The 72089-nt window shown below is 39.2% G+C and overlaps 1 protein-coding gene and 1 pseudogene across 1 annotated transcript; both read left to right on the top strand.

Annotated features, from left to right (window-relative positions):
* Positions 1–31814: 31814 nt before the first annotated feature.
* LOC139448017 (sodium- and chloride-dependent glycine transporter 1-like) lies at positions 31815–39777 on the top strand (annotated as a pseudogene).
* Positions 39778–55829: 16052 nt separating this feature from the next.
* LOC139447975 (sodium- and chloride-dependent glycine transporter 2-like) lies at positions 55830–70222 on the top strand. Its single transcript, XM_071229479.1, has 14 exons — positions 55830–56037; positions 56820–56951; positions 57302–57490; positions 58049–58178; positions 58611–58743; positions 61258–61392; positions 61757–61860; positions 63444–63568; positions 64741–64853; positions 65853–65981; positions 67580–67679; positions 68809–68909; positions 69278–69445; positions 70139–70222. The coding sequence occupies exons 1-14, from the start codon at positions 55830–55832 to the stop codon at positions 70220–70222; spliced, it is 1851 nt and encodes a 616-aa protein (XP_071085580.1).
* The last annotated feature ends 1867 nt before the right edge of the window (positions 70223–72089 follow it).

Here is a 72089-nt window from a genome sequence, read left to right as displayed (position 1 = left end):
TAACACTGTCTGTCTGTCCGTGTGACTGTCATGTTTGGACAGTTCTCGTGTTACGCCCCAGTAAGTTGAGGTGTAACACTGTCTGTATGTCTGTGTGACTGTCATGTTTGGACAGTTCTCGTTGTTCGCCCCAGTACGTTAAGGGGTAACACTGTCTGTATGTCCGTGTGACTGGCATGTTTGGACAGTTCTCGTGTTACGCCCCAGTACGTTAAGGGGTAACACTGTCTGTATGTCCGTGTGACTGGCATGTTTGGACAGTTCTTGTGTTACGCCCCAGTACGTTAAGGGGTAACACTGTCTGTATGTCTGTGTGACTGGCATGTTTGGACAGTTCTCGAACAAGGGGGCAAGTTAACTTACTCATTCAATGCTTTATACTCTAAACTTAGCAAAGGCGGCGATCCTATTTCTATTCCTATGCTGTTAGGAGTTGCCATTGAATGTTTCCACAAAGTTGGTTGCTAAAATTGGCCACTTAACTCGCGATTTCAACATGTTCAGAAATTAGTTCTTTTAGGGGTAGGAGTTATGTCTCAAAACTTAAGCAATTACTTTTGGTCTCTGACATCGAACTTTTGAACTGGTCGTTAAGTTCAGTGAGACTGGGCTGTAACTTGTCAGCATTGCCTTAAAGTGTTAGCTGAAGCGCTTGTTCAAGAGGATGAGTATCAGGAGAAGCGGCCGGAAAATCGGACACGTCAACGTGGTTGATGATAACCAGTATTTGTGTAGACCGACCTATGAGTTGGAGGCGTTGCTTTCCTGCCAGATGAACTGAAATGTTGATGAGTCCACGGTCGGCACTAACGGAACTTCCCCAAAATCTGACAACACTCGGTTCAATTTACACTATTCTCCACATAGAAGGTGGCGATTCCTTCGGAATCATTTCCACTGGCTGGCTGACACGTGAATACAAATATTTGAGGAACTTCCGCATATCCACCCAAGCCGTGAAGATCCGGGTTAGAATAGGTCTTCAGCAACACATGCTTGCCGTAAAAGGCGACTAAGCTTGTCGAAAGAAGCAACTAACGGGATCGGGTGGTCAGGCTCGCTGCCTTTTTGATGCATGTCATTGTATCCCAATTGCGTGGATCGATGTTCATGATGTCAATCACTAGATTGTCTGGTCTAGACTCGATTATTTACAGACCGCCGTCATATAGCTGTAATAGACTGTTATCAGGGAGCCTAATATAACTTGGATATTGCAAACAGTCGCTTGTAAATTAAAGGTTAACTCACCAATTCAATCATTCACTTCCTTATGTAGAGCACACGCTACCCTCTTTTGCTGCCATGTCGTTCTCTGAGAAAGTTCAGTGTCACCATAAGCGGAACACCAAACAACAATACAAGGTAATGTCAATCAATGTTCAATCATGATGGAGTTCCCCGGGGGGTGGGGGTGGGGGGTCGGGGGTTAATTGGGAATCTCATGTGAGAATGCATTTGTTGAAATCAGGATTTTGTTATGCATTTAATGAAATCGGGTTTTGGTTATGCATTCGTTGAAATCAGGTTTTGTTTATGCATTTGTTCAAATCAGGTTTTGGATATGTATTTGTTGAAATCAGGTTTTGGATATGCATTTATTGAAATCGGGTTTTGGTTATACATTCGTTGAAATCAGGTTTTGATTATGCATTTGTTGAAATCAGGTTTTGGATATGTATTTGTTGAAATCAGGTTTGGGATATGCATTTGCTAAAATCAGGTTTTGGAATATATATTTGTTGACATCAGGTTTTGGTTATGCATTTGTTGAAATCAGGTTTTGGAATATGCATTTGATGAAATCAGGTTTTGGAATATGTATTTGTTGAAATCAGGTTTTGGATATGTATTTGTTGAAATCAGGTTTTGGATTTGTATTTGTTCACATCAGGTTTTGGTTATGCATTTGTTCACATCAGGTTTTGGTTATGTATTTATTGAAATCAGGTTTTGGTTATGCATTTATTGAAATCAGGTTTTGGCACGACTCCGAGGTTTTGGTTGAAAATGTAAAAGTCCATGTCACTGACGTGGTTTGTGCATTTTTCCTCGCTGGAGGTTTTTTCATTTTCAACCAAAACCGCGGAATCGTGTTTCAACTGTAACGACAAAACCACTAGATCGAGTTGTGAGACTAGGTTGATTGGTTTTCAACGGGCCCCGATGGCGAGGGTCGCTGATCATACTTTCCACTGAAATAAAAGCGACAAAACCCTGTCAATCATTAAAAGCAATCCCCGCTAAAAGCATAAAAGCAAAGTCCATTGTAAAATACCGACTATGTCATGAGTATGTGTTTATGAATCACTATCAAATAGTGATGATACCAAGTTTTCGCTTTAATGTGAGCGTATCCTGTCCCATATCACCCTTCACAAACACATGCAAAGGCAAGTCACTTGTACAAAATAAGCACGGGAACATATGGATACAAGTCAAAGTAGAGAATTTCATCAGACATGATTTTGGTCACTGATGCGTCAAATTTGGAAATGTCCTCCATATGTCTAGCATCAAACTACTTGAAAACTTTACTAACGCCTTGAATGTGTAACCCTAATCAAAAGATTTATTTAGAACGACCAACATGAAGCTCTTTGTAATGTTCGGAAAAGGAACATTATCGACTGTACCTCAAAAATTGTGAAATGGTGTTTTTTTTAGGTAGAGTCGTGTTTGTTCTCTTCATTTTAGAGGCTGAGATTGTTTTCTTCATAAAAAAGAGAGACGATATGTTTAAAGGGCATTTTATATCACAGCCAACAACTATTTTAGTCATATCACAGCTGGACAAATGGAGTCAATAACCTTGTCCAAGGATATGACACAGTTACATACATGATATGGCATCTTGAAATGAAAGATTTGAAATGAATGTTAATAATTAAGTGTTACTGGCATACTGCCTATCACGCTGTAGTCGCGATGTAAAAGAAAAATATGTTAACACTGTATTAATGAGGGTGGCTATATTGCGGTCGAGACGTTTTATTGAGAATAAACGTTTTTCTTCAAGCAGAGTAATGAGCAGTGTTGTTTTCTCTTCAAACTCATCGCACATGTGACTATCTTCGGTATAATTTAATATTTCTTGATTCTGTTTCAAGTTACGAGGACTGTTTTGATAATGTATGGCTGTCTGATTCTGAAAATCAGTTGAAACATATTTCTCATATTCAGATTTGATGTCTATGTGACAAAAGGCAAGGACACGATCTTCTACGCTGATTTCCGCTTCACGTATGGAACTCAGAAACATTGTAACCGTTGTAACACGTACATCAACAATACATGGGGCAGCGAGACACATGGAGGAAGGCATCAAATGAAAGTCGGGGAAACATCCAACATCCAAATCATCCTAAAAAAAGGAGTATACATGGTGAGTATATGAAGGGTGGGTATGCAGCGTCAGTATATGGAGGGAGGGTATAGAGTGTCAGTAAATGGAGAGTGGGTATACAGTGTCAGTATATGGAGTGTGGGTATACAGTGTCAGTATATGGAGTGTGGGTATACAGCGTCAGTATATGGAGTCTGCGTATACAGCGTCAGTATAAGGAGTGTGGGTATACAGTGTCAGTATATGAAGTGTGGGTATACAGCGTCAGTATATGGAGTGTGGGTATACAGTGTCAGTATAAGGAGTGTGGGTATACAGTGTCAGTATATGGAGTGTGGGTATACAGTGTCAGTATATGGAGGGTGGGTATACAGTGTCAGTATATGGAGGGTAGGTATACAGCGTCAGTATATGGAGTGTGGGTATACAGTGTCAGTATATGGAGTGTGGGTATACAGTGTCAGTATATAGAGAGTGGGTATAGAGCGTCAGTATATGGAGTGTTGGTTTACGGTGTCAGTATGTGGAGTGTGGCTATACAGCGTCAGTATATGGAGTGTGGGTATACAGCGTCAGTATATGGAGTGTGGGTATACAGCGTCAGTATATGGAGTGTGGGTATACAGCGTCAGTATATGGAGGGTGGCTATACAGCGTCAGTATATGGAGTGTGGGTATACAGCGTCAGTATATGGAGGGTGGCTATATAGTGTCAGTATATGGAGTGTGGGTATACAGCGTCAGTATATGGAGGGTGGCTATACAGCGTCAGTATATGGAGTGTGGGTATACAGCGTCAGTATATGGAGGGTGGCTATATAGTGTCAGTATATGGAGTGTGGGTATACAGCGTCAGTATATGGAGGGTGGCTATACAGCGTCAGTATATGGAGTGTGGGTATACAGCGTCAGTATATGGGGGTAGGGTATACAGCGTCAGTATATTGTGAGAGGGTATACATCGTCAGTATATGGAGTCTGCGTATACAGCGTCAGTATAAGGAGTGTGGGTATACAGCGTCAGTATATGGAGTGTGGGTATTCAGCGTCAGTATATGGAGTGTGGGTATACAGCGTCAGTATAAGGAGTGTGGGTATACAGTGTCAGTATATGGAGTGTAGGTATACAGTGTCAGTATATGGAGTGTAGGTATACAGTGTCAGTATATGGAGTGTAGGTATACAGCGTCAGTATATGGGGTGTGGGTATACAGCGTCAGTATATGGGGGGTGGGTATACAGCGTCAGTATATTGTGAGAGGGTATACAGCGTCAGTATATGGAGGGAGGGTATAGAGTGTCAGTAAATGGATTGTGGGTATACAGTGTCAGTATATGGATTGTGGGTATACAGTGTCAGTATATGGAGTGTGGGTATACAGCGTCAGTATATGGAGGGTGGGTATACAGCGTCAGTATATGGAGGTTGCTATATAGTGTCAGTAAATTAAGGTTGGCTATATAGTGTCAGTATATGTGGTGTGGGTATACAGTTTCAGTATATCGAGGGTGGCTTTATAGTGTCAGTATATGTGGTGTGGGTATACAGCGTCAGTATATGGAGGGTGGCTATATAGTGTCAGTATATGTGGTGTGGGTATACAGTGTCAGTATATGGAGGGTGGCTTTATAGTGTCAGTATATGTGGTGTGGGTATACAGCGTCAGTATATGGAGGGTTGCTATATAGTGTCAGTATATGTGGTGTGGGTATACAGCGTCAGTATATGGAGGGTGGCTATATAGTGTCAGTATATGTGGTGTGGGTATACAGCGTCAGTATATGGAGGGTGGCTATATAGTGTCAGTATATGTGGTGTGGGTATACAGCGTCAGTATATGGAGGGTGGCTATATAGTGTCAGTAAATGTTGTGTGGGTATACAGCGTCAGTATATGGAGGGTGGCTTTATAGTGTCAGTATATGTGGTGTGGGTATACAGCGTCAGTATATGGAGGGTGGCTATATAGTGTCAGTATATGTGGTGTGGGTATACAGTGTCAGTATATGGAGGGTGGGTATACAGTGTCAGTATATCGAGGGTGGCTATATAGTGTCAGTATATGTGGTGTGGGTATACAGCGTCAGTATATGGAGGGTGGCTATATAGTGTCAGTAAATGTTGTGTGGGTATACAGCGTCAGTATATGGAGGGTGGCTTTATAGTGTCAGTATATGTGGTGTGGGTATACAGCGTCAGTATATGGAGGGTGGCTATATAGTGTCAGTATATGTGGTGTGGGTATACAGTGTCAGTATATGGAGGGTGGGTATACAGTGTCAGTATATCGAGGGTGGCTATATAGTGTCAGTATATGTGGTGTGGGTATACAGCGTCAGTATATGGAGGGTGGCTATATAGTGTCAGTATATGTGGTGTGGGTATACAGCGTCAGTATATGGAGGGTGGCTATATAGTGTCAGTATATGTGGTGTGGGTATACAGCGTCAGTATATGGAGGGTTGCTATATAGTGTCAGTATATGTGGTGTGGGTATACAGCGTCAGTATATGGAGGGTGGCTATATAGTGTCAGTATATGTGGTGTGGGTATACAGCGTCAGTATATGGAGGGTGGCTATATAGTGTCAGTATATGTGGTGTGGGTATACAGTGTCAGTATATGGAGGGTAAGTAAACAGCGTAAATATCAGGAGGGTGGGCGTACATGTTGATTGTACAGCGCCTGTTAATGGAGGTTGAGTATGAAGCGTCAGTATATGGAGAATAGCTATAAGGGGTTAGTATATGGTCGTTTGTGTATATGGAACTATTATCCAAAGAAAAAGCTAGATTATCCTGTATATATGAAGCTCAAGCTCCCATAGTTAAAAGTATCAATACTTATCTTGTGATTGTTGCAGGTGATTGTCAATGGTAAAAAACGGTGCAGGTTATCGGAGAGAATTGAGGGAGCACAGCCTGAATTCATCTTCATCGATAATGACGTCACGCTGCACTCAGTTAAGATTGCAGTTTGATCCAGCGCTACACACATTCAAACTGTACAGGCAAATGAGCAGAGACTGCGTGATACCTTCAAGGGCCAACTGACTGTGCTAGTTTTGTTTCTTGTCATCCCAAAACCACTTTGTTCATCGTTAAAGTATATGAATAGTAGTGATCGTCATTTCTATTATTGACCGACTATTATCGAGTTTGGAGGGTTGGGGTTGGGGTTGGGCTTGGGCTCGGGCTTGGGGTTAGGGGTATGGTGAAGTTCTTGAAAAGAATAATTGTGCTTCAGACTGTTGAAAAAAATAAAGTGCCTGCCACAAACAAATCAGATTCATATTTATAAATAAAAAATACATGTAGCTTAAAAATCGAATCTCGATACAAAATCCCAACCACCCACAGAGCATCCAATGTTCGATCCATTACAACAGCTTGACCAGACATTGATACGCAAACGTGGAGAACGGGATAGTACTGGCATACTGTTCAAAGCGGCGTTAAACTCCTTCAACGATGAATTAATTCAATCCATAATACACCTGAATCTGTCAAAATCTTACTAATCCGAATCTCCGCCAATACCGGACTAAAGTTAGGCGCCCCAAATATACTATGTGATTTATCATGAAGACTAAACCGGATTACATTCTCGGTTCCTACAGAAGTTCGGTTTAGACAGAACCCACTGCCATAGGTCCCAAGTTCCCTATTGCTTGGCGATGAGGTGAAAGTTTGGATAGACAGACAAAAAGAGGGTTGTGGTTTTGCTGATGATCTATGTTGAACAACTATGTAGTTCCGTGTTAGTTTGTGATGGATACACGTATCAGAAAAAGGAAGAACACATTTAGGAGATGATAACATTGCCTTTTGCAGACTGAACATAATTAGATAACTATCTCCCCCACATCCTATTTCCTTACAGACAGACAATAGTTTATAAACGTCTCACTTCTGTACATACATAAAACAGCTTTGTACAACTTGACATAGATAGAATGTACAGAACCATTCAATAGAATTATGAGAGACAAATTATCACAGAATTTATACATAAATTATATAAAGATGATATAGTAAAAAGTTATCCATATAAAAGATGTTTTCTATTATTAAGAATTAAAAAGCAGACTTTGGCAAGTATAAAACACACACTGGAGTCACTGAAAATTAAACAAAGTTTGTCAATATCAGGTATATCATTATAATATTTAGCAATACATTCATTGAAAAGAGTTGCCCTGATATCGTCATATAATACGCAGTGAAACAAAACATGGACCTCGTCTTCTACGCTGTCATTACAGTGAAAACATTTTCTATTGTTGACGGGTACACCTTCGTATCGACCGGTTTCCACTCGAATAGGAGCCACGCCACATCTTAACTTGGCTAGTGCCGATCTATAGTTTCTGGGCATCTTATTTGAAACATATTCTTCTGTTACATAAACTTGTTTGTAACATCGGTATATTCTCAATTTATTAAGCCCATTTCGCCCCTCTTCCTTTCTTAACATATCACTCCAACGGGTAACATATTCATTCATACACCATTGTTCCACCTGTGTACAAACAGAAAATTTTTATCAATAAAACCTGTAGCGTGTAGATGTCCTAAATCCATATTAGTAAACTTCTTTCTTACCCTACCATTCCAAATTTTACAACCATTTACAGCGTATCTATCGTCCCAGTTAAACACGTGTTTGTTTAACCTACTAGACATATTCTTAAGGCGACACCATTGTCTTGCTACACTTTTCCACTGTCTGACAACAGGTGGTATCCATCCCATGTCCCCATTTATAGCGACGTTAGGGGCGTATTTGCCGAGTCCCAAATAAAATCTAATGGCTCTATGGTGTACAGCATTTATTGCTGACACCTCATAATTACCCCAGATAGCCGCCCCGTAGTCAAGAACAGACCACACCATATTATCGTACAATTTGGAATAGGTTTGGAAATGCATACCGCCTATTGTCTTAACTTTGGATATCAACAGGCCCAAAGCCCTATTAGCAGACTTCGCTGCTGCACGCGCCATTGCAGTAAAATCTAAGTGGTCTGTGAAAAGTAGACCAAGATAATTATACTTAGCAGCAATGTCTAAAATCCTTTTTCCGACATTAAAAACATGCTTCGTCTGTATGACAGAGAGGTTTCTAAAATGGACAATTTTAGACTTTTCCTTATTGATATCTTATTTGTGCAACACCAAGTATGTAAAACATCTAACAGTAAACTGAGATCCGCTTCATTCTCAGCTAGCAATGCTAAATCATCCGCATATGCTAATGCTGCAATATTAAAATTGTCTACAGTTACACGAATATTAAGACTGTTGAGAGTATATAATAAATCATTTATGAACAAGTTAAAAAGCAAGGGAGATAACAAACACCCCTGTTTTGAGCCATGGTTTACCGTGAACCATGAAGTAAAGAAACCATTCACTCGAACACTGCATTTAACACCCTTGTATAATGATTGCAAGGCAGGTAACATTTTGCCTCCAATACCATGATGAGAAAGTTTGTCCCATAAAATGTTTCTATCAACTCAGTCGTAAGCTTTCTTAAAATCTATGAATGCAACAAATGTAGATTTCGTTTTTACTTTTCTGTTTTCTATAATTGCTGTTAGCGTTTGGACGTGATCGATAGTAGATCTTTTTTGTCTGAATCCGTTCTGTGAATCATGGAGTACGTCATTAGCTTCTGTCCCCAGTTGTAGTCTTCTGTTAAGGATACTACAATACAGTTTATAAATGGACGTAGTCAGTGTGATACCCCTGTATGAGAGGGGGTCTCTAGGGTCCAGGGTTGAACACTTTGGAATGGGACTAAAGATGCCTTTCGACCATATTTGAGGAATCTTTCCTGTATTCAAACACTTATTACAAATATAGTGGAGCGTTTTAGCGAAAGCATCAGACTTCAGCACCTCAACGGGGATTTCGTCAATACCTATTGCTTTTCCTGTATGAGCCTTATGGATAGCAGTCTTTACTTCAAATAGACTTATGCTGTCGTTGAAAAGAACATGGTCATTGGCGCTCTCACCGTCTCTCCTAGAAGCTAACTTCGTGTAACTGTCTCCATTTGGCAAACAGCTGAAGACATTTTTCCACATTTCCAACGCTATGTCCTTGCCCACACCCACAGTCCCATCCTCCATAACTACTGCCATCGGTATTGTCTTGTGCCTCTCCGACCCTACACCTACACGTCCTATCTGTCTCCAGAACTCACTATCACGAGCCGTACATAATTCATCTAGACTGTTCACGGTCTCTTTCACATATGCACGTTTAGCCTGTTGTACATTTTTATCAAACTTCTTACGTAAAGTCACAAAGCAGTGTTTCAGAAACTGTTTATCCGACTTAGTCCTGCATTTACACCATTTCTTTTCGGCTTCACACATCTCGTTCCAAAAAGTCGTCAGTGAATCTGACCACCATGGCTTCTTGCTCCTCCGTCGTTTATTAGAAGTCTTGGAGTTCAGCATATAGGACCTACTTTTCAGCTTACATCTCATTTCTTCTTTAACGGAGCCAATCAGACTGTCTGAGGCTGCGTCGATATCACATTGTGTCACATGTGAGTTCTCCAAGCGCTGGATTATGTCATCTAAAGTCGTCAAACATTCCAGTGATGACATAAAGTCACAAGGTATATCTGACGTACTGTATTTAGTCACTCTGACACCTTTATCACGAATGTCCACATCCTCATGAATATGTTCAATATCACATGTCCATCGCAACAACGAGTGGTCTAACTTGGTGATTAGATGTCCGTCTACCTTACTGACAGTATCTGCATTACACGCTAATACATCTGATCTAATAACTTCAAAATTCTGAAAAGTAGGAAGATATTCATATGGCACAACACAGTAGTCAACCACTGACTGACCTCTAGATGATACATATGTAAAATCATTCAAAATAGCGTTTCTCCCATTGAGAATACAACAATTAGAGTCAATCAAAAATCTACAAAGCGCCGCCCGTATGCATTGCATGTGAAATCCACCACATTTCTGTGTTGGATATTATCTATTCCTTCAATAAAATCAGTCTGATCGCCGCATCTACTATTCAAATCTCCACAAATATACAACAGTTTTCCAATTGTTTGATACTCAAGTATTTGCGATAGCAAAGTGTCCAAAAAGTCAGCGACACATATATTTCTGGTGGAATGTTCAGGGGGTAGGTAGCACACACATATGAAATAGTTAGTATCACAATAATGCTTATCACACAGTTGCAACCATAAAATCCCCTCATGGTTGTTGTCTACATAAAACTGCGTTGACAAATCACACTCCAACCTTTTGTCAGCAGAACAATACAGATTTATGGCAAAGGTCAGATGTTTTCTGCAGTATTTTGCATTGTGTTCTCCCTGCGCAATTTTTCTTTGCCAACATGTTCTATAAGGCGCCTGTTTATCAATTCTAATTGTAGAAAAGACACAATAAAAGATAAAACATGAATGAAGTTTAATTTAAAGTTCATTTCATTACAGAAATAAGGGCAAAACCTGCATGTGCTTAGTCAAAGCCTACATACTTTTTAAACTTGATCTTTTTAAACCCCTCTAACTTAACTCCCCAAAATAAAATGTCCCAAACAAGGCTATTCAATTCCTGCTCTATTTCTCCCGCACTCACAACTGCTCACCCAATATCACATCTATCCCAAGAAAATAGTAGAAGAAATAATAAATGGTCTTGGTGCAAGACGCAGGAACCACATAAACCTTACCAGATCCGTGTGAGCGACGACTGACGATTCGCGGACCATGTGACTGAGAAAACGGACACAGCCAATGACCAAGATCCTTACATCTCGGCCTTCTTAATAATCCTTTCGCTTTGCGGATCATGCAAGGAGCGTGACATCGTCACATCTTCCCAGCCACTAAGCCCGCATGGGCATAAGTTTCTACAATATATGACCACAAAGGTAGGTACTACGTCAATCGTCCCTACTAATTCCCCCAACCCACTACTTAATACATCAATAAATACATCAATTTACGCAATACAACCCCGAGTCGACCACATAGATAAACACGCAATTCAAACCTTCCTTGTCATCAACAATAACACATGTGGCATATGGTGCGCAGCAAGGTAATACATCACAAATGTGATTATGACGTAATAATGCTGTGAAGGTCAAATTACATACATTGTGACATAGTCACTTGATAACGCCCTATATTTATAACACGCTATTGTACGCCTATTTAGATACACACATGCCTATAACTGGAACACATGAAATTAAGGCATGACGTAAGGCAAGTAGCCATATTTACGTTCAACACTCAGTCTGGTATATGCAGTCTGGTTTATTAAGGCGCACCAAGGTGAGAAGCTGTTACCTATATGAATACATAATATGTGTATATGAATCTTCAGCTTGGAGATCCGGGGTTGAATAGGTCTTCAGGAACCCATGCTTGCCGTAAAAGGCGACTGTGCTTGTCGTAAGAGGCAAATAACGGGATCGGGTGGTGAGGCTCGCTGAACTGGTTGATGCATGTCATTGTATCCCAATTGCGTGGATCGATGCTCATGATGTCAATCACTGGATTGTTTGGTCCAAATTCGATTATTTACATACCGCCGTCATATAGCTGGAATATTGCTGAGTGAGGCGTTAAACAACAAACAAACTTCAGCCTCACTTAAAATATCACTGAACTAAGAAAACATGAAATTCAAAAAGTGATTTGAAATGAGCAACATACAAAGTATTATGGATGTTCTTATTTGGTGTAAGCTGAAATCAAAAGCAGAGCACTTCATTTCAAACGAAACAGGTTTCAGTATGCTACATACATAATCATACCCCCATAGATATAAATTCATTGCAATTGCAGATTGTTAATCCGATATGACTGCTGAAGGCATATGGATTTTTCTTGACGATTCCAATTTGAATAGAAGCCAAAAAAGGTGAAAGGACACAGGCTCAACAAAATGTTAACAGAAGACCCTCGCTTGAGAATAGATGTTGGAGGGTCAGCTAATTAGATAAATAATGGAAGAGAGGTAAAATAAAAAATGGAACTTTGTATGGGTCAGAGCCGCCGCCAATAGACAAAGTATGGAAGAAAAAACAGGGAAAAGGTTGGGAAATCAAGAAATTCAAGAGAAGTGAGTGGACAGGGAAAAAGAAAAAAGTTGATACCCAAATTGTTGCTGATGTCACCGTTGTTACAGTTAACGGTGATAATGACATGTCCCCATGCATTGAAAAGGTTATCCAGAAAAGGTGAACAGTAGAGGTTTGGGCATTGAAAAAGAATTTAGGTGGAATTTTAAACTGAAAAGTATCATATTCTCATTTTTGATTCTGAAGGTACCACATACAAATTACAATTTGTTTATCTTCTGGGCTACAAATGTGCCTTTCATGACAGTATAGGTACTTGCATCAATAGGTAGGTATGCTTCAAAGTTTCTGTGCGCCGTGTTGATCCTCTTAATCAAAATGATCTTGTTTCATGTAGAAAAAGCAACACCTATTTGTCGAAACGGGTGGGCATGTAGGCCAAGTGGTAGACAAGAAATCGGGGCAAAGTTATGATGCGAACTAAATGTTGTTACGTGCCGATTCCCAAATTGAAACAATATGTCAACCCAGAAATCTGTAAGTTAAAGAACTTAGTGTGAATCCAACAATCAAGGAATGTATTACAAAATTAACTAAGTTTACAAATCAATACAAATTACTGCACAGCAATGACAATGGCAGTATTCAAACGAATAGTAGCACAATATTCAATGGCAAAAAATGATACAATGACAGTGGTTAGTATCAAAAACAAAAATAGTGGTGAAAGCAAAAGTCTTTGATAATAATCAATATTCACCCAGCGGCGACAGTGGTCAAGCCTCCGTGATGGGCTAGGCAGTGAATCAGGGATGATGAGCGATCCTCACATGAAATCTGATCTTGACGTGATGAAAATGCGTGAGTGTGTCAAGTTAACACGTTATTGCCCCCTTATACAGTATAACCAGATACTGGAAAGTTCCATATAATATCCTCAGAACATAGAACATTCTCTGCGTTTCTATAACCAATTATCACCGTCCGCGGGGTCCCGGACCGGAAGTTTACACACCATACTAGCATCTAAATATAGTAACTCCCTGACACCATGCAACGAAAACAGAACAACAGAAAGAATGTAACACAGTTACAATCATTGTTAAACAATAAAATACACTGCCGTATAACAAGGTGCTGTGTCGATCACTTAGGGCTCATCATCATCATCATCATCGTGAAATTCATATTTTATACAGTGCAACGAACTGCGAAATGTGAGATTATTAAAACACACCTGTTACGTCGTCCTATTGTTTGAACGCTCCATTATTTGTCAGGAATGGAGTAATGTTTGTCAACTCTACTATACACAATCTTGAACCAACATTTGAATTATTTTCCCCTTGGAATAGTCGGTACTATTTTCTACATTTATTGACAAGTGAATAATTTCATATATTTTCCGATAACATGTGTCGCAAGCGGGATTCGAACCCCGCATCGTTTGATTTGAGAGCCTGTAATTGTCAACCTCAGCTACGGCGGCACATGATTGTACGGTGTGAAATTAACAATTAAATATTTTCATAATTTTGCATAATGCTCTAAAGCTCAAAATAATATGTATATAGTTTGTGTAAGAGCAGGTTACCTACAACAATGTCATATTTATAGCAATTAGATAAACCTATGACGAGAAAAAAACAAATCAGGTAATATATATATCTTTGTTCGGGGCAAGCGATTGATAAATACTAGTTAACGACCCAACGAAATTATGAAGAGCCGTGAACCATGCATTGTAAATGTCAGCTCACGACGGAGCTTGGCGCACGTGCAACAGCGGTAGAGAACGCATTCGTTCGTCCATCACGCAATGGCGACTCACGAAGTAAAAATACAGACAACAAAGACTTCTGGTTTATTTTTCAAATAATTTCCACTACAGAATATTTTGTCAAAGTGTAAAAGTAGGGATGGGTTTTAAGTAGGGGAATATCGTCGTAATTCTCCATTCCTTAAAAATAATTGGCCTCTGCTCCATTATTTTTAAGGAATGGAGAGTTACTCGGACATTCGAATTCCCCTCTACGTATAGTAGTTACCGCGCTTCTAGGTCTTTTTCTGCCATGTTTGAACTTTAAGCGAATGATGGAGAATTTTTATTATGCACCCATGTCACATACACGTTACTAATGTAGTATCTGCCAATATGAAAACGAAATCTAATCCAACTGGTCGGGAAGTTTTACACATTACTGATAACACCAGTTTCATTTCTAACATGATGACGGTAATCTCTTTTCGTATTTGAGATAACCATTTATGCTGTAAACTGAAACTGAAACTGTGATAATGGCGCTATGATTGGTTTCCTGAAATAGTATTTTCCGTATGTCTAATGTCCACGTAACATGCTGTGATTGTACATTATATAAATCCTTAGGAAATGGAATATTTAATATTATCATATTATCATAACACCACAGGGTTTGTATTTCCAACATTCTGCAATGGATATGAGATATAGTTAATAATAGATATACAAATTATTGATGTGGACTGTACTCTCGATTATCGTATGATAATCTATCGCAAGTCATTAACTTTTATTTGATATGTTATCTGTAGCGTCAGCAATGAGTAAATGGGTTTTTATTTCGTTCAATGACGTTACAATCGGCAATTATATTTGTTTTGGTTTGGTGTTTAAACCCGCACTCAGCAATATTCCAGCTATATGACGGCGGTCTGTAAATAATCGAGTCTGGACCAGCCAATCCAGTGATTGAAAACATGAGCATCGATCCACGCAATTGGGACCGATGACATGCATCAACCAAGTCACCGAGCCTGACCACCCGATCCCGTTAGTCGCCTTTTGCGACAAGTATAGTCGCCTTTTACGGCAAGCATAGGTTGCTGAAGACCTATTCTACCAGGGATCTTCACGGGCCTAATTATATTTGTGTAGGCTGATAGACGGACGGTGATTTCTCGCAGCTGTGGACAGAGACGATACCCTCTATATAGTCTCTATCGTCATACTCTTGATGTAAAAGGGGTATTGCCTTCTCTGAATTGACGGATTACTGAAGTGTACAACGTTTGTTTTCTTTGCATTTACACAAAGCGTATTCTGACCACACCATGTGCCGAGTACGTCCATTACGAAGATTTTTTTTTTTCATTTTCGGCTATCAGAGCAAGATCAACAGCATATGCCAGAGCTGCAACTACAGTACAGTAAACTACGTTTATAACGAACTCGGTTATACCGAACTGATTGATATAACGAACTTATTTTTTAGTCCCGGCCATTTGTTATATATATGCTGTATATATGCTTATAACGAACTGCGGTTATTACGAACTAAACTTAGTGGTCGCATTGAGTTTGTTATAACCGTAGTATACTGTATACAAAGGTGGTGAAAGAGGGCATCCTTGTTTCAGACCACAGTTACACTAAACCACGGTGTATAAAGTCCATTTAATTGCACACAGCACTGAACATCCTTATACAGAGACATCAGAGCTGAGAACATCTTCCCATTGATACCCATTGTCTCTAGCTTGATCCACATAATATTCCTGTCAATGGAATCGTAGGCCTTCTTAAAGTCAACAAGGGAAACAAAATTAGACTTCAATGATTTACGAGTTTTAACAATGGATATTAAAGACTGAATGTGGTCTTGATTAGACCGTTTCCTCCGGAATCAATTTTGTGAGTGATGTATAACACCATATCTGTCTGCCCTTTGTAGTCTGTTGGTAAGAACACTGCAGTCAAGTGTGTACATTGCCGTCGTGAACGTGAGTCCTCCAGATGGCCAAGTTCCATTGTTTTGATTTTGCCAATCCGAGCAGAAATTCCGATCCATACGCATATAGAAACAGATCAGCAAAAGGGGGTAGGAGCACAACTGGTGCCTATGGGGATGCCTACTTCTTAATTTCTTATCTACAAATTTCATCCAGCATTTTACATGCAGTAAACTACGTTTATAACGAACTCAAAGGGACCACTAAGTTCAGTTCGTAATAACCATAGTATGTTATAAGCATTTATCATGTAACTAAAGCATTTATCCATGACATAAGCTTATGACATAAAAACATGTATGTCATACCCAAATGACATAAGTATGCAAATTAGATATGCAAATTGGATAAGCGGAAGTGGGACTTTTTTCGCCGGTACACGTGAGTAGGTGTTTACAAACAACATGGAAACCTTTGATGTTGGAGACAATGTTTTAATAGATCAAAGGGGAAGTGCTACAGTGATAACCGTGTTGACAAATGGATATTACAGGTTACAGGTTGATGGTACCGAATTTGAATTTGACTGTGATGAAGGCAGATTATCAAAACTTCCATGTGGCCAAAGTTTCATCATCGAAGCGCCATCGTCGAGTACGGCGAAGCAGACGACCAAAATGTCCAAAATGAATTTCGCCAAATGCACGAAATCCCCCCAAACGAACTAGACACACTTCTCTGCAAGTTTTTCATTAGTGTTCGAAAAACAAATGGGGAAAATTATGAACAAAACAGTCTCACGGGTTTTCAGAGCAGCATCGAGAGATCACTAAAACGAAGGGGGTATGGCTATTCACTCACGTCATCTTTAGAATTTTCACGATCACGGGAAGTATTAAAGGGGAGAAAAATTGAACTAAAGAAAAAAGGGCGTGGCAACTTACCAAGGAGAGCCGACCCGATTGGTGATGAAGAGATCGAGTCCCTGTGGCAGTCCGGATCCATTCGAATCAGTAATCCAATTAGCATAATATACTGTCTATGGCTCTACAACACAATCAATTTCGGGTTAAGAGGTGTCAATGACCACTACAACATGTGTTGGGGGGACATCACATTGCATGTTGATGGAGACGATCATGAATATCTTGAACTGTCCATGAGACAAGAAAAGAATAGGTCCGGTGAGAATCCTCGTGATTGTCGCGACGTTAGGCCCAAAATGTGGGCTAATGTTGCTGATCCCTCTCGGTGCCCTGTGCAGGTGTATAAGTTGTATGCCACCCCGCGTCCGATCCCTTTTAGATCGGCACACACACTTTAGGTATGCCTAAACCTGGCGATCAGTGGTTTATCCGCTATCGCATTGGGAAAAACAAACTTTCTTCTCTCATGAAAAACATGTGCGATGCCGCTAGTCTCCAAACATCGAAACGACTCACAAATCACTCTGTGCGCAAACACCTTGTGCAAAAGTTGAATGACAATAATGTTCCGCCAAATCAAATAATGCAGATAACTGGCCACAAAAAAAAACATCTATTCTGTGAACAATTACTGCCATAGTAATCCTGACCAGCACAAGCAAATATCCAACATCATTTCAAGAAACACTCCATCCCACACTGTGACATCTCAGCTTGTTGATGAAACTCCCGTCATCCAGAGCGACCCCTCGCGTAATGTCCAAATCGACAGTAGACAACTGTCAGCGGTCTCAAATAATAAATGTTTCTGGTGGTGTCAACACTATGTTTGCTGGCAACATTACTGGTGGAAACATGACGATTAATCTCGTTAAACCTCCAAGCCCGGTCCCAGTCAAAAGACGCCGGATTCTCATCGAAAGTGATAGTGGCACCGACTAATGCACCTACTCTGACCTCTCAGCCGCGAGACATTCTTCAAGTGAGAGAGCGGTTTGATTTGAAACTATATATTATACGTGAAGTTACACCAGAGATATAATCTGATTACACAGAATCGTTGTTGGTACCGTTATTAAAGTTTCAATTATTCTGCAAAAGTCTGTTCAAGTATTTTGTTTAAAATAATCCGAGGAACTTTTTTTCTCAGCGAAGGAATATGCCATAAAGGAGTTAAGAGGTTGTTTATTTTGGTTTACACGGCTATGGAAAACATGTATCACTACGCACAATCTATACGTAAGATTTCGACAAGTTCCTGATGTTAATGTTAATGCAATTATTCCTTAAAAGGGAAGCAAAAATGTGAAAATGATAATTAGAATTCATCACTCGTGTTCTTTAATATGGGAAATATCAACCTCGTGCCGTTCATCGGTATATGCCTCGCCAGTGGCTATTACCAATTATGTCCCTTCTAGGCCTCTCCTAAGGACCAATCAGATTCCACCTCTCGTATCACTTGCGTTTGCTTCACACAAAATGGTTGCGCCCGGTCAGGACGATCTGATCGATAATCAATATCTATATTGTGTTAAAACGGGTCTTACATCGCGAAATGCATCAAATCACTTGAGCACCTTGATTAAAAACATGAGAAGATTTGGAAAATATCTGCTGCCAACGAGTTGGTGGTGCACATGCTTTGCAAATCCTGCAATCGACCGAAATCTGCACGACAGTTTACGAACCGGATTTCAATTTCGGTGCGCGATTTTGATTGGACAATGCATAGACTCGTTAGTCCAGCCAACATATAACTCCATAATACCAGCCTAGTTCGGCAAGGGTGAAAACTGGACTTTTATAGTCAGTTAACTCTCTTGCCTCGGGAAGATGACTGCGACCCGGTCCTACACTAGTGTCTTCCCATATGGTTATAACCAGATACACAATCAATAAGTCTTCATGAGGCCGTGCATCGCAGTAATGTGATAATTAACCAGATCGGAATCGTGTATTATCCATTTTTGACAGAATGATTACAACTCGAAACATTTAGCATCAGATTCAAGACTTCAGTTTCACGTTCAAATTAGATTTAATTATTTCTGTATCTAAGAGTGTGTCCAAATATGAACCCATGTAATATTTATCAAATAATAATAGTAATATATATCACGCGCCATACTGACTGGTTAAGACGCAATAGAAGGACGGATAAGTCTTTTTCTCAATCTCTTATATACATACTGAAACAAATTGCTATAAATCATCTTCATATTTCACTCGGTCTTAGCTCTAGCTTTCGGACGCTAATATATTGTTCGAGGCATTCAGAAACTGTTGAGGGTAATTGTAACGAAAGTAGGTTATATTTGTTTGTTCGCTGTTTATTGTTTAACGCCGCACTCAGCAATATTCCAGCTATATGGTGGCGGTCTGTGAATAATCGAGGTTGGACCAGACAATCCAGTGATTAATATCATGAGCATCGATCCACGCAATTGGGATCAACCAAGTCAGCGAACCTGACTACCCGATCCCGTTAGTCGCCTCTTACGACAAGCATAGTCGTCTTTTACGGCAAGCATGGGTTGACCTAGACCTAGAATTAAATATTTTGAATTTTGATATTGGTAATTATTTCTTTACTTGTTTAACGCCTCACTCAGCAATAATCCAGCTTAATGACATCGGCCTGAAAATAATCGAGTCTGGACCCGACAATCCAGTGATTAATATCATGAGCATCGATCCTCTGTGGATATACTGTGGGCATATGTTGCTGGGGATCAATGTTAACCCGGTACGTATCCTCACAGGGTTACCAAGTGTTGAACAAGTATTATGTAAGCTTTTCCATCCATTGTGTATTAAAAGCTCACGTCCGTGCTTATCATATAATAAAACAAGATCAACTATCAAATGACATGATATAATGAAAGACATTTCATTTCAGGGAATGTGAATAAAAAATGATCACTTTTACAGGGAAGAAATAACAACAATAACAACAACAACAACAACAAGGGTGACGACGAGGGTGAGGATGATGATGAATTTAGCCCTATTGATGACTTTCGGATTGCCATAACGTTTGACTGAAAAGGACTTATGGAATATGCGCATATTATTCAATCAGCACACTTCTACATTGAGGTTATGTTATGCATAGTGATGAAGTGCGACAGCTTTGTCCGTCAGCAAATCAGAATCGAGGGACGCTGCAAACTGCCAGGTGTTCTCTTGACTTGCAATACTGTATCCGAAGAAAGGGCTGGTTCAGACAAGAGCTTGGAAAGCCATTAAGTGTTCCCATTCCTTCACGGTATGCCATGTAATCATGTTGCTAATTCATTTCTTATGACTTGTGACTGTCCTCCTTGATATTGGTCCTGTTCTGTTTTAAGGTGAGTGATCAGTGAAATGTTAACGTCGAATCGTCAATATTTCAGACATATTCCTACTTTGGTTGGTAACATTTCTTTGCTTGTCAGTTTAGGTTATTAACCTCTCTATACATTGTGGTTTATTTCACATAAAACATTGCTCTATCATGACGTCATTTCTGGAGATTTGAACATGCGCTCGCAGCTTGATGGACGACGTTTTCTTATCCGGAAGTGTCCAGTGGGTTGTTCCACATAGGCGTAGCTGTGCAGCGTGGATGAACGCAATGGCCAAACGATCGCATCCTAAAGCGAATAATCGGTATTGGGAGAAAAGGTACAGATAATCGACGTAAAAGTACAATATCCAGGAAATACCGTTGATGTTGACAAAAGACATGATATGGTTATGATCGACGTCACCACACACGTCACATACGCAATAAAGCAGGCGTATCACAAAACATATTCAGATATGATTGGTTGGTTGGTTGGTTTGTTTGTTGTTTAACCGCACTCAGCAATATACCAGCTATATGACGACGGTCTGTAAATAAACGAGTCTTGACCAGACAATCCAGTGATTGACATTATGAGCATCGATCCACGCAATTGGGATCGATGACATGCATCAACCAAGTCAGCGAGCCTGACCAACCGATCCCGTTAGTCGCCTTTCACGACAAGCATAGTCGCCTTTTACGGCAAGCATTTGTCACGGGTTGGTAAATGTTCGCAATTAATCAAGTGATTGTGTTTGTGGATTGTTGAAAGTTTCGTTTGAATTTTGTCTACATGAGTCATTCCAATTGACTGCAATTGTAACGATATTCTTTCACCACATTTATGCTTAGATGTCACAATTTTGATAGAGCAGCCAAAAGTACTAATGTCCTATTATATCATGTAACTAGATGCCCTATTTCCCTACATCCACATTTTGTTTTGTTTCTGAAAGAATTATTGGGAGGACGTTTTGCGGGGGACTCTAACAGTTACCATTAATTATAAAAGGATATATGAAATGAAAATAAACTGCCATGTTGTTTGACTATAGATTGAATTTGTGATGTTAAACATCAGCGTGAGTGTCCATGTAGACAGATTGTGGATTGTGTTTTTTTACAATTGCCCAATGCGCATACTGAGTATTGCTGCTTTGGGGATACCAAAGGTAGCAGTTTATTATTAGAGGAAATTAGTTGTGAATACTTAATACCACGGAGATACAATATCTTTTGGATTTTCTAGCCTTTCGTTCTCTGCGGGTAACCCTTTCACGTTGATAGGAAGGACGTCACTCAACCAGTTAATGCATTCTATGTCGGGCTCTCCTCTCCTCCTGCCCATTAGAAGATCGACAGCAGGGGTCGTCTCAATTTTGTATTAGCTTTACATTTCCGCAGAACTATCATGTTATACGAGGGCTGGTAAAAACGTTCTAAGCTTAACAAAAAAAAATAATTGTGAAAGTGTTTTCAATTTTAATTTTCAACAAAATACATGACCGCATGTCACAAATGTAGGGGGATAAGTGCCCTAGCTATTCCACTGTTAAATGTTGGGCAGCTATGTTTAAGGCTGGGAGAACAGAGCTGGACGACCCTCAACTTCCATCAATGAAGATTCAATCAAGGAGATAGAAAAACTTAAACTGTCTGAGAGACGTACTACCATTGCTAAACTTGAGGAAGACACAGGTCTATTCCATGGATCTATTTGAACTTAGTCATGAACATTTACAGATGAATAAGATATCTGCTCGTTGGGTGGCAAAGTTTCTAAATTCTGATTTTAAGGAAAAAAGAACTCACATTGCCATAGAAAATTTAGAGCTAATTAATTGAGGAGGAGTTCGTCAAATTCAAAAAGAGATTAGAAATGGGTGATGAAACATTGGTCTACCACAATGATCTCGAGTCAAAACGCCAATCCATGGAATGGCACCATTCCACTTCTCCGGCTCCAAAGAAATTCAAGTCTTCAAGATCAGTGAAGAAAGTTATGGGTATGATCCTTTTTTATTACTTATAATGTCCAAAGACGATCACCGGTGCCTACCATGCTGAATTGCTTTATCGCCTGAGAGATTCTATCAAAGAAAAGCGGCGATGAATGCTGACTGCTGGAGCTGTACTATGTCATGACAATGCGTCGTTTCACACCTCTCGATTTGCAAAAGGTGCTTGCTTGACAATGTGAGTTCGATGAACGTCCTCACCTTCCATACTCGTCAGACCTGACTCCAAGTGATTTCCACCTGTTTCCTAAACTGAAAGAACACCTTCGTGGAAAGCGCTATGACGACAAAAGCTGCCGTGAATGTATTTTGCAGGGTGGTTTCAGAAAACACCTCTGTGACTGGAATTGAAAAGCTTCACTATCGATATGAGAAGTGTATTGAAAAGCAGGGAGATTTTGTTGAAAAATAAACTTTGAAAGACTTTCACAATTGTTGGTTTTGTTTCTTAGGCTTAGAACCTGTCCTCGGAACTGCTAGTGCCTTAATTTATTACTGAGTTTATTCTAATGTTAGTTTTCAAAGAGTTTGATGGCTACTCATTAATCCTGAGGTGAGTTTACTCACTAACTACCGTGAGCGCTTTTGACATGACCCCTGTGCTTCCATAAACAGAATAACACAGCTTTCCTGTTCTCATGCAGTGTCCAAGAATTCGATATTGCATAGACACTGCAAAGTTGTTTGACAAATTTGAGTTGATTTCTTCACCCTATGCATATGCTTCCAAATATACGCGCAACAAATTTGAATATACTACCCGTCTAAAGTATTATGAAGCCGAGAACTGGTGAGCCTTGTACTACTCGCATTCAAATTATAGCAGATATGGTAATGAATGAAACTTGAAACTTTACAAACTTTCTGCGTAGTTCCTGTGTAGGTTCTGCGGAGACTTTTCGCATTGTACGTGTAAGCAAGTGCCCACATGACACATAATTTAAACACAATGTTTAAATTGATTTTAACAAATTTATATTAACAATAAGAAACTTAGGAAGTCCATGGATAATGCTTAGTTGCATGTTCATTGTTTTGTTTTCATTTGTAAATTAACGCGTCCAATTTTAATTCTGGAAACCCATTTTTTCAGAAACCCTCCATGCTGTGGCCAGTCTCGGTTAAAGGTATTTACAAATGTTTTTGTTTTGGAAATATATAAAGGTGTTTCTACAAGTATCATGACGCATAATTCAACTAATTTGTGGCTTTATTAAAATATTTCGCCCATGAGCGAGAATATATTATTTTGCTCAAAGGTCATGTTTTTGTTTTGCAAATGCTTAAACGTGTTTTTTTAATATTGTAACAGAAAAACGGAAGGTTTTGGAAAGGGATTCTTCCAGACAAGTACTAAAATAACAAATGTTATAAAACAAATAAAAAAAACTATGACAACTAACTTCTCTCATTTTCCAATTTAATTATTTTCCATTTTTTTCAGTTCTTTGAAAATGTTTAGAAAAACGTAAACATGATCACAAGGTAATGAGTCTGTTGCATATTACCCCGTGTGATCTGTCAATACTTTGATGATTTTTCCATGTTCAGTCTTTTCCAATATCCTCAACTAAATATTAGAAACAGAAAAAACCCAACAACATTTGCATTCTCTTTTAATCCAATCCTCCATGCATGCAAAATGTATAAAAAATATACTTGGTGAGATCTGTATGTAATCCATACAAAAAGTTAATCTTCATTCATTGAAATATTTACGGCTGTGGTTGGTCCCCCTTTTGATAGGGTATTGTGGAGAAATGTCTGTGGGGAGGTGTCCGACTCCATGATACATTATGAATTACCAAAGCATTGAATTAAAAAAGTTTGTTAGTTCATTTAATGGATGAACAAATACGCAGCAACATGATGAAATAATTAAGTGTGTGCGTGGGATTGTTCCGGCATTTACGTCATGCTGATATTGGGTTTCAGCCACATGTGTTTGGCTAAAATTGTTCGCTGAAAAGTTTAGACAGTTGGAACATTAGAGTGACGTTATAAGAATTATTTATGTCGGCTTATGGTTTAAAAATATTTATTTTCACAAAAAATTGAAAATGGATTGGTTAAAGAGCGAAGTGCTTATGTTAATACCGTTCCATGTCGACATATATAGTGGTGAAGCAACTGAACTGAAATAGGGGTCTTGAATATTGACAAAAATCCACACATATGTTTTTTCTAAATACCATTCTGAGCCATCGATTATACGAAACACTTTTTTTGTGATTCAATTTCTATTCCAAGTGTGACATACTACTATCTGAATGAATCTAAATGTTACTGTGTGAAAAAGGTGTTGAAATCTATTACCTAGTCTAACGTATATATATTTATTTTCACACGCAGCCCTTTATGTGTTAATCTTCATATATTTGGATGTTTGAAAATGTTGTAGAGCCCTTGTAGAAGAAACGAATTATCCAGAAAATAATAATCGAGCATTAAGAAAAACCTGACACTCACTTATGATACTCAATCCGTAATCTGTAGGTTTGTTGACTTTACATCCATTGGTATTGCACTGCGCCTCAATGAATAGCCCAATCCTTGAATACATAATTACCCCAAAGAAGAGAAAACGCCAAATGAGAACCACTGATTGTTATATGCCGGACGCCATCGTCCGAACACACACACACACACACACACACACACACACACACACACACACACACACACACACACACACACACACACACATTATAGGCAGGGAGAGAGGGTGTATAGCACTATTTTCACCTTATACTGTACATATGTATATCTGTCGGACCATATCAGCAACTGCCCCAATCACAACATCAACTTTGAAAACGTCCAAATCATCTCCAACAACCTCCATGGCTTCACTAAAAGAAAACTAACAGAAGCAGTCCACATTCGCCGTAACAAGCCAACAACAACAGAGATCATGGCTATTTCATCCCATCCGTCTATTATGAACTCATTAAGCAATAATTACCCCACCCATGTACACTTAAACCTGTTTAATAGGCTTTCTCATCATGTGCTCTCTGCACATCATGTTATTACAGTATTATCCTTCTGTTGTCATTACTTTACCTACTTATGTTAATCTCTCTCTTGTATGTAATCGTTGTCACTGTTAATCTTCCACCTACTATTCATATTCTGTACCATGTTCATTATTCAGCCTTGCTCGACAATTGTATTATGATCTAGACCGAAACGTCGCCTTTACAGTAAATACTGAAGTTATTGTCCAAATTGACTCCACTTTGAGTATTTACTGGAGTTGACGTTTTATATGTTATTCAAGCCACGCCATGTTATCTCAATCAGTCCATCCTCGAGACAGGGTTTTGAAATTTTTCAACTGAGATTTTAAAGTAAAGGTTTGAAGTGATTCTTATACAAACTTAAATTTCTCTGGACAGTAACTTTGACAATCTGTATAGAATTTTCTAAGAATCAATCATTCCGACACCTGGCATTGTACAGTAAATATGTTCATGTTTTACGTCGCATCAGCGATCTTTCCGCGAAGTGAAAGGAGGCTATAGGAATGGGTGCCGTCCGTCCATCTTTCCGTCCTTCCGTCCGTCCGTCACATTTCGTGTCCGGAGCAGAAAACAAACACCACGAGAGATATCTTAACCAGGGCTGGCACATAGATAGGTCTAGTGGTGAGCTGGTTCCTTTTGATAGTTTGTGATTTTAAGAAAAAATTTTTTTTCGAGTTTTCATGGCACGACTTTGACTTAGACTGAAAATGTCGGTAGTCCTCGTTTCCGGAGCAGATCTTGAAAACCGTACAATATGTCTTCACCAAACTTGGCACATAAATAGGTCTAGTGGTGAACTGGTGCCTTTTGATAGTTTGGGATTTAAGAGAAAAATATTTTTCGAGTTTCCATGGCAACGACTTTGACTTAGACTGAAAATGGCGGTAGTCCTCGTTTCCGGAGCAGATCTTGAAAACCGTACAATATTTCTTCACCAAACTTGGCCCATAGATATTTCTAGTGGTGAACTGGTGCCTTTTAATAGTTTGGGATTTAAAAAAAATTTGAATTTCAATGGCAACGACTTGGACTTGCACTGAAAATCACCAAATTTGGTACAGATCTTGAAAACCGTACACTATTTCTTCCTAACTTGGCATATACATAGGTCTAGTGGTAAACTGGTCCCTTTTGATAGTTTGGGAGTTCTTACGAATGTTTCCTTAGCAAGAGCATAACTCGGAAACCGTTTACATATTCCACAAAATATCTACGCAGGGTTGTCTGAGAATCGTTACCATAATTACCTAATTGAGATGTATTCCACTTGACGAAGGAACTTGGTCAAGGTATATGGTGAATTATTGTGAAAACACAATTTACAAGTGGCAGCGAACCAGTCTACTTCATCGCAGTGCATGGTGTTAACATGAAAAGTGGCACCCAAACCCGCCTACTTCCTCACAGTGTGTACCAGTAACATGAACAGGGGCACCCAAACCAGCCTACTTCATCGCAGTGCATGCCGGTAACATGAACAGTGGCGCCTGAACCAGGGTACCAGTAACATGAATTGTGTCGCCCGAACCAGCCTACGTCCTCGCAGTGCATGCCGCTAATATGAACATCGGCACCCGAACCAGCCTACTTCCTCGCAATGTAAGTTTTTTGGTGTGCTTGATGTTTTGTGGTTCACAGAAACACACATCAATGATTACAGTGCGAGAGACCTGCCAGGATATCAAGTCTATCAAGGAGACACTACACATGGTATTGTTGTGTATGTTTCAACAAGTTTCAAGAACAGTGCCCAGCTATGTGATGTAATGTCATCTCGCAGTATTGAATAAATTTCCTTTCTTGTTTGCAAGTTCTGCATTGCTTGTGTGTATGTTCCTCCAAAAGTGTCATGAACACGGTTGTCACGTTCCCTTACTCATTTCATGTAGAAACTTCAGGATCTCACCAGCAGCATGAATGTGAACATGTACTAGTTACTGGGGATTTCAACTGTGATCTGAGTGAAAAGCTGAAACTTGAAGATTGCTTTAATGTTCGGAAATTGAGTCATCGCATTCACTCTCCAACTCACTGTCTTTGAGCTACACTGGACTTGTTGTTTACTGATCATGCCAGTGCTGTAGCATTCCAGACTCCAGTCTACTTCTCAGATCATCAGATGATTGGTGCTGTACCTCTCAGAACACATCATGGTGACCTCTGCTCTCAATGATCTCTAAGTAAAGTAAGAACTCCCTTACCTCTTTTATTATTGTTTAAGTAATAACGCTACTCATTACTAATACAGTTACATATTATATCATAACTGCAGATGACAAAACAACACCAGTAATAACTATTTTTAGAGCTGCAATTACGCCATTTACAAAAAAAGGTCCAGTGAACATAGTTCACAGGAGCTAATGCATTGCACACAACCGGACATGTAATATTGGCGGGGTTTATGAGTATTTCATGCTTGTTTCCTTTATTACAGTTAAAAGTTAAGTATAAGTTTTTTATACAGATGAAAAAAATGTTGGTGCAGAAACAGACCAACAATTCACACTATAACCATGATGCAATAGTGTTACTCAATACAACCCCAATGTACAATATACAAAGCGCCGTTTTACTAGTTATTCCTTATTTATTGTATCAATGATTCATTTATTGATAACAAAGAATGAATTAACATCACAAATTCCATATTATATCATGAAATATTTATTTATAGCGCAAATGTTTGCATATCAATAAATGGATTTACTATATCAACTAATGTATTTTTTATCGAATTAGTGAAATTTTAAATATCAAAAGTAGTTATTAATATAAGTAATTGTGAGAATTACATTCGCTAGAGTGTTTTATCAATGGGTTCCAGCATATCGGTAGAAATATTTTTATTTGCACATCTCATACTCTGCTGAGTGAATGTTTGTCACTCAACGTTTAGTGATTTGACAGGGTATCCTTTCCGATAAAATGAAGCAATAATGACCACATACAGTATTCCTGGTGGTATGATATGTGTAGCCTTAGTTCGTGTCGACAGGTAGAGTATCACTTACATAATTATATAGTCATATTCAGATGATGTCTCCAGCTGTATGTAAGCTTCTCTATATTTAATCAGTTTTCCTCCTGGCAATTCTGGGCATGTGGAACATAAGTTTTAGGATTACAGATGTATCTTGTTATCATTGTATTTTAATACGATTACATTATTATTATTATTTACCATCTTACTTACCACATATTTTACATGATACGTTTTACATATAAATGCCACCATCGCAAAACATCACGAAGAAGCCAATGGTCGTATAATTAAGATCGGATTGATCACAACAGTACTCATATTTTCCTACAAAATCACATCTAAAAGGTTGACATCAGTAAGTACATATCATATGTTTCAACATTTTCGTCAGGGCATCATAGATTTCTTTCCTTCTAACAACCTCCAATTTCAGCTTACATAGGTCCTCATTTTGTCAAAAGTTTGTACCCTCCAAAGTGCGTGTGTCACGGGTTGCACACGAGTGGCGAACTGGGTGCAAACCCATGTTCAACGCGTTGCACAATAGTGTCACGCGCGTGACGGACGGGTTCCACACGTGTGACCAATGGCAGCAGAGGATGTTTTTTTTTTTTTCAAATTTGAAATCACTTTTTGTCCTCCACCAGTTTCCATGACAATAAATTGGACTTGAACGAACTTAAAGTCCTTCTGCACATGTATCATCGTACCCATTAACTGGCTATTAATGCAATAAACCATACTTTACAAATCGGAAGTGTCAAAGTCCTAACCAGAAGTACCAATTACTTCGCTTCAAACTGAGCTAGAACCATGGTTTAAAGGAGGGAGAAGGTGTTTTCTGAAACTGGATGTACTAATATTTTAAATGAGCTTTTCCGAAATTGGAAGTGACATGATTGAAAGTAGAATACTACAATAACCTTGTTATAAACATAGTTGGCATAAGAAGAAAGGATACCCACCTAGAAAAGTATTCAAACACAGCGAAAGGTCCAACAGGTGTGCGGGATCCAATTCCATTTAACAACGTTAAACCACCTTCTTGCACTCTAAATAATTAACAGTAGAATAATATATATAATATCTAACAGCGTATTCATCCAATAGTGGGTATAGACGATTGATTAACCGAATGATGTACGTGGTAGAAATAGCTTATTAAACGAAGTCCCAAATTCATATGGAGGTATTTCCATGGTATGTCGAGTATATTTTTCCAGTCCCGCTCCAGCATGGCAATTTGTGAGAAGCAAAAGCATCAATAAGTTTTCATGCAAATGTTATGACCCATACAACAATTCATAACATCACTTGTTTACGATACACCACATGGATAATGATCTAATGTGTAAGGCACTCTATGGCGTCAAATATTTTGCTTATTTCCCACTGTTGACAGTCCTATGATGAATGGGTTCCCTGGCTCCCAGGTATGTGCAGCTGTAGTTAAAACAATTTACTACATCATATCTGTACAATAGATAATTATTGGTAAATGTGTTTGTAATTCAATAGCTGTTCCATGAGACCAGCCGAAAACTAGGATATGAGGGAACATGAAGTATATATCCGCTTCCATTAGTCAGTGAACTATGGATTCAACTTTCTTCTTTGGGGATAATCACAGACCAAATATAAACACAACGCATGGGATGGTACTTTAACGTTTAAAGACAGGTTTCATGTCCTTGGAAAGTTCTGAAACCGTTTTCAATGTGAAAACCAACTTTTTAACCTACACGGGTATTCTTCACCCTGTTAAACAGTACTGTTGAAGTCAACGATTACCAAAGTTTGAAGTTACTCTACAAATCTTAATAAAATGGGATACTTAGGCATACTAATGTTCTAACGAAAACGATGTTGAACATATATTTTTGGAATTCAACAAAGTGAGCTCCATCGAAAAATTGAAACTTGGATATCTCAGAAAATACAAAGTTTGAAAAGCATATCCAAAGAAAATGTTCTGTTTAGTTCTTTATCGAAAAAAACCCCAGTCCTTTAAACATTATCATTATTTTGTCAAAACGAATCATTTCCAGTTTTAGAAATAATAACTATCCACCAACCAATTTTTACAGAATGAGGTTACTGAATTATTTAAGTTAACAAAATATACATCCATCATGTCTTGTAATAGATATTATTTCAATAAGCTTGGTCAAGCTGTCATATTGTATTTCCTTGAAAAAATTGTTATCCCAAACCGTGTAAATGCTATGTAATTGAAATGGAACAAGATAAATTGTTTCTCCGCCAACGTGTTTGTAACATGTGCCTTGACATAAATTAGCCAGTGCATAACAAACAATATGTTCTTGACGAGTTGAAATTATCTTCTTTGTGCGTCAGGAAACTGATGCTTTATCAATTAACAGTACCACCAGTGTCCATCACTGGCCTATATGTTAGTGATTAGAGATTAACGCTACTGTTTGCAGTATTCAAGTCATGTCATTATATACCAATGCACCAGAGTAACGAAAACGAATCTGGGTGTTATGAAGATCCAAAGCATGGACCACGATGCTATCTCTGCGAGCCATTTTTGACGAATGCGCATACAAACTGTTTATACCTTTATCAGGGAGAAGCCTCCCTTAACTCCAATCACACTGAACCTCCTAATACGTATATATTTCTTTGGTTTTCTCAGATGGATTTTCCTGGGAAAGAAGGGCGACGAGCAACTGAAGTGGTCCCGATTTCGAATTCAGGCGACAACAGCCATTCTAACAGCGATGAGGAGGAAGAAAGCCGGGGAACATGGGGATCTCAGATCGATTATCTGCTGTCTATTGTTGGCTATTCTGTTTGCCCTTCAAACCTGTTGCGTTTTCAATACCTCTGCATTGTAAGCGGTGGAGGTAACAAAAGAATTTTTATGATACGGTTTAAAGCGAATCATTAGAACATACGTGACTACAAAGTGAGAGGCCAAAGGACATGTACATGAGGCATATTACCCGTGAAGATCAGGAACCCATGCTTGCCGTAAAACGCGACTATGCTTGTCGTAAGAGGTGACTAACGGGATCGGGTGGTCAGGCTCGCTGACTTGATTGATGCATGTCATCGAATCCCAATTGCACTGATCGATGCTCATGATATCAGTCACTGGATTGTCTGTTCCAGACTCGATTATTTACAGACCGCCGTCATATAGCTGGAGTATTGCTGAGTGAGGCGTAAAACAAACAAACAAACAAACATGAGAGATGTGTCTGCCAGCAGGAAGAAGAGATGATGTTCGCCAAATTAGATTTCTTATATGTTAATTAAACGTGTTATACAATTATTTTTGCCACTGCTTTGTTGTGTCTAGGCGCATTCGTAATCCCCTACTTCGTGTGTCTGATGCTTTGCGGGCTCCCTGTGTTTTTCCTTGAGGCTGCCTTTGGTCAATTTTATGTGAAAAGCGCAGCACATGTATGGAGCGTATGTCCTTTAATGAAAGGTTTTTCCTTTATTTTTGACTGCATGATGCTCTGTTAGACAACGGAATAACAACTTTGGTGACATAGTGGTCTTCCAGTTAATTATGTTAGTAATGGTGATTATTTTTACATATAATAGGCATAAGATACTTATGTCCAGAAAATGAACATGCTTGTTTACCTGAACTAAAACGTACAAATCTGTCAAGGTCAAAGTCTTTGATTATTCAGCATGCTGTATTGTTTTTCTGTTTTGTTATCATCACTATTTGATAGTGATTCATAATTACATGCTCATGATACAGTCGGAATACTGTCGACTCTGCTTTTGGCAGATATATTTATTCGCTTTTATGTCGAGCTGTAGGTTTACAAACAGCAGGAGCCACTGATTGTCACACACTTTTGGGGAAATCAAATGTGTACCTTTTGTGATTGATTAAAAAAGTTAGAAATAAAAAAAAACAAACTTAATAGATAGAAAAATTAAACTCGCCTCGACATTTTCTGTCAACACATGTGGTATCGTACAATTAATATGATGTATTAGACATCACCTTCTCTGACCCGTAGACGCAGTATGGAGGAACCGTTGTCCGTAGTTGATGGGTCATGTAAATGGATAAAAATGGTTATTTTATGTCTTTTGATACAGTTTTTGTTTTGTACAAATATTTCATGGAATATATGACCCTGTAATGGTAAGATCAAGGAATTTTTATGTTCATGTCAGGTCTTGGAATCGGCATGCTGATTATATCTGGTGGTTCTACGGTGTACCTCACTGCCAACTGTGCTTGGATGACGTACTACACTGTCACATCCTGCAGCGCTGTCCTTCCCTGGGCAGACTGTGGTCACTCCTGGAATACCGATGACTGTGTTAGACGTGTTAAAGTGTTGACACAAAGGCCCACTGAACGTATGATATAAGCAATGTGTGGTAACAAAATACATTATTGAAATTATCATCATGTCAAGTCCTGTTACACTAGACCACCCCCGTGGCCTAGTGGTAGAGCATCCGCCTGGAGGGCGGATGGTTCGGGGTTCGATCCCCGACCGCGTCATACCAAAAGACGTTAAAAGATGGTACTTGTTGTTACCTTGTCTGGCGCTCGGCATTAAGGGGCTAAAACTGGTCGGCTCGGAGTCAGTATACTGTGTCTGAGTGGGGTATGCATGTTAAACTGCGGCATGGTATCTCAGTGAGCTAGCACTTTAAATCGGCATCAGTCCGGACTAGTACAAGCAGCCACACACACACACGTACATGCACGTCGCTATATAAGTGCAATAATCTTGGACGCGACGTTAAACCCCATTTCACCTCACCTCACCTGTTACACTATTAGCCATGACAAGAGATTGGAATATGTGTATGTTCTTACGTACATGAAACACTACATTGGAAAGTTTGGGAACGGTGTGCAGAATTATGGTCCTTTGGCGAGCGAGAATCCTATGATCGTTGGTGCAATTTCCAGGTTCGCTTTGATTACGATTCTTGGTTTGCCAGCACAATGCCCGTGCTCGCGGGTTTCAGCAAAGTGGTAAACATCATTGGGGGCTTTCCTTCCAGATTAAAGTGACACACTGTTATATAACTTACATACTATCCGTACCCGTGAAGATCCAGGTTAGACTTGGTCTTTAACAACCTACGCTTGTCGTAAGAGGCGACTATGCTTGCAAGAGGGATCGGGTGGTCAGGCTTGCTGACTTGGTTGACGTATGTCATCGTATCCGAATTGCGTGGATCGATGCTCATGATGTCAATCACTGGATTGTCTGGTCCAGCCTAGATATTTTTACAGACTGCCGTCATATAGCTGGAATAGAGTGCAGCGTTAAACAACAAACAAACAAACAACCCGCTCTCACACTCACTGGGAAGTGGGGATTGGTTTGAGCTGACGTGACCAGCACAAGCTTTTCATTTCTGAAAGTGACATTCTCTATTAATTCTATTAAAATATACCTTTCTTGTATTTGACTTATACCAGAATATAGTTTTACATGCATTAAAAGAAGTTTGTATTTAGAAATGTATCATCCATATTGATGATTAGATATTGCAAAACGTACTCAAAACTGTTTATTAGTGACACATGCTACTCGGTTTTCAACCCAGTGTTTGTTTCTCTTCCTTTCATATCCAGACAACAAGTCATTCCTCCTGCCATACAATGGCACCAGAGAGTTTGGTGAACGTGCATTGTTGAGAAACGACTCATTATCTCAGACGGCAGCAGAAGAATTCTGGTATTTTGTATATAGATATAGATGCATGCATTACATGCTATTTGGCCCGTGAAGATCCGTGTTAGAATAGGTCGTCATCAACCCATGCTTGCCGTAAAAGGCGACTAAAGGGATTGGGTGGTCAGGCTCGCTGACTTGGTTGATGCATGTCATCGATCCCAATGGCGTGGATCGATGCTCATGTTGTCAATCACTGGATTGACTGGTCCAGACTCGATTATTTACAGACTGCCGTCATATAGCTGGGATATTGCCGAGTGCGGCGTTAAACAACAAACAAACAGCATGCTGGTCGTTGCTGACAGAACTTTGATACTTTTTAAGTGGGTGTTATCTGTCAGTTTTAATAATTGCATGAACTGTGGTAGTTTCGTGGAATGTCTAGTGACTTGATCTGGTCATTGTGGTCGTTTATATATTCTCATTTATCAGGCCTTTGTTATTGAAACATGTGTGGGTGATTGCAATAACAGCCAGCGTCTCATATTTGAATCATTGAGGAATTAAAATACATTATGTATGCGGCATGGAAAAACTGATAAATGTTGCCAATTTACACGTGTTACTGTTTCTAATGGTTTCCTATGACACAACTTTGACCTGGACATTCATTTACCATTGTACAAATGTAAATTTGTCCCTCGGGCAATTATTAATGTATCCCTGTGCAAACTGTAGACAGTGCGAATGCCTGTTATGTTTTATGTAGAAACCTCTTGGCGTGTTCATATTTCCTGGGGGCACGGGTGGCCCTGTCGTCTAAGGCGCCGCGATTCGCTTTGCAGAGTTGCGTCCCTTGGGCACGCCAGAAATCTATGATTTCGGGTTCGAATCCCGGTTCGCCCCGATTATGTTTCTAGATTCATACAGAAAGATCTGAGACCATGTATCTCTGCAATAAATATGGATTGAAACTTATGAAGTTTGTATTTGTGGTCATAGGATACTGGAAGTTTAGCATTTAATAAGAAGTCAAAATGTGATTTTTCACTCATAAGGTCCCTTATCTCACGGTTGGTCACATTTGATGATTTCCCCATCCACTTGTTTGTCCCAAACAATGTTGATTCACTTTCTAGGCCCAGGGCTTGGTTTTGTGATTTACCCAGAAGCCTTGGCTCAGCTTCCGCTTCCTCAGCTGTGGAGTCTTAAGTTCTTCATTTTGCTTTTTGTCTTGTCACTGGATTCGCTGGTGAGAAAATCAATGACAGGAAGGTTGAAACAACAATATTTTATATTCATTATATCATAAAAAAACAACATCTAATATGCATACACAACGACATAAAACAAACACGAATATATAAGTGTGGGATGCTGCAGTATTTGTGTACATAAACCAGATGGGACGTTTATTTTTGTTTTTGGATGTTTCGGGATAAAGAGAATCAGAGCGCCAAGGAAATTCAGATTATAAAATCATTCATAAAGCGCTGTTTGTAAGACTATTTGGACGAGGACCACGATATGTGCTTGACGTTAACATTGAGCATGGCCATTTTAAGTGTACTGAATACGAACATGATCTGACGTCTGTGAAGTTATCTCTATGCAAAATGAAAGAATATCTGACAATGAACTATCGAAAAGTAAAGGTAATAAACATGATGTTTTATGTTTGATATCGTCCAATAGTTTGCAATGGTGGAAACTGTAATATCGGCCATCATGGATGAATACCCTTTTCTGCTGAAATGGAGAATGTCTGTCAATGCTGTGTTTTGTACCATACCCTTCCTGCTTGGGCTTATATTCATCACTGAGGTTTGGAACAAAACATTTGTTTTACTTTTTGTTGCACGGTACACTAATTTGCATTTATAAGATAAAAGATACATCATATGCATAACTTGAATAATCTTCTCACGTAAATAAGTCATGAAATTGTGTGTATAAATATTTGTTGCATGTAATATGCATGTACTCTAAAAATGTTCTTGAACAAGGTTTAACGTAATAATTTTTCAGGGCGGAATGTACGTTTTCCAACTGGTTGACTGGTACTTTGGGGCCATGTTCCTCATCTTTGCCGGTTTCTTAGAGTGCATAATTCTGGCATGGGTCTATGGTAAGACTCTGATGGATGTGGGTTTGGTCCAAAACACATAGATGATAGTTTGGCACAAAATGTACAACATGTGCGTCGACATGTGATGATGTTTAAAATATATATTTTAAAGTAACTGCATTTGGAAATGTGTCCCTGACCAAGTACTCAGATTTTTTGAAGACTCGTATCATGTTTGGTGGGTGAGTAGGTCAGTGGGTTGAGTGAGTGAGTTGGTTATACGCCGCACTCAACAACATTCCGGGGGCACGGGTGGCCCAGTCGTCTAAGGCGCCGCGATTCACTGTGCAGAGTTGCGTCGTTTGGGCACGCAAGATACCTATGATTGTTGGTTCGAATCCCGGTTCGCCCCGATTATGTTTCAAGGTTTGTCAGCACCAAACCCGTGCTCGTGGGTTTCACCGAGGTGGTAAACGTCTGAGACCTGCATCACTTTTAACACAACTCACTCACCCCCAACAACATTCCGGCTGTCATGTGGCCTGTAAGTAAGAGTCCAGCCATTCCAGTGATTCATATTATGAGCGGCGATCCACGCCAGTACGATGAAAGGTAATCATCCATGTCACCGAGCCTTACCACCCAATCTATTTAGTCGCCTTTTGGGCCCAGCAAAGCTGCTAGAGACCATTGCTCACCCGGATTCCCCACTGGTTAACAAGAGTGAGTAACTGGTGTGGGATTAACGCTGCTTTGAAGAATATTTCAGTTATACAGCAAAGTGTGAGCTTGAAATAAGAGGAAGTTTTAGACGTTTACCACACCCGCGAAACCCACAAACATGGTTATGGTGCTGACAAACCTAGATAGATAATCACCAGTACATAGATTCGAATCGACTGTAACAAGAGAATGAAAACAAACGTGGAATTCAGTAATGTGTTTAGTTTTGCACCAAATATATTCATTCAGCAATACCATCATGTAGGACTTGTGGCAAAATAACGAAGATTGACCATCATTTGATCTTTGCACCTTGACCAAATTATTAGAATCGGACAAGTTCATCACTGGATAGTTTCGTAGATACTTAATACAAATACTACTTGTAAGCATGGCGAGGACTTAAATGGCTATTCTAGTCTTTTGTTTGACCTAGTGTTCCTTACAAAAATGTGCAATCCTTGGCAAGTGTTTGGTATGTGTTTTCATTTCAGGAGTAAATCGTGTCAGTGCCGATATTGAACTGATGATAGGGAGACCGGCCCCATTTTTCTTCAGAATCACCTGGTGTTACATCACACCTGCTATGCTTTTGGTGAGGATCACTTACTAAATAATCACAAATAATATCTTCCAGTAGTATGGTTATGGACTGTTTCATGTTTTGAAGATTATTTCCTTATACGCCATTCTTATCGTTTCATGATACATTAATATCACGAAGATAATTTCCTGATACGTCTTTATTATCGTATCATGATATATTGTAAGCAGACTTTGTATCATGTATGAGGTATGGCGTGCTGCAGTAGCCTTCACTGGTAACAGGAAACAACATAAATGTATGTATTTAACACTATCAGAGACAAGACGGATTGAAATGATATTTCAGTTTGATTTGTTCAAAAGGACTGCCCTGAATTGTTTTAGCCTGGTTGCATAAAGTGATGGCCAAGCATTTGTCTGGATATTTTTTATATCTGTTCAATAATACAACCATTTTACGATGCTGCTGCTATATACGTGTAAGCAATTACAGAGGTTGGAGATAAGATTTCGAGAAAGTAATATTTCTCTTACGTGCCGATTCCCAAATTGTAACAATATGTTAAACCAGAAATATGTACGTAAAAGAACGTAGTTTGAAACCAACAAACAACAAACAAATAGTATACAATCAACACATGTATTACCAAATTAATTAGGTTTACAAATCAGGACAAATTACTGCACAAATTATCGCTGACTGATGGTTATAAACAATTGGAAAATAGAAGGTAGAAATTTAATTAGCACTGCTTGGTAATAAGCAATGGACAAATGGAAGTCAGCGGGGTTAATAAGCCTTGAAGGGAAGGGGGGGGGGGGGGGGGGGGGGACATAATGCGTCAGATAGATGGTGACAGAGTAATTAACCAATAAGTCCCAAGCTCAGGCAGATATGTTTCCTGGTCACGGTTCGTAGCTGACACTCCTGATGCCAATGGCTTTTTGTAGTTTCCTTTGACGCCAGTTGTTTTTCTGTGGTGGACAAGACTTTGGTAGCCTCCAACATGATGCTAGGGACTTGGTTCTTGATGATGTGTTCCACCATCTCCAGTTAAAAGAAGTCATCATCGCCACCCTCACCAAACGTGCCAAATCCATTTGTCATCCTGATGGCCCCAGCAGTGAACTGAACCAACTCAAGCAAACCTTCGCTCCCCTAACTGTTGGCGTCACTTGCTAATGTTTCCATCTTTGTTATCGTATCACTTTTGTCGTTTTTACATGTACATATATATGCTCTCTGCATCTTGACATTCATTCACCTGATGAAAGAGAAAGCATATACCCCGAAATGATAAAGACGTTGACATTCATAAAATCTCCCTATTAGGTGTATCACTACTAAATGCCTTTCAAAGGTTTAATATTTACTTTGTCGTTTCAGATAATATTCATCTCCACTCTGGCCCAGTACCAGCCTCCAACATATGGCACATATGTTTATCCCGACTACTCTGCTTCTATTGGATGGTGTCTGGCATCCATTCCATGCATTCCAGTGTTCCTAATGATGTTTATTGCTATCTAGTCGGAGGAAGGGACCATAATTCAGGTACTTCCATTTATGCACATTCTTAATTAAGATTTGATGTTTAACTTAGTATTCTTTGCAGTCATGTAAAGTTAATGACAGGAAATGATGTAAATTCATTTGGGGAAAAGGTTTCAGAAAATGTACTTGATTGCACAAAAGGGCGGGGTTAGATAATGTATGCCATCCTCGAACCTATCCACACTATGACATGGAACTACAGAATTCTTGACGACACCATGAAGAATATCCTAGTGTTTTGATTAAAAAATATTCCGCCTAGCAAGCATCTACATGACAGCTAATGTGGCTATCCTAGCGGCCTGTATTCAGTTGGGTGTGGTCAGGAAAGTAGTAGCAAAGGGTTATGAGCACACACTCAGTAAATGTATAAATTTTGACCTCCCGATAACCATTAAAAGATGGTTCAGTGACAAACTTGAGTTACTGTAATCATATCCTACTCAGGAATTCCCCCCAGAGGTGTTTATAGATGAGTCGTCACAAGTAGGAAATATAAACAGTTGAAAATTGCTGATATATTTTTTCAGCACAAAGTAAGTATTTAATATGACCCTAAAATTACCTTGATTGCAGCCTCGTGAGACTTATTTATTGAAATTTGTTTAGTGTTAATCTACTATGTTCACGGGAGTATCTTATGCTTGTACTTTACAGAGATTCAAGAAATCCCTGAAACCGAACAGTTCCTGGGGCCCTGCCAAATTGATGTTCCGGGAATCATACGTCAACCGACACAGAAACATGTCTGCTAGAGACAACTTAGTTTCAATGACATCTTGTTAACAGCAGTGTCCTGATTACGAATTTCGAGTGTACAACTTATAGTATATAATTTAACCTTTTGGTGAATTATGTATGAACTATTTTGCTTCTCTGAGTATGATAAATGTGCATTCCACAATGCATGTATGCGCATGTATGACTTGTTCCATTTAGGATAGGTGTTGAAAAATATTATCAAGACATATCAAGTCAGTCAAGTAATTTTAATTTTACAAACAACAAACTTATATAAGGTATCATATGCATCTGAGGAAATAATAGAGATAAAGTTATGCTGAAGTTTAGAGGTAATATATTTATCTAAAAGTGCATTACGAAGGGGGCTATAGGATTCACAAATTAATAATACATGATATTCATTTTCAATAAAGTACTTATTTTCAGATAGGCAGAGAGGGCAGAGTCTTTCTTCATATGGTGTGGCATGGTATCTTCCAGTATTTACTGCTATTGGAAAGTTACAGCATCTGAAGCGTAATAAAATCCTTTTTAAGTGCGATGGAAGTGGTGAATTTCAGTAATATTCAACATTTAGTAGCGATTTAAAATGTTTATAGGAATAAGAGTCAGATAAACTGTTCACATTTACACTCCAGGTTTGCTGCGAGTTGTCAAATAGTCTCAGAGTTCAGAATACAAAAAAAGCGATAAAACCCTTTCCAAATGTTGCAGCCTCTGCTGGTCCAGCTGAATGAAGACCTAGGCGGTGGGATGTGCGACACCTGTTTATTCCCGCTACGTAGTGTGGCTTGTACATGACACTCTGTAATAACAATAAAATAGGCAATATGTATTCCAAAACACATCTATCACATGAATATATAAATCAATTACAAATTGCATATAGGACAATTGAAATCTCATTGTCAAGTCCCTGCATATGTATATATGATCTGCATCATTAGAAGTTCATAATAAGTTAATCACGTTAACTCATAAACAAATGCCTATATATTACCTATCAGCTGAACATTACTGATACTATACGAAGCATTTATACACTAGTAATTGAAATAGGCATATATTATAGTATCAGTAATATATATACAATATGACATTTGCATCGGACATATTTAGATGAAACAAACTATAACAGAGACATACCCTTAGGGTGACATGGAGCGTAGCTTTCGGCCTGAGTGGCGACCAACCTCTCCAGTAAGTCGTATGCAGTAGCCTTCATGATAAATAACTTTCCCACACTATTCACATTGCCGATCATGAATACACAACGCAGACAACATATATATTTCCTAAAAAGTATTATGTCCATATTTACAATATTCAGCCATTACACTGAAATCTTCTAACATTCATTATCATAAATCACTAACTATTTACAATATCACAAATATTAGATAATCTCACAGTAAGATTAATATACTTTTAGACAATAGACTAAGTTTGGAAAGTAATAATATTAACTAACCTGCGAACTTGTACTGTGGTGACAAATGGTCAGAGGTGTTAAGATGGCTAGTGACAGAGATATTCAAAATCACCAATCAAGACAAAGAACTTGCCTTCAGCCCTTTGATCAAGACAGTAAAACAATTAAACTGAAATGGAATAATCCGACTACCCTTAAACAAGAATGAACTGAACCAATAACCTGATTAAGCTATGAGAGTAATATACCCGAGATAGAGATAGACAGACAACTAATTATGACAAGTGTTGTAAACAAGCAGTAGTCTGTTGAACAACCATTAATACATATATACAAGGCATAATAACATGTAATTAATACAATTGTCAAAAATTATTGATTTTATCCCTGTTACATACTTCTCCCCTCCGACTAATGACGTCCTCGTCATGAAAGTTTTCCAGTCACAAGTTCCACTGGAGCATCTGAAGCTTTGTTTGAAAATATCCCCTTAGCTATGAGGGAGCTAAGGAAATCCGCCCGAGAGATCCATTCGTCATTCTTATCTGCAGATACTGCCATGACATAGTCTCCACTGGTCTGCCAACCTGGTCGTACCCTCTGTGATCTACGGAGGGGTTGAGTTGGCAATATCCTCCTCCTACGATTTTCAGACACAGGTCTATCAGGTGGCGATGTTCCGGAAGCTGCATCGGTGGGGGAGCATTAGGTTCCATTACCTGAACATCTTGAACTTCAACAATGTCTGCTGCTTCTATGTGACCTTCTGGATCAGTTTGACCTTCTACTTGACCTTAATCCTCTTCCAGAACGGTATCTATATCCACTTCAACCTCGCCTTCATCATCATCATCATAATCATCTGAACTCTCCTTGTTGGTCAATTCCTCAAGGACTTTCTGGTTAGATGCTCCAGAATGAGGTCTTGACAGCTTGGCTTTTGATCTTATAACTGGTACAGGTGTGTCAGCTGGCGATAATCCACGCATAATCTCAAATCTCAATGTGTTTTCGTACTAGACTAGGAAACACGCCCATGTCTAAAATCTTATAGAACAATAACTTCAAGTATTGTGCAAAGAGATCCGATGGTAGTTTAAAGAATTCAGGGGTTATGCCATCTTCACCTGCGACCTTGCCCATACTCAGATTATTGATAGCGTCCGAGACCTCTCTTTCAGTTATCTCACCTGACAGGAGTTCATCCGAAAAGGGTAAATCATTAAGTTAGCACATGTATGAGAGAGCAGAAACTCCTCCACAACACGATCAAACTCATTATTATCAGTTCCCTGTAAGGGATTAAGAAGATCTCTAAAGTAAATCAGCCAGTCACTTGGAGATATATCACTTCTCAGTGGACGTCTTTGTACTGTCTTCCAAAACTGTTTACAATCACTGTGTTTAGCAGCGGTATTGATTTCTTCATTTTTATGTAAGTCGTAGTTACGTTTCCTTTTGTTGCAACATTTCTTAAAAAAACATCTTTGGCTGATATGTACTGCTTTAAGTTTGAATAACACTTACAACTTATAAATGTATTCAAAAGTCTGTATTTCTCGGACTTCAAAAACACGCTCTCCTTATCAAACCACTGAGGCTGATATCTTTGTCTACCTGAAGACCCTATAGAAACCATAAAAGGTGACTATGCATGTCGTAAAAGGCCACTAACGGGATCGGGTGGTCAGACTCGCTGACTTGGTTGATGCTTGTTATCGATCCCAATTGCGTGGATCGATGCTCATGATCGATGATCACTGGATTGTCTGGTCCAGACTCGATTATTTACAGACCGCCGTCATATAGCTGGAATATTGCTGAGTGCGGCGCTAAACAACAAACCAACCAACCAATTGCGTGGATCGATGCTCATGATGCCAATCACTGGATTGTCTGGTCCAGACTCGATTATTTCACAGACCGCCGTCATATAGCTGAAATATTGCTGAGTGCGGCGTAACACAACAAATCAACCACCAACAAATCATCAGTGGAGCCAATCGAGAACGTGTCTTTCTCACTCTCTCAGTGAAATCTTCAGTGGCAACAAAGTCTTATTACCGTTGAGATAGCACTATCAGGAATCTGACATTTAGCTTTGAGAAAAGAAATTTAGCAATAACTGGTCTCTGTCAGGATTTAGAGCATAATCTGTGGGCTTATCAGTCTTAATTTCCAAATCACGCACTTTAGATTTTAATATTTCATTTTCCTCCTCTAAATCTATAAGCCTGCGACTGTAGTCAGGCGTGAATGTCTCGAACTTGTCATTGAGCGATGTAATCTGAGCCTGAATCGATCTAAGCGTTGTAGCGAGATCAGAGAGGGTGATGACTTGGTTGTCCGAGTTTTCTTTCACAACACACTGACCAGATACATTTTGAGCGGACAGTCTGGTCTGGATGCGCTCTCCCGATGCTGTAGCTGATTTAGGTGGTCCGGGGTTAGACTCTATATCTCCAACGTTAACCAGCAGAGTTAGTGACAGCAGAACTAAGCGGAGACTCACCCGTAAACCGCCAGGTAGCTGTATACCGCGACACACGGAACGGGGTCGCCTACCACAGTTGTATGTCAATGCCCATGATGATACATACGAACGACTGAATCCTTAGCAGCAGGTTATCGATGACATTTCTGCCGCGATCTTCTGTTAGTAGGCCTTACACAGCAAAATCAGCAGAGAGCAAAATCAAAACAGCCGCCATTGTGATCACGTGACATGTTCCATGTAAAGCTGGCACGTTCTTGTTGTAGTTGGTATCTTAATAGATGATAAATAAACACGATATAGGCACCTCAGATCCGATTCCTGTAGCCTCTAACTTAACCTCAACATGTCCCGTATATGGTATAGAGACTCCCAACCTGCACACTCTATGTCAAGGATATCTTATAAAGGCTCTAAGGGAACATGATTCAAGTATGTGTTATAGAATGACTGACAGGATGGAAACTGTCGCCCCTGTATCCAGCAATGATCGGACCTGCACTCCTCCAATAACAATAAGGATGGTCCAGTCCAGAGCATGTTCCGAAGCATATATATAATGAAACAAACTATAACAAAGGCATACCCTGTGGGTGACACGGGAGCGGAGCCTTCGGCCTGAGTAGCGGCCAACCTTTCCAGTAAGTCGTAGGCAGTAGCCCACATGATAAATAAGGTTCACATACTATTCACCTTGTTGATCATGAATACACAACGCAGACAACATATTTCCTAAATAGCATTATGTCCATATTTACAATATTTCTGATTAATACATATCAAATAATAGTCATACAGATTAAGCTTACAATATACATTTAGATTGAAAAATACATTTACCTTCTTATATACAGTGATCGTAGATGATTGTAGAACGTACATAAAGTTGAATAAATGTGTGAGTAACCTGGTTCATATCACGTTCAGCAATATCCAGCCATATTACGTTCTGGTTTCAAACATACAAGTCGGTCCATGAAATCATAACTTAAATTTGGACCTGGCCTAATTTCTGATGTGATGTAACAATTATTCCCTACCCAACAACCTCCTGTAGACAAAGAGCCAAAAGCACGAATATGGATCACGAGAACAAACTGATGTATACAAATTGATATATTTTATGTGTAGTAATACTACTTTAATTAAACAGTATATGTGTCTTGCGCAAAAGGATATTGAAGGATCTACGCTGACATTTACATATAACGTATCCGCCAGTGTCGAAAAACAAATTCGAGATGTTGAAACTGTTTTGCAAACCGCCAGATTAACATTGCCTCTCTGGATAAAACAAATTAATTGTCTTTTGACATATATTGAAAGGAACGTGGAGAGTCTGTCTGAAGAAATCTAGACTTGCATGGAATATGTTGGATAGTTGTACTTCACGGTTAGACTAACGCTATGTTTCAATTGAAAAGGAGCCCCATTGAGATGGAAGTTTCAGTCTTAACATGTGGAAAATCTAGACTTGCTTCATTTGGGGCTAAAGCATTATAGTAAGGGCTGGGCGGAAGAGAACATAATATGGCTCAGGGACTGTGGGACACACTACTTAACGATCTGTATTGCCCTCGTCATCTTGAGAGCAGCTAGGCAAGTTGAGCCATCTGAGACAGCGACTCGACACCTGAATGCACCCATCAGATACCATTCACTACTGTCACTACTTCCCTCTCACAACGAAACATGTCGGAATTATCTAGATAGCTGCTTTAACTTGCAGGTAATCAATGTATCCAGTGTACAAAATGTATTATTTATATGTGATGCTGTAACAGTTTTGTGTGGCAACAGCGGAGGAGGAATGGTTCTTTTGAAAAAGTAAATTACAATTATTTAAAAAAAAAATGTTTTCAAAGACTAAGAGTTAGTCACTATGACAGAGTACCCTTGTTCGTTTGCCCTTGTTCTATTCAGCAAACAGTCCAAACCTGAGACTCAGCAACATATCCGATTACACTGGCCCAGGCTGGGCCTTTAGCAGGATTCTCCCTATATGCGATACTGACCCCGTAGTACGTCTCCCAAACCACAGAAAATAAATTTGAAAAGGATGTCCTCTATTGGTGATGAGTTAAACAAGGTCTTTATATGTGAAGCTCTTCGCCAACTGATACGAGAAATGTGTAATTAGTTGTCTACGTGATAATATGTATGGTGCTTGCTGTGAACAATTAAGAACAGTATTGTTTCATGTAGTTCACTGTAATGCATGATTTATACTGTTTCATGCGGCGGTTTACGGTTCTGCATGGTTTATTACTTTGACAGTTTTTTTAACTTCCGACACAGATTTTACAACCGTATATGTGCTTTGCTTCTGGATACATGTGACATCAACAGGTTAGACTGTAGTTTGCAATTATTTTAATAAACACTAATACGTTTGCATGATATATTCACGATGTTTGGTTTGAACATAGTAACATTCTTCTAAACATACTTCAAATCTAAACCGGAGGTAATCACAACATGTACACAAACCATGTTAACCAAACGGAACCGTACACAAGAGTAATGAGTGAGTGAGTTGGGTTTCACGCTACTTTGAATAGTATTCCACTTATATCACGGAGTGTCAGCTTGACGTGGGGGGACAGCCCGAATTTATGTAAGTCTTAGACGTTCACCACTTTGTTTTAATGCTGACAACATAATCGGTGGGAACCGGGATTCGAACACACTACCATAGGTTTCTGGCGTGCCCAAGGGACACAACTCTGCATAGCGAATACAGCGCATTAGGCGACTGGGGCATCCGTGTCCCCGTACACAACTGTAACAAACTATCATACTACAAAGATGTTTTAGATGAGATATGTATTGCGTAACATTCCATGAAGTAACAGTGGCGGTATTACACTATCACAAACTTCAAAGTATATGCACAATAAGTGCAAAACACACAGGCACATTCAAAATACAAAGGAGGTACATTATAACAATTATATTTTAACACAAGTGTATTATAATGGTTTGGAAACACTATGAGAATTGAGCAAAACTATGGTAATGTTGAACACACAAGGAATTTGTTTATAATTGTAGATATGTTAACAGATCTTGGAAATTGTTTCTGTGAAACTGCTGGTAAAGATTTAAGAAATGTTCCTTTTAACAGAGTTTACCGAATTCTTTATCATGAGTGAGGAATATTTGTGATTCTCTTTCTTATTTGTATTTTATACAAGACATTACGTAATGTTGCCCTTCTCAGACATCACATGTTTCACATGTTTCACATGTTTCACAGAGACGTTCCAACAGCGATTTATGTTGTAATGGTGATGTTTTCTAGTGAATTTAGTGAACCATGCGACCAGTGAAGATCCGGGGTAGAATAGGTCTTCAGCAACCCATGCTTGCCGAAGAAGGTGACTATGCTTGTCGTAAGAGGCGACTAACGGGATCGGGTGGTCAGACTCGCTGACTTGGTTGATGCATGTCATCGATCCCAATTGCGTGGATCGATGCTCATGATATCAATCACTGGATTGTCTGGTCCAGACTCGATTATTTACAGACCGCTGTCATTTAGCTGGCATATTCGTTAAATAATCACAAACTGTAATTGAAACTGGTAGATATACAAAAACACCAACCCCATTAGAACGTATCTGTGATTTTGGTTAGTTTTTTTTTTTGTTTAACGCCGCACTCAGCAATAATCCGGTCTGTAAATAATCGAGTATGGACCAGACGATCCAGTGATTGACATCGTGAGAATCGATCTACGCAATTGGGATACGATGACCGCCCTCTTACGACAAGCATGGGTTGCTGAAGGCCTATTCTAACCCGGATCTTCAAGGGCAATATATAGATATTTGCACAGATTAATATGGTATCAAACTGCAACCAATAAATATGTAGAACGTTTTTCGAGAATGTCTGTTACACAGATCTACGGTGACTTACAATCGACTGTATTTCTTTCAATATTTTTAACGTAAAATGTGTATATAAACTATAATTAAATATACGTGCATTGTCCTTAGCAGAGTTTGATTATTTCTTTACCCTTAAATGTAGCTAGTAGACTATGTGGTGACCTTAATCTACTTTATGTAAACATACTGTGTGCCCTTTTGTTAAAGTGTTTCACTGACAGGCATTGTGGTAATATAAGTACATGTTACAACAAATAATGACAGATTATGATCCTTTATTTGAAGCAACATGTTTTAAGAAACGTGCATTTGCTTTTACTTATATTCACAGTGGAGTGAGTGAATGTTGTGTAACAGAAAGGCCAGCAATATTGCAGCTATAAAATGCCACGGCTACCTGAAAATATTCGAGTGTGGAACACGAGAACCAGTGAAAATCTTGACTGACCCATAAATGCCATCAGGGCAATATTCGCGTGTGGAACAACGAGAACCAATGAAAATCGTGACCGACCCATAAACGCCATCAGGGCAATCAGCCAAGTCCAAGTTCCATTCTGGAACTAGATGAACTAGTTTCACTATTTCATGTGACTGTAACATATCATAATCTTGCTGCACTCGTACTCCTTGATATAGCAAATTGTATACCTGAATGATTATTACTCATAAATATAGCTTTTGTCCAAATACCAGCAGTTGTGTTGTTCGAGAGTTCATGCATATGTAGAGAAATCGGTTGGTAGCAGTTTACAGTGACTTAATGCAATATCACTATTCCATTACTGCCCGAGGTATTATGTTAACATAGTCTATACCTTTTTTGTCTTCAGATGCAACCATCAGCTATCGGCGAGGTAAGTCTCTGTCCTGTTTTGTCATATGTATCCGACCCAGAGGCCGCACTTGGAACTATATATGGTTTTGACGGGTGCCATAGCGTGTTAGGATACACTCACTTTTTCGCGAACACTATTTGATAGTGATTCACGAACACATGCTCATCATATAGTCGGATTCGTACAAACGACTCTGCTTTGGGGCGGTTTTTCTTATGAATATGGGAAAGGTTTTGTCGAAATGATTTAAATTTACATTAAATTTGGTAGACTCTTGCAGATCTAATTTTTGATTTGGGTCCTTTCCATCAGTTGAACGTCATTGAATACGCGTAATCTCTATAATAAATGTACCCAGTTGTACAGAGAAAGAGTCTAATCACCGTAGAGCTTACGTAAAGTTAATATCATTAAAGAAAATTGACCGTGTGGTATTGATTCTAATAGAGATCGCCTCCGTGATATAGCGTCTGACCGGAGACGGGAAGGTCGGGGGTCAGATCCACAGACGTTAAAATATGGTACTTGTTGTTACCGTGCCCCGGCATTCTTGCCCATTTAACCCAATTATGAAAGTGTATTATTACAAGGTAATTATTAGATAGGCCATGCAAACATATCGGTCGGTATAAAAATAATTTTAAGTATCACATTCCCTGCTCTTTATCATTTATTGCGTTTGTATCGAAACAGCGTGACGTTAAACCCCATTTCACCCTACCTCATGAACCTGTTGAATGTCATTCAGAGAACGTTAAGTCTGTGCGTCATGTTGTCATTGGTAGAATGCACAAACTGAAAAAGTGGAAACAGAATTAATGAATAAACCAATTCTGTCTCAGCCAGCTGTCATCCAAAGTCTGACTGCACCACACGACTCATTTGTAGTTACATATCAAATGATGCGGCATATAAATAAAAACGACCGACTAATTATCCTTATCCATAAGAAATCGCCGCTAAAAGCAGAATCGAGTGTACGAGTATGTTAACCGAGGAAGACATGTCCATGGATTGGATTCCAAAGCTCCATAAAAATTCGTACAAAGAGAGATATATTGCTGATTCCACTATGAACCTCCAAATCCCTGTCGCATAGATTATACAATCAAGAAAGGCCCGTCTTTATATTCTCTGAAAGTATTTGAGACAAGTGGATTAATACCATGTGGATTCTCAAAACTCAAAGGATTTTCTTGACCTTTTACAATCTCATGTTCAATTACGTCAAAACATTTTATATTTCAACTATTTACACCACTATCCCACACGACAAACTTAAGAAAAACCTTATTCCTTAATCCAAAGGGCTTGTGTTACAAAACGCGGTGACCATACATACATTTATATTTATATCTTCAAATGTTCAGGGACCCGTGAAGATCCGGGGTAGAATAGGTCTTCAACAACCCGTTTTCATTGATATGTTACGCCTAGAGGAATTTGTTTCGTCAGACTGGTCGTTCTCTGGTGTTGACGTTTTATATTTACAATATGTTTCCAGAAAACCTGCTAGATGTATTTCTGGTCACATATTTCAACCTCGCAACCTTTTTAAAACTTTCTGTTTAAACCATGAACTATATTTCTCTGGTGTAAGAAGTGATTAGTAGGAAGAATAACTCTTTGAAATATCTGTTTCCATGATTTTACTGTTCACATTTTAGTCGCTGTATCTTTGCATCTTTGCTGAAATAGATCAATAAATTAAATGCCTAAACTGCGCCAATATCATGCGTAATCCAGGTAAATACAAGTTCTGTCTGAAAAAGAAGACCTCCAAAACAAGAAGCCCAATTCAAACTGCCGACATCATCGGGTCATTTACGCATATTGAAAAAATAATTTTGTAGTGATTTCTTATGATTATGGGGACGGTCGGGTAGCCTTGTGGTTAAAGCGTTTGTTCGTCACGCCGAAGACCCGGGTTCGATTCCCAACATGGGTACATTGTTTGAAGTCCATTTCTGGTATCCCCCGCCGTAATATAGCTGGAATATTACTAAAAGCGGCGAAAAAGCATACTCACTCACTCACTATAATGATTATGGAAAGAATTGTGTCGCTTTTATTTGGATAACGTCCGTTTCAATTTCATAAGTTTACACCAAAATCCATAACACTTTGTGTAAGTAGCAACAAGAAAATGTCTCCAACATTAACGCAAAACTATATTTTACTCCAGCAAATCATTTATATAGTAAGCTTGCACTTTCTCAATATTTTTTCTGTACTTGAATACCCAAATTTCTGCCCCATATACGTTTCGCTTGTTTAGCTAGAGGTTCACAGGAACAGACCGAATTATTCTAGATGAAAAGACTAAACTAAGGTATTTTTAAAGCTTGTAATTGATATAACATTATTCAAATAATACCACATTTTGGCCTTGAGCAGAGGACATCCTTTGAGGACCACACCAATACTGGACTTCGCTAAATTACTTCTAGAACCCACATTCCTACAGATTTAACCTCGATTGCCTTTGGCGGTAAGAAATGTATCTGGCATGATTGCTCACTAGTCAGCAAATAACAATCGCATCATGACTTCAACACATGTTAACACGTGTTATACATGTAACTTAACCTGACAGCAACATTGATAATTGTCCAACAAACAGTTAATATCAAGATTATCTTTCACCTGTTTGCTTTGGACATTAACCATGCGTTATACTATCATACTGTCACAAAATAATGTGCAAACTTCTTGTGATAAAATGGATGAAAACTGTATTTGAGCTTTAAATCTTATAGTTCAGTTACATAAGGTATATGTCAAAGTGCAATAGGATGAAGTCCGCCTCCTAGAAATTTATGACATGGCATCTATTTGGTCTCTCCCTAGCCTTCTCCAACCACCGGACACCCCCGGGTATGTCTTTTCCCAATATACCTTCACAGTGCTACAATCATCGGATACCTCCGGGCATATATGTTGCATAGAGCTGCAGAGAACTCATGAGAAGAGGTACATCATGCTCATAGGAGTGTATAGTACACTTGTGGAAAGGTATGTCACGCTCATAGGAGTGTATAGTACACTTGTGGAAAGGTATGTCACGCTCATAGGAGTGTATAGTACACATATGGAAAGGCATGTCACGCTCAGAGGAGTTATAGTACACATATGAAAGGTATGTCACGCTCATAGGACTGTATAGTACACACGTTGAAAGGTGTGTCACGCTCATATGAGTGTATAGTACTCACGTTGACAGGTATGTCACGCTCATAGGATTGTATCCTACACATGTGAAAGGTATGTCACCCTCATAGGACTGTATAGTACACACGATGAAAGGTATGTCACACTCATAGGAGTGTATCCTACACATGTGAAAGGTATGTCACGCCCATAGGAGTGTATAGTGCACACGTTGAAAGGTATGTCACGCTCGTATGAGTGTATAGTACTCACGATGAAAGGTATGTCACACTCATAGGAGTGTATAGTACACACGATGAAAGGTATGTCACACTCATAGGAGTGTATTCTACACATGTGAAAGGTATGTCACGCTCATAGGAGTGTATAGTGCACACGTTGAAAGGTATGTCACGCTCATAGGAGTGTATCCTACACATGTGAAAGGTATATCACGCTCATAGGAGTGTATAGTGCACACGCTGAAAGGTATGTCACGCTCATAGGAGTGTATTGTACACTTGGGGAAAGGTATGTCACGCTCATAGGAGTGTATAGTTCACTTGTGGAAATGTATGTCACGCTCATAGGAGTGTATAGTGCACACGCTGAAAGGTATGTCAAGCTCATAGAAGTGTATAGTACACTTGTGGAAAGGTATGTCACGCTCATAGGAGTGTATTGTACACTTGGGGAAAGGTATGTCACGCTCATAGGAGTGTATAGTACACTTGTGGAAATGTATGTCACGCTCATAGGAGTGTATAGTGCACACGCTGAAAGGTATGTCACGCTCATAGGAGTGTATCCTACATATGTGAAAGGTATGTCACGCTCATAGGAGTGTATAGTGCACTTGTGGAAAGGTATGTCACGCTCATATGAGTGTATTGTACACTTGGGGAAAGGTATGTACACGCTCATAGGAGTGTATAGTACACTTGTGAAAGGTATGTCACGCTCATAGGACTATAGTGTACACGCTGAAAGGTATATCACGCTCATAGGACTATAGTGTACACGCTGAAAGGTATGTCACGCTCACAGGTGTGTATAGAAGACATGTGGAAAGGTATGTCACGCTCATAGGAGTGTATAGTACACATGGGGAATGGTATGTCACGCTCATAGGAGTGTATGGTACACATGTGAAAGGTATGTTATGCTCATTGGACTTTATAGTACACATGTGGAAAGGTATGTCACGCTCACAGGAGTGTATCGTACACATATGAAAGGTATGTCACGCTCATAGGACTGTATAGTACACACGTTGAAAGGTATGTCACGCTCATATGAGTGTATAGTACTCACGATGAAAGGTATGTCACACTCATAGGAGTGTATTCTACACATGTGAAAGGTATGTCACGCCCATAGGAGTGTATAGTGCACACGTTGAAAGGTATGTCACGCTCATAGGAGTGTGTCCTACACATGTGAAAGGTATATCACGCTCATAGGACTGTATAGTGCACACGCTGAAAGGTATGTCACGCTCATAGGAATGTATAGTACACTTGGGGAAAGGTATGTCACGCTCATAGGAGTGTATAGTACACTTGTGGAAATGTATGTCACGCTCATAGGAGTGTATAGTGCACACGCTGAAAGGTATGTCAAGCTCATAGAAGTGTATAGTACACTTGTGGAAAGGTATGTCACGCTCATAGGAGTGTATTGTACACTTGGGGAAAGGTATGTCACGCTCATAGGAGTGTATAGTACACTTGTGGAAATGTATGTCACGCTCATAGGAGTGTATAGTGCACACGCTGAAAGGTATGTCACGCTCATAGGAGTGTATCCTACATATGTGAAAGGTATGTCACGCTCATAGGAGTGTATAGTGCACTTGTGGAAAGGTATGTCACGCTCATATGAGTGTATTGTACACTTGGGGAAAGGTATGTCACGCTCATAAGAGTGTATAGTACACTTGTGAAAGGTATGTCACGCTCATAGGACTATAGTGTACACGCTGAAAGGTATGTCACGCTCATAGGACTATAGTGTACACGCTGAAAGGTATGTCACGCTCACAGGAATGTATAGTACACTTGGGGAAAGGTATGTCACGCTCATAGGAGTGTATTGTACACTTGGGGAAAGGTATGTCACGCTCATAGGAGTGTATAGTACACTTGTGGAAATGTATGTCACGCTCATAGGAGTGTATAGTACACTTGTGGAAAGGTATGTCACGCTCATAGGAGTGTATAGTACACACGCTGAAAGGTATGTCACGCTCATAGGAGTGTATAGTGCACTTGTGGAAAGGTATGTCACGCTCATAGGAGTGTATAGTACACACGCTGAAAGGTATGTCACGCTCATAGGAGTGTATAGTACACTTGTGGAAAGGTATGTCACGCTCATAGGAGTGTATAGTACACTTGGGGAAAGGTATGTCACGCTCATAGGAGTGTATAGTACACTTGTGGAAATGTATGTCACGCTCATAGGAGTGTATAGTACACTTATGGAAAGGTATGTCACGCTCATAGGAGTGTATAGTACACACGCTGAAAGGTATGTCACGCTCATAGGAGTGTATAGTGCACTTGTGGAAAGGTATGTCACGCTCATATGAGTGTATTGTACACTTGGGGAAAGGTATGTAACGCTCATAAGAGTGTATAGTACACTTGTGAAAGGTATGTCACGCTCATAGGACTATAGTGTACACGCTGAAAGGTATGTCACGCTCATAGGACTATAGTGTACACGCTGAAAGGTATGTCACGCTCACAGGTGTGTATAGAAGACATGTGGAAAGGTATGTCACGCTCATAGGAGTGTATAGTACACTTGTGGAAAGGTATGTCACGCTCATAGGAGTGTATTGTACACTTGGGGAAAGGTATGTCACGCTCATAGGAGTGTATAGTACACTTGTGGAAATGTATGTCACGCTCATAGGAGTGTATAGTGCACACGCTGAAATGTATGTCAAGCTTATAGAAGTGTATAGTGCACTTGTGGAAAGGTATGTCAAGCTCATAGGACTGTATAGTATACACGTGGAAAGGTATGTCACGGTTATGGGAGTGTATAGTACACATGTGGAAAGGTATGTCACGCTCATAGGAGTGTATAGTACACTTGTGGAAATGTATGTCACGCTCATAGGAGTGTATAGTGCACACGCTGAAAGGTATGTCACGCTTATAGGAGTGTATCCTACATATGTGAAAGGTATGTCACGCTCATAGGAGTGTATAGTGCACTTGTGGAAAGGTATGTCACGCTCATATGAGTGTATTGTACACTTGGGGAAAGGTATGTAACGCTCATAGGAGTGTATAGTACACATGTGGAAAGGTATGTCACGCTAATAGGAGTGTATAGTACACACGTGGAAAGGTATGTCACGCTAATAGGAGTGTATAGTACACACGTGGAAAGGTATATCACGTCCATAGGACTGTATAGTACACACGCTGAAAGGTATATCACGTACATATGACTGTAGAGCACAAATATGTAGAAGTAATGAACTAACACAATTATTATCATAAGACACTTATATTTACCTCTCGTTGAATTTGACACTTAGATGATGAACATAGAAAGTACACCATGCCATAACATATGAAGCTTAAAAGAACCACAGTCATTCTTTTCCAAATTATTATCATTTTTTTACAGGTGTCAGGAATCCATGGTTTCTACCCTATTTAGTAGAGGAGTTAATCGGAAATCAGGCATTATTGTAGTGGTACATAGGTTCCAAAATATCAGCTCTCTGAAGATGAAGATGAAACGTAAAAAGTTCCAAAAATGGGAGAATATTTAGATTTTAAGCAATAACTATAATTTACGTCAATCACCCGACCGGATTAACAATAAACATCACGTTATGGTCTATTCATTTTACAAACAAATATCTGTGTCACCATACATATTTTTTTAATTGTTATCTTATTATATTTAATCCCATATTTCTTATAAAATGATATTATTCATTTTTGGTTATCAAACAACATATTTCACGTTTACACAAATTAAATAGAATTCATTGAACATGAGATGTGGCTCGTGGGGCTAGGACATAGCATTAGGTACAATATTATGTTAGGCAAAATGTGATGTCTCGAAGTCATGTGTTGCAATATGGACAATCATCATATGTAAAATATATGTAGCAGCGCCAGCTGTGTACGTAGTCTGCTGATGGTATGTATCGTATTATATGTTTATTTAAATTGGTAGATGTGTGATTGGTAATAAACGGAGTGGAGGACTCTTCGAAATAATAGCATACAACGGTATTTCAGAAAATGGATGTTACATTCAATGAAGAACTGCGACGGGCAGAGATGATTCCAATGACTGATGTAGTTAACAGCCCCCAATCTCACCAGGAGGAGGGGGAGAAGAGGGGACGCTGGGGTTCACAAGTTGAGTACCTGTTATCGGTTGTCGGATTCTCTGTTGGCTTTTCAAACGTGCTTCGATTTCCTTATATCTGCATTAGAAACGGCGGAGGTACGTACATGATAATCTATTTTTGTACAGTTTTACAAATAAACATGCACGCTCATTGCTACTTGAACAGGAATACCTACCATCGAACTATTTCTATGAACAGTTGTCATATGTATTTGTTTAATGCGTATGAAAGTGTGGATCAGAATCAATATGAGCGCTCATTTATTGTTAAACGTGGTGCACGGAAACGGCAATTGAGAAACCACTACAGTTGGTATTTTTACTACATGATACATGATGTCTACTGTAATGATTTGTGCATCGTGTGTTCTTTAACGCCATAAGAATATCTAAAGCCAATATGCTATGCTGTTTGTTCGCTTAGATTGTTTGATATGTTTTAGCACACTCAACAATAGTCAAGCAGTTCCCAACGGGTGTCCAGTTATTTTAAAAATATGTACACACAACATCATCTGTTTAATGAAAATTGTGTGAGTGGCGGGTGCTACCGGGAGAGCTCGACATGCCCGTTACGTGGACACCTTGCTCCATTCATATAATTTTCAGTATCATGTTGCCTTTTCCGCTCTTTGAAATCTTTTCGGCAGATAATCGGGATTGATTATTCTCTCGCGTTGACGAACGTTTTGAATTCAAATGATCCCCCATAATGATCCTATATATTCCCTGTGTAAAACGTTAACTCAGAGACATGGGACCATTTGAAATACTGTAATATCAAGCCATCCGACGTTCAAGACAAGCGGAATACCAACATTTTACCACAAAGTCGCATATTCAGCATTATAGACCAATTATCACTTATTTATTTCCAGGTGCATTTCTCATCCCTTACATCGCGTGTATGACGTTATGTGGCCTGCCTCTGTTCTATCTTGAAGTTGCCATTGGACAGTTTCGTGGCAAAGGTGCAGCCCATGTGTGGAGTGTATGTCCTTTAATGAAAGGTGAGCTTCTCATTGTGGCTGTTTGACCACTAAATGACTCAATACAACTAAACTTTCCGTTGAAAGAAACATCATCCTTCAACATCTCACAAATTTCGCCTGGATATGGATAAGATCTGTTGTCTCATCTGATTTTCTAGAATATTCACTAAACACAAAACGAAATCGTCAAATGTATTTCCAAAGAGCAACCCATCACTAAATGTTGTCCATTATAATATTTCTCAGTACATCTTTAAACGACACAATATAAACTCCTTTCTCAGACCAATAGCAGCAATAATATATGCGTATACATTATCATACAAAAAATAAGGGAACAAGATTATCACATGGTATGTTTGTATCAGGTCTTGGAATCGGCATGTTGATTATGTCCGGCGGTTCTGCCTTGTACTACACTATAAACTGTGCCTGGTCTGTGTACTATTTAGTCTTCGCCTGTAGTACCGCCCTGCCCTGGGCAAACTGTCAAAATCCCTGGAACACCGACAGCTGTGTCAAAAGTGTTGAAGCATTGACACAACCGTTCGCTGAAGGTAAACCAAGATTGCAGTCATAATCACAAAGGATGTAAATAAATATACTCGCCAGCATTACAACGATGTGGTGTTATAACGGCTATATCACCTTTCGAATATTTCTGTAAATTGGTCTTATGAAATATATTATCTTGATTATCGGAATTAATGCTGGTTAATATGCTTAATCTACCACATAGCATCAATGTCATTATGTTTTGAAATTCTTGCAAATTAAACAGTTATTTCTCGAAGTTTGCAAGTATTGATATATGAGCACAAACCTTTAATCTAAGGTGGTGACTGGGGTATTGTTATTATATGCAAAGAAGCCGTTTTATCTTTTTTCAAGATGAAGAAAAAAACAGTCAGCAAACTGACTCAAAAACATTTTGGCAGGTTTGCAAAGTACTTAAAAAAACACTACATTGACATTATGCTTCTTGTAATGTAGAAGTTGGTTTCACGGAAACAAATCAGTGTAGCTATTTCTAAATGTTCTTTACAATACAAAGAATATCAAGAGTTGAATTGTAAAAAATGAATGGGTTACAAGTATGCTCTTTTCAATTTCAGTAGGAAACAGCACAGAAACAAATAGGACCCTTGTCAACTTGACATTCACTGCACACAACGTCACATCATTTGGCAAAAGCTGGGAAACAAACATAACCGTAAATCACACAGCTGCCGAAGAATTCTGGAAGTATGTACATATATAGCATTTGGTGTTTCAATTTCTCTTTGTATGGTAACGAATATTAGCATTTTCGTTTTCTTTTTGTCGTAGAAATGGTCTTCTGAGTGGTCAGCTGTGACAGTTTAACTTTGGTTTAAAACAGAAAAACACCTTTACTTGAACCTGATCTTTACAAGCGTTATTCACTTCACAATAATGCCAGTGTGGTCCGAGGTAGAATTGGAGGTGTCTTAATGGATCGGATGGTCAGCAAGATGACTTATTTGATGGCTTGTTATCGTAGCCCGATGACGTATCTATTACTGCTTTTTCTGGACCCGGCTAGCTTATTTACATGCCGTCGGGATATTGCTGACATAATGCTGAGTGCGGCATTACACAAACAAACAAATAAACGCTCTCTTTCCGTATTTGATTCTTTGGGTGATGTGTCTTCAGATACAAGGTCCTCAGCATCAGCTCAGGTCTGGATCAGCTGGGAAGCATCAAGTGGGAACTGGCCCTGTGTCTCTTTGCTTCATGGTTTCTCATATTTGCGACTTTAGTTAAGGGTGTCAGGTCCGTCGGGAAGGTAAGACATCTCTGTTCAATTATAAGATTGGCACGATAGCTATTTCGAACAAACATCAATTTGTTGTATATTGACCATATTTGACGCATTAGTGACGATATATGTCTAATGCAATTACCTATTTTGACTGGAACCATATTATTCCGTGTTGTTTTATGTGAACAAAAGACTTTGCCTATGCATGTTTTTGTGATGGGTGCCATCGGTGGGGCATCAACGTTTCCGCTAACACTTGATATTGATATTGATGGAATTGCACAGTGGACTCTGCTTTAAGCACTTAATATAAGCGACATATCAAATAATGCCACACATGGGACCAGTTTATTAAATGAGTAAGAAATCTGTCAAAACCATACATCAGTACCATTAACTTTTGACCTGAAGACGTGTCCACTCCTCTTTTGTACTGGATTTCAAAGCTCCATAAAAATCTGTACAAAAAGAGATATATTGCTGGGTCCATCAAATGTACCACCAAATCCCTGTATCAAAGAATAACCATAATCCTTAATACAGTCAAGGAAGGGACTTTCATTATATTCACAGAAAGTATTTGAGACAAGTGGAATTAATACCATGTGGAAAACTGTGGATTTGTTTCACTTTTTACAATCTCAGAAAAGAACCATGTTCTATTTTTTCAACACATTTGACTTTTCAATGTTGTACATCACCATCCCTGATGACAAACTTATGGAAAACTTACATCCCTTGATCCATGGGGCTTTTGTTAGAAAACGTGATGACCATGGTGTGATGTGTCGATTACCCAAACTGAAACAATATATTTAACCCAGAAATCTGTACGTAAATGATGACATAATACGTAGTGTGAAACCAAAAATCAAACTACAAATGATATACAATCGACAATTGTATTACAAAATTATCTAGGTTTACAAATCAATGCAAATCAATGTACAGAAATTACAATGGCAGTACACAACAGAGTGGAAGGACAAAATTCAATGGCAGTATAAAATGTGAGAGCAGTGGAAATGACAATGACAAGAATAATAATCACCTCGCCGCAACAGTGGTCAAGCTTCCGAGACAGGCCTAAGCTAGGAATCCAGGGTGAAATGTGATCTTCACACAAAAGCTGGTCTTTATGTAATGTCAGATGAAATGTGAGATGATATGCAAGAGGCACGCACTCGTCCCCTGATCTTCCAGAACATTCTCTAAAGCTCCACATCAGTCCACGCTTTTTCGGAAGTTTACACATCACACTAGCATCTAAATATAATAATATAATTCCTCACCCCTGCTTACATTAAGTAGTACTACATTCCATACATACACTGCCATATAGCAATAAATGTAGTTACATATCTATCTTCAGAAATGAAAGAAAATGCCATCTGAGAAAACAATATGTGAAATGCTCGACTGGGGCAAGATATTTAGGCAAGAAGAAGGCTTCTCCATGGGCACAATTTGCGCTCCCTTTCTTGCTGACCTGTTTTTTTATGCATGTGAATAAGAAATTCTGCTCGGATTGGCAAAGTCAAAAGAAAGCAATTTGGCCGAGAAGTTTAACTTTTTAGCTCAGGTATATCGATGACCTGATATGGTTCAAAAACCATCAAATAGCCAATCACTTCCATTGATTTACCAACCTGAACTAGCACTAGAGGAAACAAGTCAGACCGCTTCATCTGTTTCATGGTTAGATCTATCTACAGTGTGTCAAGCAATATTCATGCAGCTCAAGCATTTCACAACTTTTGAGGTACAATCAAGCATTTTCTTTCTATCAAGATTTCAAAGAGCGAGAAGTTGTTTGATCATGGTTACAACATTCAAGACCTAAGTAAAGCTTTCAACAAGCTTTTTGGTATACATGTGGAGGACATTTCGAAGTTTGACGCATCGGTGACTAGAATGATGTCCGATGCAATTCCCTATTTTGACCTGTACCAAACATAAGCTTGCCTTTGCATGTGTACGTGACGGGTTCCACCGGTGGGGCAGTACACACTCAGCTTTTCGCGAACACCTGGTATCATGACTGTTAGATAGTGATTCATTCACACAAGCTCATGATGTAGTCAGAATCGTGCAAGCATTTTAGGCAAAAAAAATCGTATAAAAGGGAAAGGATTTTGTCTCTATTATTTACATGGCTGAGCAGCTGCGTGTTTGGTGTCAATTATAAATGCCATTGGACATGATCAATATCAATATAATGTAAATAACCGTGTTGTCACCATGTCTTTAGTTTGACCCCTGTAGTTGTTGACAGTTCGATAAAGATATGATGAACCCAAAATGTAAGATTTACTCAATTCTTTGAATGGCGAGGACATATTGTAGTTTGCCTTGCCATTGAAGTATTTGCAGCTTATGTTATAATGGAGGGGGTAAGCACATTGATCGGGCGATGAGCCTGGACAGGCTGTGCCAAAACCACCTTTCTCCCTCTGGAGATGTTATTTGAATATGAAAGATAATATTAATATAGTGGAGTGTGGGAATTATTGATGACCTGTGGTTACTGTGTTGCAGGTTGTGTACGTGACCGCGACACTTCCATATGGTTTACTTTTCATCCTGCTTGTCCGTGGACTGACTTTACCTGGTGGAACAGACGGTGCTCTGTTCTACATTACCCCTGATTTCAGCAAATTATCAAACATACAGGTGAATGAAGCAAGATTTATTATTATCTCTCAACGATTTACAATTAAATGGCTCACGATGAGTCAAATAAAGATGAAATATGTCATCCATTTTTATTAACGTCTGAGACTTGCATCACTTCGGGCGTTCCTCCAACATTAAGCTCACATGCTGCGATATAACTGGAATACTGTTGAAAGCGGCGTTAAACCCAAATCATTCACTCACTCACTCATCCATATTTACACATTTTTTACCAATAAAGTATTAAAACTATGTTAAATGAATTAAACTGACATTTTGGTTTCATCGAATTTATTATTTTCAAGCTATAAAATAGACGAATCTGGAGAGATTATCCGCGTAACCGAATACTTTCTTGTAGGTGTGGATCGAAGCCTGTGTTCAAGTATTCTTTTCTCTTGGCCCTGCATGGGGAGGAATTATCACATTGTCCAGCTTTAACAAATTTAATAGCAACTGTCTAAGGTAGTGAAATTTATATCATAATTACTGTTTGTGTCATAATTTTAAATGTTTGTTACGATGGTTGATTTGGATTAAAAATTGCCATCAAGAGTATTTAAGTTACAAGTATCCTTCAGTGACAAATACATAGGTTCATGCAGCATCGAAATGGGAGAACCATTGTATACCAACGTCGACATGAACGATTTGTCGCTAACTGCATACAGGAAATAAAAAAAATATCGCACACTAGAACAAACTTGGTGAAAATGCAAGCCAGCATAAGTGCCAAACACTATTATGAGGATTTTGACAATATTCTTCCATCTACCCACAGTGATCATGTCGTTCACGAACATTAAAACGGGTTTGGAAATATTTTTTAACCATTGGTTCAGTAGTTAAACAGCATGGTTTATTAATGATGTTAAGGAAGCAAAACGTGATGACCGGTCGACGTTTCTACTGCCCCCCTTCAAACTACGTTTAAGTCAAGGGATCATAAACATTATGTACACTCTTATGAAATGGTAATGATAATCTCCGCATTTGAGATTGTTTATGAGTTCTGGTACAATATCTGAACTAATAAATAGTATTATATATGCGAAAGGTTTGCATGATATGCAGTTGTAGTTCTCGTTTGAGTGACAAAATTAAAATATACATGTGCTTCGTTCCATATTTTACAACCAAAACCACAACAACAAGAAAAGAATCGCATATAATTTAATATCCTCGAATTGCAAAACATTAACAAAATCTTCAATTTGTCAAAGAACATTTGATATTTTGGGGTCGAATTTATAATTGATAGTCAAGAAATATCTTATTCTCGTCAACGCCGTCATATAGCTAGAATATTGCTGAGTGCGGCGTTAAACAAACAAACAAACAACCTTATTCTAGTCAGATTAGGATTCGTCCATGGAGAAAATTCATGTTTATGATCAAAAATCGTAATTAACTGTCATTAAATCACGTTTAACCAAATCGCCAAATCAACATTAGCACTCGTAAATATATAAGCCTCTTTAGGCAGATAGGGAATAACATGCTTTTGGGTATCGACAACTATCCATATAGAACGGCCTGCACCAATACTTTAATACTTTAGGCAGATAGGGAAGGGAATTTCTATATGTTATTTATAAGAACGCATGTGAGCAGGTAAAGTTCACATATATTTTACACACATCCAACCTACAATACACTCATGATGTGCAACAAGCATTTCTGTTACAAGACATTTCTTGTTGAAATGTTCACAGATTGTCTTCATTCATCATGATGAATTACTTAACAATATCAAGGAAACACTGATACTGCATTTGTCTTGGTTTATCATCTTCCAATTATCATCATTTCAAAACCAAATCTTTCCTACAAGTATTCAAATTACTAAATTATCTCATTTCCTACGTCCTGTCGCTATATGGCTGAAATAATGCCGATGCGACGTTAAATTTTATTTCACTCACTCCTACGACCTATATCTCTTCATTTCAAATAAAGCTCGATGTCACTGTTCATAAAAAATATATCCCTTATGCTCTTATTCAACCACTAACGTGTTTCATATTACATGTCTGCTTTTTCGGTAGGAATGCAATCATCTGTACGTGCGCTGGTGCAGGAACAAGCTTGTTTGCCGGTGGAGTTGTTTTTTCCATTCTTGGCTTCATGGCACATAATGCAGGTGTGCCCATCACAGATGTTGTGTCCTCAGGTATGTCTTACAGCTATTGACGTAGTGGAATGATGTCGATTTTCCAATTGTTAATTTCCCGTTACCGCCGGGACCGTCTTCAGTGGGCAACACAGCATCAGCATTGGCGCCACCAGCATTGGAGAAGAGCCCTGTTCTCAGACGAGAGCTCTTCCTGTATCTCAACAGATGGCAGAGAGGGAGAGTCTGGCGACGCCGTGGGGAACGTTATTCGGAAGCTTGTGTTGTTGAGAGAGACCCGTGGGGTGGTCCAAGCATCTTAGTGTGGGGTGGAATTGGTCTTGCACAGAGGGTCGGCCATGTGGTCTTCCAGAACATCGGTCCAGGGAGAGGCAATGGTGTCACAGCAGCTCGGTACATTGATCATGTCTTGACACCACCCGCTCTACCTCATTTGGCACAATTCGCCGCAACCACGAGTTTCAGCATGATAACGCCCATGCCCACACTGCGAGAGCAACAAGAGACTTCCTCCATTAGAATTACATCAGTGGCCTGCCCTCAGTCTCGATTTAGCACCTGTGGGACGAGATTCAAAGACGGCTGAATGACGTCCGACCAAGCCCGACAACTGCAGCTGAACTGCGTCAGGCGTTCCTCAGAGTGTGGGCTCAAGTGCCTCGTCACTGATTTCCAGTGATTCATTCATATAGTTGTTGTTGCTTGTTTGTTTGTTGTTTCACGCCGCACTCAGTAATATTCCAGCTATATGACGTCTTTCTGTAATTAATCGAGTCTGGAGCAGACATTCAGTGATTTACATCATTAGCATCTATCTACGCAATTTGGGTACGATGACATGCATCAACCCAGTCAGCGAGTCTGACCACCCGATCCCGTTAGTCGCCTCTTGCGACAAGCATAGTCACCTTTTGCGACAAGCTTTGGTTGCTGAGCCCAGATCTTCACGGGTTTCATTCATATAATTCCCATCACTAATTTTAATTTTCTGCTCCAAGGAATCTGTTTCGGCAGATATTCGAGACTGATTTTCCTTTTGAATAGTAAGTTAACATAATCATATACTAAAGGCAACGAATGGAATTTTTTTTATCTCATGTCATCTAATTTCAGGACAGCTAGCCCAAGCTAGGACATGACCCAAAGGTTTACTGAATTCCCTTACCCTGCTTTTCTCTCACATGTATTTACCATCTGTGTATCTATTCCAGGCCCAGGACTAGGATTCGTTATTTATCCAGAAGCCTTGGCTCAACTTCCACTGCCACAGATATGGAGTTTTGTCTTCTTTATAATGCTTGTTCTCTTAATTCTGGATTCAATGGTGAGAAACTATTTGTCGAACCAACAGAACGGATAAGACGCACATCTACATATATACGTATATGAGAATCCCAAATGTTTTGTAAAGAAAAAGCAAGAAAACTGAACTTTTCAATAAAATCAGTTGATGCAATCGGCACATTTCCTACTGAGAAAACAATGTTTGAAATGCTGAACTTCCTCATTGATAAGATCTATGTAAAATTTGGGGACAAGACATTTAACTTAAGGAGTTTACTTTATATAGCTCAGGTATATCGATGATGCGATATCGTTCAATTACCATCAAATAGTCAATTTCCTTCTAATGATTTACCCAACTGAGCAAGAAATAAAGGAGACCAGTGAGACCGCCTCATCTGCTTCATATTTAGATATATGCATAAAGACAAAACACTTTCCAAAAGACTGCATGACAAGAGGGATGACTTTTCAATAGTTAACTTTCCCTTTATGTCAAGCAACTGCAGCTGCAGCTCCAGCCCTTCGTGTCTACATTTCACACTTTTTGAGGTACAATCGAGCATGCTCTTTCCACCAGGATTTTAAAGAGCGTCATACAACTCTTGCTCAGAAGTTGTTTGATCAAGGTTACAACATTCAATGACTCAGTAAAACTTTCAAAATGTTGTATGGTAGACATATGGAGTACATTTCCAAATTGGACGCATCAGTGAGAAAAATTATGTCCGATGCAATTCCCTCTTTTGACTCGGACCACATGTTCCCGTGTTTTTACTAGTGACTTTCCTTTGCATGTGTTTGTGACCGATTCCACAGGTTGGGCAGAATACCCTCACCTTTTCGCAAACATCTGGTATCATCACTATTTGATATTGATTCATAAAGCTCAAGATATAGTTGGAATCGTATAATCGACAATCGAATTTTCTTCTGAAGATGGAGAGGGTTTTGTCGCTTTCGACTGTATCCTCATATTCAAGTCTAAGGATCTTAAATCAAATAACAATTTATGTTATATCATTTTGTCTTTATATAGATGTCCATGGTTGAAACTGTGGTATCAGCCATTATGGATGAATACCCCATCCTTCTGAAATGGAGAATGGCTGTAAATGCTGTTTTTTGTGCCGCATTCTTTCTACTGGGCCTCATATTCACAACTGAGGTTTGTAATGCAATATGTTTCCTGGTCTTTGAAAGGCATTTAGAAGTGATTCACATAAGGAAGAGAATATATGGATGTCAACTTCTTTATTAATTAAAGTAATTAGCACTGATAGGTGTAAGAATGGACATAGCAAGGGGCAAATTGAAGCCAGCTAGGCAATTTGCCCAGATAAAGATCAAAGCAATAAGTCCCAAGCACTAGGCTGATAGGTTCCCTGGTCACGGTTCATGGCTGGCTGGTGTCTCCTGATGTCAATGGCTTCTTGTAGTTTCCTTTGTCGCCAGTTGTTGTTGTTGGTAGACAGGACTTTGGTGACTTCCCACATGATGTTATGGTTTATGTTCTTCAGGATGTGTTAGGAAATAGCGGATTTCCGGTCGAGTTTGCTTACAGAGGTCCGATGTTCTTTGAATCTTGTGTTGAGGACTCTAAGGGTTTCTCCAATGTACTGGTGGCCACAGTTGCAGGGTATCTGGTATATACATCCTCGGGGGTTGGGACTCGCCCTGCTAGTGCCTCTGCCATTTGCTTGTAGATGGGTCTTGATGGACTTGCCGCTAGAGAAGGTGACATCTATGTTGGCTTTATTCTTGATGAGGCGGGAAATCTGATGAGTGACAGGGCCTTGGTAGGGTATTGTGATTTTGATGGGCGATGGAGCTGGTTGGGGCCTGGGGTCGGAGTTCTTGAAGGTCTTGCGGATGGTTTTGGAGACAAGGTGGGCAGAATAGTTGTTGAGGGAAGTGATGGTTTCCTTGAGATGGCCCATTTCACCCCTGAGGGCATCAGGGTGACAAATGGATTTGGCACGTCGGGTGAGGGTGGCAATGATGGCTTGTTTTATCTGGGGATGGTGGCAGGAGTTGTAGTGGATGTACTGGTCTGTGTGTCTGGACTTGCGGTACACTGATGTTCTTAGTCCATCATCTTTGGTTTGGAGGAAGGTGTCGATTAGTTTCGGTCTCCATGGTGAACTGGATTCTCTGGTGCTGGGCGTTGAGATGTTTGAGGAGCTTTGTGGGGTCGTTCTGGTGGGCTATGGTGGTGAATGTGTCGTCTACTTTTCGGTACCAGCAGAGGGGTTGGAATGGTGCTGTGGGCTGATTCTTTAAAGAATGTCATGAAGATTTCCGTGATGAGAGTGGATAGAGGGGAGCCCATAGGTATTTCCGTGGATTTGTAAATCATGTCGTTGAAGGTGAAGTATGATGTGTCAAAGCAGCTGGTGGCTGGGTTGATGCTGCTGTCTATTGTGAGTTTGGTGTCTAGGTCGTCGATTATATTCAAATTATTATATATCGATTATATATATATATATATATATATATATATATATATATATATATATATATATATATATATATATGCTCTCTGTCTCATGGCATTAATTCACCCGATGAAGAAGTAAGCACATACTCCGAAACGTTATGTTCCCCATATTAAGAAGTTGACATCCATATGTTCTCTTCCTTAATATGTTTCCTAGTCAGGTGCATAAACAAGACCATTTGACACACTCCTGTAGATGACTCTTTTCACATAAAAAGATCACAATGTTAAAGACATTTGTGTTATATCTTGTCCATATGTTGCAGGGCGGAATGTACGTTTTCACACTGGTTGACTGGTACTTCGCCGCGATATTCTTCTTCTTTTGTGGTTTTCTGGAGTGCGTAGTTCTTGGATGGTTTTATGGTAAGGATCTAAAGCAATCTATTCCCCTTTTTGCAAGGTATACCAACTCATGATTGTAACGGGAGCTTTTATTTTCGCATTTGTTCCAGAAATCACTATCGGCTGCTCATTTGAATAAGAAAAGTTTCATCAAAACCTATAACCGTGGCTGTCTGACAAAGCCTCCACAGGAAGTTTTATGATTGTCGTACAAAGCATTTTAAACGTCACTATTTCTTGAAAACGAACGTGAACAGAGAAGCCATGGCCAGGGAATCGAATCCAAAAATTCCCCTGAAAATGTTTTCAGGTTTGTACCCATGCTAGTAAAGTAGTAAACGCCGAAGACAAGCATCACTTTCGGCTGTCCGCGAACATTAAGCTGATTTGAACTGAAATTCTGTGGGCAGACTTTAGGGCCACAAAAGCTAGGATCATGCACATCAGATGCAGCTCTGTAGGCCTTGAAGTATCAGAGAACATTTAGAAAAAAATGCAGTATCGCTAGTAAAACTGAGTGACGGGGGAAGGAGACATGTTCACGAAATCTAATAATAATAACGGAACATTTTCAAGAGAATATCAAATGGCAAGAAGCGTTCATAAATGAACAACATCATAAATGACCATGTGTCATTTTGCTTTGTCAATGTGGAACTAACATTTTGTTGACGGACTAGGCAATAAAGGGAGACAATTTGCAGGGAGGCAACTCTTGTATAACAATAGTTCTGTCAAAGTGTTATGTTGACTGCAGTGAAAATATCATTTTTCTCAAATTCAGAAAACGCAGTCTTTCAAACTGAAGTATATAATAAATGGTATTCCACACACCATATATTGGCTGCATATAAATGATACATGCAGCAATGGCTTGGTAATGGGTCAAAACGACATTTCCAACATGGCCGCCATGGCGTCCATGTTTTATAATCGGATTTGAATACTGGGTTCTTATTTAGAGATGCCATGGTTGTGGTCATTCCCTAAAGGCTTCAGCTGTCACAGAGAACAACCAGATGTGGGGACGGCGAACAATGCGCTCACTTGACATTCAGTGTGAAATAACAATAATGTTTTACAATGCAAACTATTCTTTAATGATGAACAATAATATGATCAGCACTAATTGTGTTCCTTATACATTAAGGAGTAAACCGTATCAGTGCAGACATTGAACTGATGACAGGAAAACCAGCTCCAATGTTCTTCAGAATCGCATGGCGCTATATTACACCCACAATTCTTCTGGTAAGGGACATATGGTAAATCCTGAGAAAAGCCATATTACAGTTAAGTGAAGTTAGTACACGTAATTTATATATTCGTTACATGTAAAACAGTGTCACCTATTGGCTTGTTGTCATGCCTACTCAAACATGGTTCATTTCATGTATAAATGTATGTTAACAAATGGAAGATTAATTACATCATTTTCATCATCTTTACCAAGTTAAGATGCCAAAACGGCACTCAAACCTTTAAATAATTACAAACAAATAAATGAATAATTTATCTTCGAGTGAGAACCATGAAAACCAACGACATAATGTAATGTTACCAAGTTTACTCAACAGTCGAACTTTTTATGACATCTCCCCCTTTACTTGCCCTTTCAGACAATATCCATTGTCACCCTTGCCCAGTACCAGTCTCCAACATACGACGGTTATGTTTATCCTGACTACGCTGCTACTATTGGCTGGTGCATAGCAACCATTCCATGCATCCCATTGGTAGTAATGATGTTTTCAGCCATAATCAGAGAGGAGGGTAGTTTTTTGCAGGTGATTAAACTGGCTTTAAACAAACAATACACTATTACAATCTGTTTGCACATTTATAATATGTATGCAATGTTTAATGTGTTTGATCAAACTGAAGTCGCTCTTTCCTAAGATAGATGAGTTTGTTTTTCCAGGTGTAATGTTAGCTGTTTTAATACGTTAATCGACGTTTGACATAAATAAAAAAATACAAATAAGCAGTCATGTCCTTTAAACTGACCAAGTATATGTACTAGTTCTGATACTTGAACCCTTATTCTTGGCGCTGAATATCTGCTATTTGATCAAAGGTAACATAATTGTCATTAACGTCCCTTTCTTTCGTCCATGACTTTGTCCTCCATATATTTACACCATGGCGTGAATGAGCAAGGACCATTTGAGGCGACAATAATGAAGTATTTTTGTTCACATTATTTCTGTTGCTATAGATATGGTGAGGTAACAATACATTTCAATGATCATAATAGCTTTTGCGTTCGAAAGACGTTTTTCACGGGACACAACCAACAACAAGTAGAATTTCTGTACAGTTATTGTCACCTGAAATCGTGATACGTTAAGCATACATGTGCCTAGCTATAGCATGCAAGCCTTCAGATATATGATGTGAGAATGTGAGATGTTCAATGTAACGTATGCTTTTTAACTGAAAGTGATCGCTGAAAATCGTTTCTCAATTATTCCTCACAGAGACTGAGGAAATCCTTGCAACCTGACAGCTCCTGGGGTCCATGCAGCCAAAACGTCATTCCTGAAATGATACAGCAATTGTAATGAGAAACCAACTTTAATTTGATACCTATAATGCCGGCTCTACATCCTTTCGGTGATCACGTGACAATGGAAACGCGAAAGGAAAAAAATGGGTTCTCCTATACACATCATCGTGTATGTTTATATATCAGTAAGCATACAAAGTATTCTTCCACCGGTTACGTACCAGCTTGTTTCTGACAGAGAATTGGAGTAAGGCGGTTTATTCATGGTCATCCATTCATGAACATAATGTCTTGAGTCTGGTTTAAAAAGAGAGTTACAGAAAGTGACGATAGAGCCTATCGCCTTGTGTGAACAGGCTTTGGACGATACCTATTATAGCTAATTCGATATGGCTGGTTTATGTATTGTTGAGAAAAAAAGACCTCTATTGTTACTCTTTTTCTAGATAGACAAACAAACAGTGTCTACTCTCCCTTATTTTAAAAAATGTGACCGAGAAATATTTCCTTATTTATTATATACTAGTAATGCATAGTATTATCGCATCATCCGGTATACTTGGTATTATTATCAAATAGTTAAGCAGGATTTCTTGTAAGGTATCTTCTATGGACAGGTATCTGTGACAAAACTATATTTTGCTACTATTAAAAGTCACTGTTGCACCATGATATAAGCAAATTGCATTGACCAACATTCAAAAGTACATCCTCCTTGCTGACAAATGCAAATATGCCTGGTGGTCGTTGGACCAAGCCAAAAATATCAGCAACTGGTTTGTCTGGCTCAGATTATTTTCCTGCCCCGCTTTCTAAATCAACGAACAAACAAGCATGCGCTGATTCTGTAATGTCTAAAACTTGCAATTTTTCCTTTTCATCCATATCATCTCTGATAACACAAGATTCTTAAGTTTTAAAATAGTTCAAATTTGTTTGATATGCAGTACCTTGTTACTTTACCATTTTCTTTGCTGGTTAGGAAATTATCTGACATGAGCACACAACCTATCAGTTTCCAAATGTAAATGTTTAATCTGTGGAATCAACACATGCTCCCTGTTCCAACAATTTAACTCCAATTGTTAATTACCCAAATGTATAAAAAGGTTTAATGTTCAGGTAGTCTTTGTTATTTGTTTATTTCTGTTCTATGGACCGCCTCCGTGGTCTAGCGATAGAGCGTCAGCCCAAAGGCGGAGGGTCTTGGGGGTTCGATCCCCGGCTGCGTTACTACAAAAGACCTTTAAAAATGGTACTTGTTGTTTCCCTGACTTGCGCTTGGCATTAAGGGTTTAAAACAAGGACTGGTCGGCTCGCAGTCAGTATACTGTGTCTGAGTGGGGTATTTATGCCAGCCGGACTAGTACAAGCAACACACACACACACACACACACACACACACACACACACACACACACACACACACACACACACACACGCATGTTCGTTGTTATAGAAGTACAGTGGAATGTACATGTACTCTTAAACGTGTCCTATTCTGTCCAGTTGGCGCTCATGTCGATCGTGTGAACGTTGTGCCACATGTAGTTTCATTGTTCACTTAAATGGACCCAGATGCAAACGAATCTCCATTCTTCACATGCGTGCCAGTCAAACCTGAGTTGTGAATGATCGCCACCTTCGAATGTAATCGCTTTACTTAATACTCTGTTTCCAATGTTAATTACAGTTTATTGTCCCTCCGTAACAGACACACCTACAGTCGTGCATGCAGGTCGCTACAATAATATACCATTGAATGAACGGGTGTGTTTTAACTGTCATGAATGCGTGGAGGATGAAAGCCATGTTTTATTTCATTGTCCTTTATATAAAAACATTACTGATAGCCTTTTAACTACATGTGCGAATCTCTGTGCTACTTTTCAAGTTTTATCTGATGTTGATAAGTTCTCTTT

This window comes from Haliotis cracherodii, unplaced genomic scaffold (genome assembly GCF_022045235.1).
Source record: "Haliotis cracherodii isolate W230 unplaced genomic scaffold, xgHalCrac1.p SCAF_10, whole genome shotgun sequence".
NCBI lineage: Eukaryota > Metazoa > Mollusca > Gastropoda > Lepetellida > Haliotidae > Haliotis > Haliotis cracherodii.
This window is presented reverse-complemented; position numbering and strand designations above follow the sequence as displayed.

Excerpts from the sequence above, each read along its gene's own strand:
- LOC139447975 (XM_071229479.1), top strand. The coding sequence starts at position 55,830 with ATGGATGTTACATTCAATGAAGAACTGCGACGGGCAGAGATGATTCCA. Across the intron at positions 58,179-58,610 it reads GCTGCCGAAGAATTCTGGAA|ATACAAGGTCCTCAGCATCA; the intron begins GTATGTACATAT and ends ATGTGTCTTCAG. Across the intron at positions 63,569-64,740 it reads CACAGATGTTGTGTCCTCAG|GCCCAGGACTAGGATTCGTT; the intron begins GTATGTCTTACA and ends TATCTATTCCAG.